At 38.1% G+C, this 72,089-nt stretch overlaps 2 protein-coding genes across 2 annotated transcripts; one reads left to right on the plus strand and one right to left on the minus strand.

The window, feature by feature from the left end:
- The first annotated feature begins 32,552 nt into the window (after positions 1-32,552).
- LOC140236468 (uncharacterized) lies at positions 32,553-34,363 on the plus strand. Its single transcript, XM_072316392.1, has 3 exons — positions 32,553-32,609; positions 33,255-33,378; positions 33,663-34,363. Exons 1-3 carry the CDS (start codon positions 32,553-32,555, stop codon positions 34,361-34,363), a joined length of 882 nt encoding a protein of 293 aa, XP_072172493.1.
- A 7,908-nt stretch (positions 34,364-42,271) lies between these two features.
- LOC140236469 (uncharacterized protein F54H12.2-like) lies at positions 42,272-43,600 on the minus strand. The gene has a single exon (XM_072316393.1). The coding sequence runs from the start codon at positions 43,598-43,600 to the stop codon at positions 42,272-42,274; it is 1,329 nt and encodes a 442-aa protein (XP_072172494.1).
- Between the last annotated feature and the right edge of the window lie 28,489 nt (positions 43,601-72,089).

Below are 72,089 nucleotides of genomic sequence, written 5' to 3' on the forward strand. Positions count from 1 at the left end.
CGTCATTCTATGCAGAATTGTTTTATCAACACTTTGTTTTACATAACATTATTTGTCACCGTGGGTGCCCTGAATTATACGTAACGTATCTGCTAAATCTGAGAAGAAAAAAAAAATTATATGCTGAATCAGAGCTTCGTCTTGTAAAATAAACGTTAAAAGTTGTTGTATAGAATATGAAAGTGGCTGGGTTTTATAGAATAGAACTTTGGAGTTTGTGAGCACACAACGATTTGTTTGTCAAAACATAAAAAAAAAATTTCAGCATTTTGATTATGTGGTAACGTATCTGTCGGAAAACTTGGCATTAAGTTGTGAGACACTGACGCAGAAAGAAAAATTATGTGGAAGTGTTGCTCTTTTTCACCTCCCTGTCTTTTTGGTGTAAGAAAATAATCCTGAGGTCCAACAAAACGATGCATGTAATGTGTAGGGATGAATTTTGACCAGATTTGATCCCCTGAAAGCACAAGACCAATGAGCAAAATTCGGTCACGTATCTGTGGTAACGTATGTGTGGTAACGTATATGGTCGATCATGTTATTATGGGAGCGATATCTACCGTATATTTCTCACTTGTACTAAACTTTAATGTTGAATCGATGCGTCATTCCGAGGAGTATTGTATAATATACAATTTGTCTGACATTGCAATATCTGTCGCAGTGGGTGGCGTGAAATGTATGTAACGTATCTGTCCAAATGAAATTGTAGAAAACCGATACTATTTTCAGACATTGTACCGTATTGTCAATAAAAAGCTGTTGCACAAAAAATCTAAGTACTTGCAATGTATGAAGTATATCATCAGGGTTTCATATACACAGGGTCATTGCATAGTCTTGTTATTTTCGCAATGCTGTAACACTAAAGAAACTGGTAACGTATCTGGCGGTGAACTTGGCGACAGGTTTCAAAAGGCTATAAAAAAGAAGTCAATTAAAATTTTGGAACTTTTCGAGTATTGTGATTAGCACATATGATATGCCCATCGTCCATGCAAATGATATTTGGAAAGTGTGTTTGTGGACGGAGAGGAGCAATAAAACATAATTCTAAAATAGCCGGCGACACTGCGTTTTGGGGGTCTTAACGAAGTTTAACAGCAAAATTTTATACAAAAAGGCAGGCAACCGCATTTGATCGTGTTTTAACAAATAAAGTCCTCGTGATATATTAATAAACATTTAGATAGTATCTAATAGGTTTCAGGGAACCGCAAACTGTCATGGAATGTCGGCGACACCAAAAATTCCGTATTTGAACACTTTTACTGAGAATGGGCCTGTATTCTGTGTATATACGTCTTATATTGGATACTGTCATGTTCTTAATGTATGTATGTACTTTGAATTAATTTGTAAGACAGCATGCTAAGCTCATGCGTTGTGTAATGTTATTTTCTAACATATGTATTCTTTTTTTACGTGTAGTTTGAAAAAAGGCAGAAATAAAACCAAACCAAACTTCCGAAGTACACAGACGTTCCTTTATTTGACCCTCTGTATGCAGGATTATGTTCATCCCATGTTCAATGAGAATCATTGATATTGTAATACCTAGCCATCTAATGACATGCTTTTAAAGGGATTGTATAGTTTTGGTTGAGATGGATGGGGATTCAGTTTTTACCTTTTTGCGAGGTAATTATGAAACTATATACAAAATATCAAAGATCATACTTCTAAGAGGAATTCAAAGTTGTTTTTTTTTGTGAAAAATTGGTTTCTGAAACAGAAACAAAGCAATCCCAACAAAAGGTGAGACTCACATTTTATTAGGATTGCTTTGTTTTAGATATCTCAGCCATTTCAAAGCCATTTCCATCAAATAAGATTTGAAATCATCTTATAATTGTATGCTCTTTCATATTTCATAAGAGGTTGCTCCATTATTCCATGAAAAAGTCAGAAACCTGAAGCTTCATCTCAAACAAAACTATATTATCCCTTTTAGCAAAAAAAAAAAAAGAGAAAAAAAAATCACCTGATATATTAACATTAAAATCCCAGGAGTTGGTTTTTCTGAAATGAACAAAAAATGTCTTATTTACATTCAAAATGATTTGTTTGATTTAAACCAATGCAGTATTTTTATTACAATTCAAACGATTAATGAGGGTTCCTATATCAATTCAATTATTTAAGTGCATCGTGTTATTCTATTTTTGAACCCAAGCAATGGATGTGGTTATGGCGACGTCCCACTAAGAGTTGTCGTTGATGCTGCTCGGTACATAGCTCAGCCTTTCTATAGCATATGATTAGGGCCTATCATAAATTCATCATCGTCTTCTGGTGTATATCCTGATGCTCTTAAAGGTAGGGAATCCCATTTGCACGCCTTAAATGAAGAGTTGTATAAATACAGTGGTATGTTGAAGAGAGTATCATTTTAGAAACTCCCATAAAGTATTGAAAGTGGAAGGTAACATTTAGCACATTTTTATTGACCGTTAGATTTTGAATTGGATTTTTTTTCGGGGCTCACCGTAAATTCCAGTACATTACTAGGCTAACCTTGCAGACCCATGCACTGCATGTGTGTCCATCATGTATATTTTGTGAAGAAAGTTCATCAAAACTTACAAACATTTCTATATACATTCTTGCCACACACTCTATATGTTGTTACATCAGCTCTATTACTTTTAGATTTGTGTTTATAGATAAAAGATACAGAAGACTGCAACAAAAAGGCTTAAGTGTGGCTGACACACAGAACTACTGAGTAGTTGAATTTTGTGCATTATTCAAATTGTAGATAACTGTTGACTTCCAAATTTCTCAGCAGTGGCCTAAACAAGTCCCCTGAGGTTCATATTTAATGTTTTGCTGCATTTTGGGAGGTCTGTAAAAGGTATCCCCTACCTTTAAGATTGCAAAGGTAATACTTGCCTATAAAAAGAGAGTTAAGGATGCGCCTCCAAATTATCTCTCTTCTTCCGATAATCAGTAAGATATTTGAAAAGCTTGAAAACAGTCGTCTGGTTACATTTTTGGATAAAAGGAGAGTACTATGATAACATCAGCATGGTTTTAGACAAGGGCACAATGCAAAAATATCGTTGATTAATCTAATTGATGAATCAGCTAAACAAATGAATGAGGGTAACGTTACTGCTGGCTTATTGTTAGACTTTGCAAAAGCTTTCGATACGATAAATCAGGACACTTTCTCTATGAATTACAACACTATGGCATACGTGGTTTACCATTAGAACGGATACACAGTCATTCATCAAACCGATAATTATCACTATGTATATGTTATGGAAATGCAATGTCTGCACAACTGCCGATTACATGTGTTGTTCCACAAGGATCAGTATTGGGACCTACTCTCTTTTTTATTTCATGCGAAGGTAATATCAGTTTTCGAATTTTTTCGAATGATTTGAGTTTATTTCGTTCTTTTCCATCCGGCACTAAGAATATGTCCTAGTGATATAAAGGAGGTTGAATGTAATTTACTAGATGTTTTGAAATGGTGTATGATATGCTAACAAACTAACAATATTAACACGTCAAAAACAATGTGCAGAGTTTTTAAATGTAAATATAGACATGTGGAAATCAATTAGAATATTATGAAACACACAGTTATGATAGAACAGGTACATTCGACTTTGTTTCTATGAGTTAATGTAGACGAAAACATATTACGCAAAAACATATTGAGTGTATCTCTTCTTCAACTGGAAATTATATCTAGAATTAGACAACTCATGCCTAGACAATGTTACACTTATTATATCACCCCATCCTTCCGCCTAAGTCTTACGGACTAAAAGGTTGGGGATGTACATACCATTCATATCTGCAATCTATGTTTGTGTTACAAAGGAAATTAGTGCGTGCAATTCGCTTTCAAAGGACCTAAAGAGCGTACTGGCTCTTTATTTCATAGTTTACAAAATGTAGATGTTTATAGATTATCCAAATTTGTAATTGGAAATGTAATGTTTGACCTAATTCATTACAATTTGCCGCAAGATGTGTCTGATTTCTGTATCAAAAATTGAGCTTGACTATGATACAAGGCTGAAAGATACATAATCATAAGCCAGGAAAAATCAAATCTGAAACTGGTAAACTGGCAGTATAATTTGGAGAGGTTTTCCACAAGATCTAAAAAATATAGATACACGCAACGCTTTTCCCAAACCCTTACGAAAATATGGATCTCCAATAAAAACTTAAAAATATTGTGTATATAACATCGCTCCTGTAAATATTGCAAATAAGTAATATATCATGGTTTGTATTGTTAAAAGGACTGGCCTCGACTAGCTATTGCTATTGCCGATTTTTTAATTTTTTTAATTTTTTTTACCAACAGTGTTCTTTAACTATTGATTATTCTGATTATATATTTTGGCAATGTTTATCATGTTATTGTTTGGTAAGTAGATTTCATTTTATTTCATTTCATTTCGAAAATCCGCAGAAAAAAATTAAATGCTCCCTCTTGAGGAGCGCAGTTAACGTAGACCCTTTACACATACCATGAAATACAGCGTGATGTCAGATACATTTGAGAGTGTATTTATCGAGGTCAAAACTCCAAACAAAGGTAATATTATAATTGGGGAGATTTATCGACCCCCAAGCTCAAACCCTGCTGAATTTTTAGAGTTATTCTGCGGCCTTATCTCGAACACTTATTTTGACAGTAAGACATGTTTTGTCATGGGTGATTTTAATCTCAATCTCCTTAATTACAGTGATAATCCCTTATGCGCAGATTTTCTTAATCTTATGTTGTCGAAATCATTTATTCCCCTTATAAGGAAACCGACTCGAATAACTGATGATGTATCTACTCTTATTGACAACATTTTTGTAAATGATTCATTTTCTGACATTACATCTGGCATAATAGTTTCTGACGTCACTGATCATTTCCCAATTTACGCCCTTGTGTCCAGTTTTATGACTGCTAATGTTTCTCACACCCACAACCCAGGTATTCGTGTAATGTCTGAATCCAACCTTAATAAACTTAGGGAGAAATTAAGTTCAGAGGATTGGTCCACCGTATACAGTCAAAGCAACATTGATTTAGCCTTTGACAATTTTATGAATATTTTGATTGCTAATTATGATTCTTGTGTTCCTCTCCGAAGAACTCACCATTCTAATTGTAAAAAAGTACCACGACAACCATGGGTTACAAAATCTCTTCTCAGTCCATTAACCGCAAGAATAAATTTTTTCATAAGTATTGTAAAGATCCATCCCCTTTAAATAAATTAAGATATGTTCGTTATCGGAATATATTGACATCCATAATACATATAGCCAAGCGAAATTATTTTTCCCGACAATTTGTTAAATATAAATCTGATGTGAAGAGTACGTGGAAGGTGATTAATGAGGCGCTCAAACATAAAAATAATACTGATCCTCCTAAATATATTTCAGTGGACGGCTGCCAGATTAACGACCCGGTCAATATGACGGAATCTTTCAATGATTATTTTGCAACTCTTGGTCCACATCTTGCCAGTAAAATCCCGAAATCATCAACTGAATTCTATAGATACTTAGGTAATAGAAATTTGCAATCAATATTTTTTGAACCTATTGCTGAAGAAAAAATCATAGATATTATTAAGAATTTGAACGATAAAAAAAGTTCAGGATATGATGAAATTACAAATTTTCTTTTAAAAAATGTTTTAAACGAAATCATTACTCCTCTTACGTACATTTTCAATCAATCCTTATTTAATGGTAAAGTCCCCAATAAGATGAAGGTCGCAAAAGTTGTCCCTATCTTTAAGAAGGGACAGAAAGATTTGGTGAATAATTACCGACCAATTTCTTTGTTGACTTCAATCTCTAAAATTCTTGAAAGGGTGGTTTACACACGATTATTAAAATTTCTCACAAATCATAACATTCTGTCGGATTCTCAGTTTGGTTTTAGAAAACATTACAACACAACCCATGCTTTACTTACTTTTATAGACAAGGTAGCTCATGCCATAGATAGTTTTGAACATACAATTGGAGTTTTTCTTGATTTTTCTAAAGCTTTCGACACGATAGGTCATGAAATCTTGTTTTATAAATTGTGTCACTATGGAATCCGCGGTACCCCCTTAGAATGGTTTAAGAGTTATTTAACAGAAAGAAAGCAATTTGTTAATATCAATAGCCGTGATTGGCAATTAAAGCCTATTTCATGTGGAGTCCCGCAGGGCTCCCTCTTGGGCCCACTTTTATTTATCGTATACATAAACGATCTTCCAAAATCATCGCAAATTTTGTCATTCATTTGTTTCGCCGATGACACAAGCTTGTTTTTTTCACATCGAGACCCTAATGCACTAATAAATATGATGAATACTGAGCTCAGGTCCGTGCAATTTATGCGAACATTTATGCGAACAAATTATCCTTGAACATAGAAAAAACTCATTATATGGTATTTAGTAATTCTTTGAATGTTGTTCCATATGATATCAAAATAAATGATTTATGTTTAAAGCAGATTAATAACACAAAGTTTTTAGGGCTTTGGATTGACCAAGAATTATCGTGGGAAACTCATGTTAATTTTGTAAGTAAAATTTTGTCTAGAAATATTGGCATTTTGAATAAACTCAAACATTTCTTTCCTGTTCATATTTTGCAGAGTATATATTCTTGTTTTATATCTCCACACTTCAATTATGGAATTTTGGCGTGGGGAAATGCAATTCACTCATTACTAGATTCCCTTCTCCGTATTCAAAAGCGTGCAATAAGAATCATAAACCACGCCGGATATTTTGCCCATACCAATTGTTTTTTCCATCAAAACAGAATTCTGAAAATTTCAGACTTATTTTCTTATAATCTCGGAATTTTTATGTTTAAACTAACAACTAATGAATTACCATCTGTTTTTATCCACATGTTCAAAAGGAATCGTTCTATCCACTGTTATCCCACTCGCCAGAGTGACGCCTATCACCTTCCCCGTACTCGCACTCTTTTTGCAAAGAAGACAATTATATTTACTGGACCCAGATATTGGAATGATCTCCCTCTAGATATCACTTCTTCCTTATCCTTATTCACCTTCAAACGCAAATTAAAACAGTTATTACTTAGTGGATACACACTACCAAGCCTTTAGCAACCTTTTTATGCTCCCAGTCTTTTGTCCTTGTCCTCAGCACCAAGTTATTCAAGTGATTTCATGGTACCGATACATCTTATAATATAGCATTTTTGTTATTCAAACACTGCGAGATTTGTATGCAGTCTGCTTTGCGCGATATGTATGTGGTTTATTAGTTTATTACTCATCGATTTTTTGTACTGGTGTAATTTTAGTTGGTCAAGACAAACAAATCCGTTCTCCGTGTAAAATTATATGCCTATGAACTCGGGAACCTACAGTTTTACAGTTTTACAAGCTTTAAAGCTTAAAACCTACAGTTTTACAAGCTTTAAAGCTTTTATGTAGGCCCCATCATATTTCTTATACTTACTAGTGACATTTTCATACGATGTGACCATGTACATTTGTGTCAAGTATATTTTCTTTTTCTTTTTCTTCTACAATCAAAAGACATGATTGTATATATTTTGTACTCTTGTTTTGTCAATAATTTTGTAATGTCATCATTGAGAAAATGGAAATATGAAATAAATGTAAAAAGCACAAAATAAAAAGTACCAAAGGGAATGGATATAACATTTACCATGAATGCTATATACCTTCCCATACGCACGATCAAGAATAAAAGAGGCCACTTAGCAAAATCAAACCAAAGTCCCATTGCATTTTATCAAGCAACAGTGTCTTTCTTCACAATATTCTACGCAAGAAAGGAGCAACCTTGGGGGACGTTAAACAATCGGGCTTCCAAACCAGCACAATATTTCTTAACCCTATAAAGCTCAAGGGGGGGGGGGGCACATTACTTAGCCCTATAAAGCCCAAGGGGGGGGGGCACATTACTTAACCCTATAAAAAGCCCATAAGGAGGGCACATTGTGCCCCCTCCCCTACCAGATTTGCATTTGCCACTCCTTCGCCCTCAATTCAATCATTTCAACCAAACTTGGTGACTTTTCCTAAAATCTTATCGCGAAAATGTCGATATATAATGTAGTTATATTTGATTTTGCTGGTTGCCATGGCAACCATTAACTGACAACCATGTCAGATTTTGCGTATTTTTCTGTTCCAATTTCAATCAACAATATTATAGTGTATGAAATGGGAATTTCTTGGCTTAAATTTGCTGAAGAAGCAAAATGTGAAGTAATTATGGCCCTGAAATGTTTTTCCTATTATTTCCTTTGTGTTTATGTGACAAAGGCAAAAAACAATATATAAAATAACGATAATAGAAAAGAACAGTATTTTCCAAAGATTGTCATTCTATTTTGTGTCATTTTGATTCCTTCACCCAAGTTATGCCTCTTTTTTTTTCTTATTATCAATCTGCAAATTGAAAATTCCAATGTTATGGAAATATGAAATGTGATAACAGTACATGTGCCTACCCCAAACAATACATCACAGGTCTCATTATATATTTCTTTATATTGTTATGAATAGCGCCCCTATGTGGTGACCTTGAGATATTTCAACCATAACAAACAATTAGATTTGACTTGCCTATCATTTGTGGCAAATATGAAAATGATTGGTCAATAATAAGACATGTATACTGGAGATAAGGAAATTATACAGAAAAATCATGTTAATTACATTTTTAGAGGGAGACCAAACTCACAGCTGAAAAATCATGTTTAAGCATATTCCCTATGTATTTCCTTATATTTTGGTCAATAGCGCCCTCCGTGGGTGACCTTGAGAAAATTCAAATGTGAGGTCATGTAGAGTATGAGCTGCTCCACCCATGTGCCAAATATGACGATGATATATCAAAGTAACAAAGTTATATAGGGTGGCATAATGTACTACCCCCCCCCCCCCTTGGCCTGGGAAGGGTCAAAATAGCTTGGGCTTTATAGGGTTAAATGAGGTGGCCCGAGGTCTAAGTTTCTAATGGTCCCGGGCCATCGCTAATATCGAGAATATTTGCCTTTATAACCCAATAACACAATACACCATTATACAAGCACATTGTCTATCTTGCCTGACTTCAGTGAAAGCTTACTCGCCTAATATCTTTACAAAGGAAGTTTCTCACACTACGACTGCATTCTTGATAATTTTATCTACTGGCGTTTTTGATCAGATTTTGTCCCTGCAGGTTAAACTAAACTTAATTTTATACAAAGATACACACGGCTCTTTTCAAAGAATTCTGTGATGATTGCCACTTGTTAGTGAACTCTTTCACCTTCGATTATAAAATACAGGTAACTGCCCGTGCAAGTCATATCATGCGCTGCAATTCTCTTAAAGTAATTTCCGAGTCAGAATCAGACACGTGATGCATTTTGTGAAATACAATAATTATTTTCATGATACCATCTTCTTGGAAAAACACAATGTTTACCCTCGATATGTTCGGAATGGGAACAACATTTGGATAGTCCCCATGAAACTGTTGAAATGGAAAAGTATGACAGTATGACATTTCGTTTCACTCTGAATATTGGTTTGAGATATTTTCAGTATAAGATATTAGATAGGATTTTGTTTTTAAACAAGCAACTGTATAAGATGAAAAAAGTCAGAAGTGATAAATGCTCGTTTTGTAAAGAGTTGGAAGACATTGTACCTTTTATGAATGTGAGACTAGTAAGTCAATTGATAAAGAAAAAGAAAATGTATAGATGAAGGTTCCAGATCACAGATAAAGTTTAGTCTGGATGATATTATTTTTGGTTTTAAAGAAAAAAGAAACGACGCTTTAAACAGTGTTGTGATTTTGATTAAGCAACTATTGTTTATACAAAAGTTATAGAACAAAGTTCCTAAGGTAAACTCTATGAAGAAAAAAAATATTGAATATTATGCAAATGAGAGATATATTTATTCTGTGTCGGGTACTCTTAACAAGTTAGATTTAAAGTGGCAGTCACTCCAACTATTTTGTTTGTGTAAGAGATAACGAGAAAAAGGCTATAAAGAAAATAAATTGAGATTACGGCTGAAGATTATGTGTTGTGTTGTGTTGACACTGAGACAATATGATAGTCCATGGAGGGCTAAAGAGTTTGGAAAGAAATGAAACTGTTACATCATAGTCTCGTAAGATGTAAGCATTTGTTCTGAGGTATTTCTTTCTTTCTTTTTTTCTTTTTTTGCTAGGGGGACACCGGTTCCACTCTTTATATGATTCTGAAGGAATTCAGAGCAATATTTGTCTTAACCCGAGGTCGAGCCTGGAAGAGCACCTGGACAAATAAAATCAAAATTTAGCTCTTTGGCTACAATGATCAAGGAATGTTTTAGATTGTTTAGATTTTATTGACTCTTCCGACCCCATTCCGGGGTATGAGAGTACAACACATAAATACAAGATATGGTCATTACAATATCAAAGAATATACGTTTGTGATATATTACAGTGATGTATATAAAATAGTCTATACCTACTAAACATATATACAGTGATACACACATTGGCAAGCAAGGTTAAGTAATCGTATGAACCATACGATCAAACAATCGTAACATACAAATACTATAGATCGAGTATCACTGGATGCTTAATTTTTCTACCACTACGACTTACAATATTTTCTTTCTTGACTTAAGTACACTCAACTTGTTCAGGCTTCTGCAAATATGCAAAATATGACATGATCAGCCTCACAAATAATATTAATCTTTTAAGCTGTCCTAAATGCGAACATGAAAATAATCTGGACATGTGTACTGAGCAAGGACGTTCAACCAAATAATAATTGCTTAAATATAACTGTCTTTCCTTTTCAAAGAAGGGGCATACGAAAACATAGTCAAATTCATCACCTGTTTCATGTCTATCACAACAAGGGCATTGAACATCCCTTTCATCAATGACTGTACAAATCTTCTATTATTGACTGGCAACTGATTTGAACTACATCTAAAACGGCTCAATGAAATTCTATTCCTCTTACTCAACTGGACTAAATACCTTTCAAAGAGACTTTTCGTCGTAAAAATCCTATAATTTAAACATACTCTATTTGACCAAACGTTTGCCATCAAATCCTGTTTTGCACAAGAAATGAGAGACCAATACCTTTGAAACAAGAATAATATATACTACTATACAACTGTACGAACTTCGATTTTAAAGCAACAAAATCATGGTATGGAACTGCTTTGCTATTGGCTTATTCACTGCAGAAGTTTGATGGCACCATGAATAAAAGATGAATACCTGGGGATCTTAATGAAAACCTGAAAGGGTCAGCTTGGATCTTCACCCAGCATGACAATTTCAATGGCCCAGAATATTAAATAAAATTATAGTACAATATTGGCAGGTTTAAGAATAACAATGGCAAGAAGAAGGAGTGTACTTTTTAGAAAACCAGTGGACAAAATTCAAGAAGCATTAGAATCACTATATAAATATTGTACATATATGGTCCTTTTTTCCGTGCACCTATATCAAGTCATGAGCGACATTGTCATGTCACATTCCTCTCCTTGCCCACCATCATGCTTTGGATCACTGCGATAACAAAAAAAAAAAAAAAAAAATATATATATATATATATATATATAATTATATATATATTTTTTTTTTCTTTGTGCAGTCATGAAATCATCGATTAATTTTAAAGAGTTATGATGCTTGCATTGAATATGATATAGTATATCTATAAACAAGGTGGGGATTTAAACAATGCTAATTATGTGGACATGCCAACATTATTAGAAAAACCTGATAACCCAGACAACGCACTGATCTCTATTGGTGAGGCAACGTTCTTTACCGTTTACTTCTGAAGTGATCATGACTGTCTCCCAATCAACGGCGTAAATCCGTACTGAGGAGTGGGGGGGGGGGGGACGGTCACCATCACCACGATTACAAGCCCATAACCGGACCGGGGGGGGGGGGGGGGGAAGAAGCTTGGTGCCCCCCCCCCCCACACACACACACTTTACAGGGACCGGATGTCCCACTCTTTTGCATGAAATATAAAGTGGGAGGAAAGTGGCAGCAAAAATATGAAGACTTTTTGTTCTTGTTGCTTTTTTTTTTTTTGCTTATCAGATGACTTTCGGCGGAAATCAGACCTTAAAATATCAAGACATTTTTTGTTTTTTAAATATCTGTGAGAGGGAGCGGAGCGACCGAACGGGGGAGGGTGTGTGTGTGTGGGGGGGGGTATCCCTCTCCCACACGAGGAAGATTTTGCATTTTCAGACCTGAAATTCAGCGATCTGGTGCACACTTTTGGTGAAAATTTTATTTTCTTTTCTTAAAAGAAAAATAAGAAAATGAAATATTCACAATATATCATTGAAAGACTAAATCGTGGTATTTCAGCTCTTGCTCCGCCTGTGCGACATCACTGTGAAGGCCTACTAAATAATGGGGCCTATCACCGGCGTAGACAGGATTTGACCTATAGGAGGAGCGGTTATGTGAGGGAGCGAAGCAAACGGGGGGGGGGGTATAAATCTTTTTGTATTGAAAATGTTGACATTTTTCAGTCCAAAAAACTGCCGTTTGTAGCTATATTTTCGCTTTGGAAATTAAGGGGGGGGGCACACCGGGTGCAACTGTTGTCAATCACTGGCAGCAACATCAGGAGAATGGCCGCTATTTGATAGCGATTAAATGCGAGCGAGCTTGAAAATTTTGACATTCTACAGTCTAAAAACTGCCGTTTGTCGCTATACTTTTTCGCTTTGGAAATTAAGGGGGGGGGGGCGCGCTGGGCGCAACTGCTGTCAATCACTGGCAGCAACATCAGGAGAATGGCATAGCGGTCAAATGCGAGCGAGAGGAGCGAGCGAGCTTGAAAGTTTTGACATTTTACAGTCCAAAGACTGCCGTTTGTGGCTGTATTTTTTCGCTTTGGAAATTAAGGGGGACACACCGGGCAAAACTGCCGGCAATTACTGGCAGCAACATCAGGAGAATAGCATAACGAATAAATGCGAGCGAGCGAAGCGAGCGAGCTTGAAAAAATTTATATTTTACAGTCCCCCAAACTGTCCTTTATGGCTATATTTTTTCGCTTGGGAAATAAAGGGGGCGCACCGGGCGAAAACTGCTTGCAATTACTGGCAGCAACATCAGGAGAATGGCATAATGATTAAATGCGAGCGAGCGAAGCGAGCGAGCTTCAAATTTTTCACATTTTACAGTCCAAAAACTACCGTTCGTAGTTATAATCATTTTTCGCTTTGGAAATTAAGGGGGACCGCACCGGGCGCAACTGCTGTCAATCACTGGCAGCAACATCAGGAGAATGGCATAGCGATTAAATGCGAGCGAGCGGAGCGAGCGAGCTTGAAAATTTTGACATTTTACAGTCCAAAGACTGCCATTTGTGGCTGTATTATTTCACTTTGGAAATTCTGACATTTTAGAGTCTAAAAACTGCCGTTTGTAGCTATACTTTTTCGCTTTGAAAGTTAAGGGGAGCCGCACCGGGCGCAACTGCTGGCAATCACTGGCAGCAACATCAGGAGAATGGCATAGCGGTTAAATGCGAGCGAGCGGAGCGAGCGAGCTTGAAAATTTTGACATTTTACAGTCCAAAGACTGCCATTTGTGGCTGTATTATTTCACTTTGGAAATAAAGGGGAGCGCACCGGGCGAAAACTACTGGCAATTACTGGCAGCAACATCAGGAGAATGGCATAATGATTAAATGCGAGCGAGCGAAGCGAGCGAGCTTGAAAATTTTCACATTTTAGAGTCTAAAAACTGCCGTTTGTAGCTATACTTTTTCGCTTTGAAAATTAAGGGGAGCCGCACCGGGCGCAACTGCTGGCAATCACTGGCAGCAACATCAGGAGAATGGCATAGCGGTTAAATGCGAGCGAGCGGAGCGAGCGAACTTGAAAATTTTGACATTTTACAGTCCAAAGACTGCCATTTGTGGCTGTATTATTTCACTTTGGAAATAAAGGGGAGCGCACCGGGCGAAAACTGCTGGCAATAACTGGCAGCAACATCAGGAGAATGGCATAATGATTAAATGCGAGCTTCAAAATTTTCACATTTTACAGTCCCAAAACTACCGTTCGTAGCTATATTTTTCGCTTTGGAAATTAAGGGGGGCGCACCGGGCGCAACTGCTGTCAATCACTGGCAGCAACATCAGGAGAATGGCATAATGATTGAATGCGAGCGAGCTTCAAAATTTTCACATTTTACAGTCCCAAAACTGCCGTTCGTAGCTATATTTTTCGCTTTGGAAATTAAGGGGGGCGCACCGGGCGCAACTGCTGTCAATCACTGGCAGCAACATCAGGAGAATGGCATAATGATTGAATGCGAGCGAGCGGGTTACGCCATTTCCTGACCCACTTCATCTGACACACTCTTTCTGACACACTTTTTTTGCCATTCATTTTGTACACGGGGCAGTTTTCATGAGACGGCCTCTGTTATTGGCTACTGTGCTAATGAATATTCAACAGCCTTACGATTTTTTTTTCATAATGAGTCACTCGGTCTGATTCTGTGTCTGTGATTGGCTTTTAGCTATTGAATTTAGCTAAAATAGTTATCGTTTAAAATAGTTATATAGTTTAAAATAGTTATAGTTATCGGCCAGCTACCTAGAGTGATAAACACGTTGCTGTTCAGCAAATCACGTACGACTAACATGTTAGCGAGTGTCGAGCAACGCACGGCCAACCGGCCGATGGCGTGGGCCAGCTCCAAGGGATCAATGATAGAAAGTGTGCACGTTCCCAGTCGATTGAGTATTTATATCACGCACATACATTTGAACAACCGACATTGGTCAAAGCTTTATGTCGCAAGTTTCAAGGTCCCTATCTATTGTTAGATTGAAGGAAACATTGATAAACTGATGATATTTATTTGATATATCAGACCCATCCGGACTAAAAACTTGCAAAATTTACTACATACCTTCTCGTGGAGTGCCTCACGTCATAATCGGTCTGTACGGGATCGAAAGTCCTGCAAGCTGCAGTTGCTGTGACGCGTTTTCCCCGTGCAGCCGTCGAGTGTTCCCCCTCACTTCTTTACACTCGGATCGTTGTTTTTTCAGTGCTTTGTAACATTATGCTGATCTCTATGTGTAATGTACATGCCCTGTCGAGTACCGGTAGTCTATGGACGTGCGATTTGCAATTGCAGTTCATTATCTGTAAAAAGCTTGTACTTTCAAATATATTCTTCTTCTTCGTTTCCAGCTTTTAACATTGCATCATACTATGTTTCGTACTACATTTGACGATTTATGCGGGTGAATTGTGTGCGACTGCGTATGTCGTCAATTTGTTTGCCATTTCACTCACCGACTGCCGTACTGCCATCATCCAGGGACGTCTTGCACTGCGTGCGTGCGCTTCTATTTTGGTCTCACCTAGTACCTCCCTGCACCCATCACACGTGCAGTGTATGTATAGCGCGCAATTTAAGCAGCTGAAAAAAAAAAAAAAAAAAAAAGGTACTGGAAGCGCACGTAGTAGCAAGGCCTACACGTGGATGAGGTTAGAAATTGCCGCGCGCCTCCAGCTCACCAGCTCCTGGCCGCCTCTTATTGGCCGGCCTTGAGCGCGACGTTCGACAAGCCATACCGTAGTCTTGAATATTCATTAGCACAGTAGCCAATAACAGAGGCCGTCTCATGAAAACTACCCCGTGTACAAAGTGAATGGCAAAAAAAAGTGTGTCAGAAAGAGTGTGTCAGATAAAGTGGGTCAGGAAATGGCGTAACCCCGAGCGAGCTTCAAAATTTTCACATTTTACAGTCCCAAAACTGCCGTTCGTAGCTATATTTTTCGCTTTGGAAATTGAGGGGGGCACACCGGCCGAAAACTGCTGTCAGTCACTGGCAGCAACATCAGGAGAATGGCATTATGGTTGAATGCGAGCGAACGGAGGGAGCGAGCTTTAAAATTTTGATATTTTACACTCCAAAAACTGCCGTTTGTAGCTATATTTTTCGCTTTTGTTTGTCCCACTTTTATGGGAGAACCATCCCCCCCCCCGATCGACGCCTCTGCATATGAGGGTGCTTTTGTTAAGTGAAAGATCTGCTGCACACTCTTTGATGAATTAGGGATATATACGTCAATGTCAAAAGTGTGCAAAGTTTATCGAAAGGGATCCTGTATAGCGGAGCTTTTGCATGCTTATGATTGCAATACAACGATCTGGTGCATAGTTCTGGGGATATTTGGACAATTTTCCATTAAGAAAGTTTGAGATTTGTCCTGCTTGGGGGATAAATGATTTGTCTGCCTAAACACTTCCAAAGGGGCGGGGCAAATGCCCCTTTGCCCCCCCCCCCCCGAGATAGATTTGTCACTGTCGTTTCTCAGGAATGAATCAGGAAATGGAGGGGGTTCAATTATGACGATATAGTTTTTGTTATTGTTTGTTTGTTTGTTTGTTTTCGTACATATTTTGCAGATGGTCCCCAGTTACTCGCGTCATAGCATGTTTACATGTAAGCCTATACTATTTGACGTTGTCAACGTCTGAGCCATACCTTACAGTGACTGTATGTCGATGTTACTTTCTTCGCGAGCGAGCGAAGCGAGCGAGCGCTTAAGAAAATTATGTATACATTTTCCTACAAGATAGAATACTCTTCAGCTATGTTACCTGTCTGAAGGCCGGCGTACAAACGTCATGCAATAATTATGTCAAAATTGTTACAATCGCATTTCTGCTTCCTCCATTTTTTTCCTCAAAATTCAGGGGGGGGGATGATTGTACAGGCCATCCCCCCCTCCTCCATTTCAGGGGGGGATATATCCCCTCCCCATCCCCCCGGGATTTACGCCCATGCTCCCAATACAAGGGATTGTTAAGAAAAAAAAGAAGAAAATCTTCTCTATAGAGGTTGTACAGTGCTTTTTTAAAGAATTTAGTTTTATGTTTGCTATGTCAATTGAAGGGGATGCCCTATAGCCAAGGAGGAGGGGGCGGAATTTTCACATTTTCAGCATTCTCTTGGAAAACCTATGACAGATTTTCACCAAAGGTGACGGGTAGCATCCCCAGGGGAACAGTGGGATCAGAACTCGATTTCGTTCTAAAGCTCACCAAGATCATGGGGGGGGGGGGGGGGGCTAGAGGGGCGGGCACCCCCTCATCCTCCATAGCAAATTTGAAACTACATTCATAATGTATACTTTTCTTAACCTTTCTCTTACGATTAATCCCTATTTTAAGATAGGGGTCTTTACCCCTTCAACAAAATGTGATTCTGTTACCCTAGGTATGCGACCTGCCACGTTTGGTGAAAACTGTCATGGGTATTCATTAAGCAGCTGAAGATGTGAAAGTTTTGCTCCACGCCCCTCCCCCGGCCCCGAACAGGGCGCACTCCTCAATCCGCCGGTTATAATCAAAATAGAAACTTCAGTCATTAAAGGCTTCATATAGCATTATAGCTTAATAGTAGCTCGTTCCTTTCGGTTCTAAAGAAGAAGATTTGTAAAAGAAATAAAAATAGGGACTTTGATATATTTATAACGTGGGCTCATTTTGACAATGGAGATCCTATCACCCTATAATAGATGGTATCTGCCAAGTTTCATGAGAATCCGTTGTGGGGCTTTGAAGAAGAAGCTGTCTTAGAGTTATAGTTTCAATTAAGCCTAAAGTGCTGAATGTGAAAGTTTGTCCCCCCCCCCCCTCCGGCCCCGCGCAGGGCACCTCTGGATCCACCAAAGCAAACTTACCTTTGTAGCACTTACTTTGCTCTATCTAATTGGGTTTATTTTTTAAGAAGATTTTGAAATACATAAAGTGTAGGGACTTTGAGGCTCTGGGAGGTATAGGTGATCATTCTAAATTGAGATCCTATCACCGTAAGGGCGGTATCTGTCAAGTTTCGGTAAATATCCGTTGTAGATTTTTCAAGAAATGAAAAAGGTTTGTGCTCAGTTTTGATACAGATCGAGTTTATCTACCATCCATAGGAAATACCGTTGAACTTGAAGTAAATGATTTGTTCATTAAATTTGCCGGCAGCGTTCACGCATTTCCTTTCACAAGTGAACGTTGATATATACATTTCCAGGCGAGACGTTTTATTTGTGCATTTCCCGGCCTTTGAACAAAATCCCGGCTCCGCAGTCCTTGCGGAGCTGGTATTTGTAAAATCGTCTCACCTGGATTTGTAAAAACTCCGGAAATGTGAAAACGTCTCGCCGGGAAATGTAGAAACGTCTTGCGGGAAAACGTAAAAATGTTCAATTTTGCCGGGAAATAAAATGTAAAGATCATGTATTTCTATATGGTACTACGTACCGATGGCGTACAGACAAACTCGATGTCAAACAAAACAACTCATGAACATTTTCCCGTTTTCTTTTTCTTGTAAACCCCAAAATGGATTTTCACCTAACTCCAAACCAAATTTATGTAGTTGGGCCTGCATACCGGTAGTTTCATTAGTTAGTTCGAACTTTGAGGGACAACAATTTCGAACAAATAAAGGCATTTTCTTTTTTCAATTAGAAATTCTTATATCATACTTCAGTAGAAATGATGCCTCTGTATGATATACAGTAACAAGGTCCTAAATACATCTGAAACCTTTTATGCCCCGTAAAAAGAAGAAAATTAGGCCTAAAGGGAGGCAGAATCTACTCTGTACATGCTCGGTATACGGCCACGAGATGATCCAGCGGTTTGCATCCTAATCATGGCCGCCATTGGGCTCCATTGCGTACTACGCCCGTTTACTACGCCCAGCTACGTAGTTCGCACCGACATACACATCGCATCGGACGCTACCATACCAACACGAGTACAGTGTACAACTTGTAGTTACCAAAGAGCGTATGTTGCGACAAGGATTGTCACCCCGAGCCGGGGGCGACAATCCTTGACGGAGTTGGCGTCAAGGATTGTCGCCCCGTCAAATTGTCGTCTGGCGACAATCTGTGACGCTTGTGCAGTTCCCAATTTTTGACCTCGATGGCGACAATCTATGATGGCAAAAAAATTGTTGCGACAAAGATTGTCGCCCCGTCAAAGATTGTCGCCCCCGGCTCGGGGTGGTTGCTCCGGTGTTATGCTTTAGTGGGATGGGTATGACTGGTAAGTTGTGCGTATGTTTGTGTGTGTGTTTGTTGGGAGCTGCATGGTATGTGCTCTGTATGATTTGATAGGTGCGTACAATAAGTGACTTTGGTATGAGTTTCCGTATAGCTGTGTGTATGTGTGTTGTTTTTTTTTTTGGAGTATAATAATACAATATGTAGAAAATGTGCATGTCTGGTGGTTGTATAGTGGTAGTGGTTTGTTTGTCTGTGTGTATACGTGTGCCTGTATGCGTGCGTACGTGTGTCTGTTTGTGTTTGTGTTTTGATGTTTGTGCGAACAAACTTTTTTTTTTGAGCAGCAGGCACTACTGTGGCAATGAAAATGCCTTCAACGTGCATGAGCACGTATTTATAGAGTTCACAGCAGCGTTGATTTCAAAATAGTATGGGTGTGTCAATTTCATCGGTGAGGCGGACTAGGAGAGAGAGACCGAGAGAAAAGGCATACGAAGAAGGTACCCTCCCTAAATGTTATCTGTCTTTGTTCATTGATTCACTGTAGTCATATTCTTCCATCAGTCTTAACTATAACTTCCTTATCACTATTCTTTGTATGCACACCGCCAATACATACGTATTGTAAGCAAACACCAAGAAACACTCAAATCCTCATAATGCAAATAAACCACCTCAACAATTTTTTGTTTTTGTTTTTCCCCGATGTTAATTGATTTCATTCAAGTCATTCATAAATCGACTCATTCTGTGTGTAACATGAACAAAAACGTTACAAATGGCAATTCGAATCACAAACAAATCCATTTGTCAATATATACTACAAATAATCTCACTTCACTCGATCACTCGATAATAGACCAACCCTACTAACAATTTCTTCACGAGAAAGTTTTGATATGTAGGGCCCTACCAAACCTATATCCCTTGAATATATTGTTTTGGATCATGCAACACCTTCTTACTTACAAGTGCATATACATAAAGATAACACACAAATACATTATACAAATCTAAAATGAAATCAGTCATAAAAACCCGACCAACCCCCCCCCCAACCGAAACAAATCTACATCTATCCTAAATATTAAATCCTACCGAAATCTGTCATACCATTTATAACTATCCTTCTTCAACTTTTCAACTTTCAACTTTATTTTCACCTCCATCAAAATGAACAAAGAAATTTATGTACATTGCATATACACGGGATATTTGTGATACAGAACAAAATTTGAAAAGGGACATAAGAAAATTATGAAAATGAAAAGTAGATGTGATTACATCTTTGTTAAATACATAAAGAGTATAATACAAGTCAACTAAGGATGAGGATGGAAGTGGAGGGTCCCACTAAGAAGCAAAGCTTGTACGATATGGGACCCTCGGAAAAATACACAAAACATCAATATAAAACACAATAAACGAACCGATGTCAACTGACATCAAAATCAAATCAAATCCCCAACCCAAAACCCCCCGATTAACCAAAACCTAAATCATCCCACACCCACATTCACCAACCCACATACATACACACACCTATACACATACACACATACAGGTGCTATTCGTTATTCCGAAGGTTCGTTATTCCGATGGTTCGTTTTTCCAAAGGTTTATTTATCCGAAAGTCACAATTCCTTATACCTAGTTAATTAATTAGTTGGTTAGTTAATCCGAAAATGAAAAAGGGTTCGTTAATCCGAACATTTGTTGCGTTATTCCGAAGGTTCGTTGATCCGAAAATGAAATTCGGAATAACGAACCTTCAGACTAAAGAGCCTTCAGAATGGGTGCTGTTCGTTATTCCGAACGTTCGCTATTCCTAAGGTTCGTTATTCCGAAGGTTCGTTAATCCGAATCACACAAATTCCCTATACCTAGAGGTTCGTTAATCCGAAAATGAAAAAGGGTTCGTTAATCCGAACATTTAATGTGGCGTTATTCCGAAGGTTCGTTATTCCGAAGATTTGTTAATCCGAAAATGAAATTCGGTATAACGAACCTTCGGAATAACGAATCTTCGGACTGAAGAGCCTTCGGAATAACGAACCTTCGGAATAACAAGCTGTAACCCTTCAGAATATAGAACCTTCGCAATAACGAAATGTAACCCCCCCCCCGACACACAAACCCGAACCGATACCACCTTCTTTCCTGATGAAACGACTTCCCAATGTTGATACATAAGACATAATGGACCGTGTGCATAAAAGCAGCATCCGCCCTCACGCAAGCACCACTCCGAATTCATATACAAATCCGTCAAACTCATCAAAGTCAAAGCTGCTGATAAAATCAATATAACGTTTATACCAGCAACAGCTTTACTAGGTATCCCTCCCCACGCGCAGCCAAAACACATACGTTGACATAATAAACACATTCTTCCATAACGTTATACACTAACACACACACACATACACACTCACAAACGGACACTAAATTATCATGTGCGCGCGCACATACACACTTCCTTGAAACATCACCATGACTTTACATGGCATGTTTGCATGGATGTAGCCATGTAAGTTAAGTGTTGGTATTTCAATGACTGTGTCAAGAACGATATTATTCGGCAAAATGTGCTTCGCGGGCGGGCGACAATCCTTGCCGCCAGCCCTCGTCACAGATTGTCGCCAGACGACAATCTTTGACGGGGCGACAATCCTTGACGCCAACTCCGTCAAGGATTGTCGCCCCCGAGCCGGGGGCGACAATCATTGTCGGGGCGACAATCATTATCGGGGGGACAATCCTTGTCGCAACAAGCGTATATACAAACCTGAGGGTGCACTCGCGCGATTCTACACGTAAACAGGTGTGGTACGCCATGGAGCCCAACAGGAAGCAAACCGCTGGATTATCGCGAGCGTATAATACGTGACCTATAGGAGTGAATTCTGCCTCCCCTTCATTTTCTCCCTTTTAAGGGGGGCAAACAGCGTTATATTTTGTTTAAGACCTCAAATTTCCATTTAGAAGCATCATTTATGCCTAAAGATAAAAAACAATGGAGAAATGTCCATTATTTTCGAATCTGTGGTCCCTCAACGTTTAAAGGGGCTGTACAGTAGTGGTTGAGGTGGGGATTCATGTTTTGAACATTCCTAAGCGAGATAATGAAAAGCCTCTTATGAAATATGAAAGAGCATGTAATTTTAAGAAGGATTCAACGTTTATTTGATGAAAATTGGTTTTCAAATTGCTGAGATATAAAAAAGTGCTAATAAAAAAAGGCGACATGCTACAACTTTATTAGGATCTCTTTGTTTCACCTTGTTTTTGGATATCAGCCATTTCAAAACCGATTTTCATCGAATAAACTTTTGATACCAATTAGAACTGCATGCTCTTTGACATCTCATAGAGTGGTTTCTGAATATCTCGCAAAACGTTAAAAGCTAAATCCTCACCTTGACCAGAACTGAAACGCCTTTCTCTCCATCTCTCTCTCCCTCTCTTTTGCCCCTGCCCTTTTGGCCTTATATAACATTTTATTATTTTTTTTTTTTGGGGGGGGGGGGGGGAACTGGTCCCCTGGATTTTCTTTTTCTGAGGATCATCCCCCTGTATTTTCAAACTTAGTATTCTTATTTTTCTCTTTTTTTTAGCACTCTTGTATAGACCTTGTCACGATGATCTGCCGATGCGAACATGTTGAAGATTACAAATATTTGATTAAAAAAATTCTCAATAATATTCCACCAAAGGTATGCATCACATGGTTGAATTTTGATGCTGAAAATGCATAGGCTCCCTCCCCGGCCACTTCGGTCAACCTCTGACACAATGAAAACGTGCATATTATGTCGATCCTGGTCGCGAATAATAACGAATCTCTAGCCACATTTTCCCTACATTTCCTCCTTCTTTTTTTTATTTTTTATTTTTATTAAAAAGTGCAAATTAATATTCCACCAAAATGTGCACCAAATCGCCCGGGCCCCACTGTCGACTTCACACATGACAGAGTGCACCGTGAAGGCCGACAACGTAGATCAAGTGGTGACAGATACCATGATTCAGCCAATCACTGTCCCAGAATCTCTTTGATTGAAACATTTTAAATATCAATCCACCAAAGTGGGCACCGCAAAGATTGTTGAATTCTTCTTGAAAAATCCAAAAGCTCCGACGGTATTGGGGCAGTGGCGTAGACAAATCCTCATTAGATCAGACCTGGTGGTATGATTTGCGGCCAAGAGAGACGATCTCAATGTATTACGGCCAAGAAAGGCGATTGATGTCCGTTCACCCCCCCCCCCCACACACACACATCACGATATTTTGATACAGTCCCACCAGGAATTAGGGCAAGAATAATCGACATTTGACATTCGACAAGAGACGTTGTTTTTAGGGATCAGTATATAATGTGAAAAAATGTAAGGTGATGGCGACAAAGATCACAATTATGATAAATAAGATAATTTTTTAAGAAGAAGACTGCCATGGTTAATAAGAATGAATTTTTATTTCATTTCATAATTTTATATACTCCAGACAGGTCGGCACATGAATCAGCCAAAGGGCTGTTCCTCATGTCCGTGTATAACAATAAAAAGAATAAATAAATAAAACTAGTACCACAGCATCCCTTTGGTCCATATTAATTCCAATTCTAATTCCAATTTAAATCATTATTCAGATTTTGTTTTCACTTTGTCAACAAAGAAATACGAGTATGTGAAGTTTGACATGCGTGTCGTTCAAAATAAATACAAAGCAACCCGGTCATATGCAGGGATAATAACATGTTCATGTCTATAATCATGATCAGGGAGGGCGCTCTTCACGGACCATGCCGAAGACGTAGATTTTGTTCGATCTCAATTTAGCCAAAATTCACATGTATTAACAAAGGGATAAAACCTGGACTTATACTGGATTGTGATATTTCATAGACAGTTTTGAGCAAGGACGGATCAACCACAGAAGTCTAGCATGTCGGTAAGTACTCCAACAAAGTCGACTAGTTCGCCCGTTCCTAAAAGACATAAGCTGAGTGACACTCCCCGGGCTGGACCCGGCCGATAATTTCGTAGCCACTCGATGGACCGCTCACGTGGTCGTAGTAGCTCACTGGATCGTGTGCGCGTGTTGTGTGATACTGAAAACCGTGACAGTGTTAATGTTGACACTAACGTGAAGATGAGTGGCAGTGCAAGAAAGGAGTTGTCATATTCAGAAGCTCCACCTCAGTGGTTCCAAAAGTTCTTCTCAGAATTTGAAGCCCGTATCGAAGCCCGTTTTGAAAGGGTCATTACCAAGCAGCTAGGTGACCTTTCCTTGAAAGTTGATGATCATGAAGAAAGGATCAAGAGCATGGATTTTGATGTTCGTAATGTTCAAGATGAGGTGAAACTTTTGAGAGAAGAAAATGAGCTGCTGGTCAAGAAAGTAGATGATCTTGAAAATTGAAGCCGGAGAAGCAACCTGGTAATCTTCGGATTACCTGAAGCTCCAGTACCAGAGAAGGAGGACTGTCGTAAGACAGTTGCTGAGTTTTTACAGTTTGTCGGTGTTGAAGAGGGTGACACAGCACAAATAGAAAGATGTCACAGAACCCCTTCCCGCCTTTCGACCAGCACAGGACCATCTGGACCCAGAAGATTTCATATCGCTTTCGCCACTTTTGCTGCAAAGGAGAGAGTGCGTAGGAAGTGCATCGAGAAGTTGAGGATCACCAAATATCAAGTAAAAAATCAAGAGGCCAGAGTCTTTGTAGCGGAAGATCTGTCGAGGCGAGTGCTCCAACTCCGAAAAAAGGAGCAAACAAAGTTTCAACAGCTGAAAGAGGAGGGCAAGAAGCCCTTCTTTACATACCCTGACAATCTGTGCTTCAGAAGTCCTGCTGGCAAACTCATTCAAGTAAAGTAAAACTCTGAAAAAGGAAAAGGATTGAGTCGTGGATGCAAGAGCTCAGATATCACAAGAGCATAAAAGACGCTACAGTGAATAAAATAGAGAACTACTTTTGTATGAAGTAATATGTTTTTGTTTTTGTTTTGTTTTTCTTTTTTTTTCTTATATTAGTTTAGTTTATACAAGAAATGATGTAGTTATGCAGATATATTATTGATGTAGATGATTAGAGAACATGAAAACTTTTTTTTTTTTTAGTAATTAAAGTAAAAATTTAGGAGTAAGTTGAGAAACTCGAATGAAAATCCTGAACTACAGTCCCTACTAAGTCAGTGGACAAGAACATTTTTAAAAAGAGATCTGAGTATTTCAGATGATAATTACCATGAATCCTTAACTCCAAAGGTTTGGTGATTGCCATTTTCAGTAAACTTTATAATGTACTGGTATATTCAATGATTATTATTTATAGTTTTTCTTATTAATCATAGTAGCTACTAAACGTACATGTTTATTATTCCCCTCCCTACAAATGAGGTGAGTGATGATAGACATTTCCACTTTAAGTTTTATCAATAGGTGACTCTGGTAAGATAAACACTTACTATGATCACTTACTCATTTTTCCACTGTGTGAGTGTTGACAGTTTGCACGTTGATATTGTTGTTGGTTTACAAGTTGTATAGTTTCATTATTAGCTCATCTTTTTTATTATTATTATTATTATTTTGATCCATGTTTCAAAGAAGGTTAGATTTTTTTTTTGGATGTCACAATTCAAAACTTATACATGTGAAGTTTGGCTGAATGCTGCGCTTTTTGCATTTGGTTTTTGCACTTTTATCCAGGGCTGTGTTGTGATTTGAAGCCCTGGATTTTGCGTTTTTGTGCACCGGCGCTCTTGTTTGCTTGCCTTCTAATTTTTTTTCTCTCTCTCTTTCTTTTTTTTTTTTAATATTATTATTATTTCAATCATGCTAATCCTTGTAACCCTAATTGCAGCCTCCAATGTTATGCAGCTTTTATTTATTTTTATGGTAACCTACATTGAAACTTATGATCACTTAAAGGCAGTCACTTTATCTCTTATTTTATCGCTAGCTCATTGTTTGAGTTTTGTCTACAACATTGATAATATGTCGGTGTTATTCCCCATTCAAAAAATATGAATAACAAATTAAATCTTAAACTTATTACATTTAATTGCAGGGGAATTCAAGACCATGTAAAAAGACATAAAATTTTTCATTATATGAGATGTATTGAAAGTGACATAATATTTCTCCAAGAAACTCATTCTTCTAAATCTGATGAAAATTTTTGGAAACAACAATGGGGTGAAAAAGCATGGTTCTCGAGCCACACATCAAATAGTACAGGAGTAGCCATTTTAATTCGAAACAGAGTGTCGTTGGTTGTTAACTCTACTTATACTGATCCTAACGGTAGATACCTGATCGTATCTGCTATCATTAATGATGTACCTGTAATTTTAGTAAATCTGTATGGTCCAAATAGTGATGATCAAAATTTTTTTCTTGAAGTTTTTAGTAAAATTGATAAATTCAATTATACCTCTATTTTATGTGCTGGGGATTTTAATTCAGTTCTGGGGCCCTTGGATTATAAGGGGGGTAGGGAAACACACTCAAATGTCAAAGCGAGAGAAATATTGATAACACTAATGGAAGAATATAATCTTTGTGACATTTGGCGCAGTTTTCATCCAAATCTAAAGCAATATACAAGACATCAAAAAAACCCTAAAGTACTGTCCAGGATTGATTTTATTCTAGTGTCAGATAATTTTGTTACAAATTGTTTGCAATCAAAAATAATCCCAGGAATTCAATCTGACCATTCCCCTGTTACACTGCATTTTAAAGGAGCCCAACCACTAAGGGGTCCAGGATTTTGGAAATTAAATTGTAAATATTTGCATGATGATGCAAATTTTAGTAGAATGGTTAAGGACAAAATAGAAGAGTTTAAATTAATTCCTTCTAATAGCAATTGCAATCCAAATGTATTATGGGACTCTCTAAAGTGCACTATTACTGGTACATGTATAGAATACTGTACACGTAAGAAGAAGGAAAGGGACTTTGCAAAAAACAACTTTTGGCAGAAATAGAAGATGTGGAGAAAAAATTAAGTACTGATTTAAATAACAATGATCTTATTAATGAAAAAGAATCTTTGATACATGCTTTGAATGATATTTTAGAAGTTGAAGCCAAAGGTTTGATTGTCCGTTCACGACTACGATGGGCTGAAGATGGGGAAAAAAGCTCCAAATATTATTGTAACTTAGAAAAAAGAAGTGGAGAGAAAAAAAGTATTTTTAAAATAAAGAATGATGATGATGATATAATTGTTAATCAACACACTATAATAGAACAAATCAATTCATTTTATCAAACCCTGTACAAAAAACAGTGTAATCAGGAGAGTAATAAAATGGAACATTTCTTAGACTCCATTGAATTCCCCCAGCTGAGTCACGCCGATAAGGTCTTACTTGATAAACCCATCTCTAAAAAGGAATTATTTGGTACAATTATTTCAATGAAACACAACAAGTCACCAGGTTTAGATGGATTACCAGTAGAATTTTATATTGTGTTTTGGAAAGATATTTCTGATATGCTTGTCAACTCATTTAATTTCTCTTTACAAAATGGACGAATGTCCAGCTCACAAAGAAATGGTGTTATTACCTTGATACCAAAAAAAGACAGAGATGTCTCGTATTTGAAAAATTACAGACCAATATCTCTCTTAACAGTAGATTATAAAATCTTAGCCAAAACTTTAGCAAACCGCCTCAAAAATGTCTTTCAGACTTGATTCACCCAGACCAATCTGGTTTTTTGAAAGGAAGGCATATTGGAAATAATATCCGACTAATTATCGATGTAATTGAATATACAGAATTAAATCAAATCCCTGGTGGAATCCTTCTCCTTGATATCCAAAAAGCCTTTGACAGTATTTCACATAATTTCCTTTTTCATGTACTTAGAAAATTTAATTTCAGCGATGATTTCATTGATTGGATAAAGGTTTTTTATTCAGATAGAAAAAGTTATGTTTCAAACTATGGATATTTGACCAAACCAATTGATATGGAAAGAGGTATTTTCCAAGGGTGTCCCATATCCCCATACTTATTTTTGTTAGTTATTGAATCTATGGCTCTTGCTATTCGACAGAACCCCAATATCAAAGGTATCCCAGTTTTAGAAAACGAACTGAAAATATCTTTGTTAGCAGATGACTCTACTTGTTTTATTGATGGCTCAGATAACTCCTTTAGAGCATTATTTGACACTATTGCTTCATTTTCTGAGTGCTCTGGCTGTAAACTTAATATTTCTAAATCCGAAGCAATATGGATTGGCTCTATGAAAGGTTCTCAAAGATTTCCATTTTCCGAGAAAGGACTTAACTGGAATAAGTCTACTTTTAAAACTTTAGGCATTCACTTTTCTTTAAATCTAGACCAGTTATATGAACTTAACCATAAGATAAAACTTAAATCCATTGAAAATACCTTAAATTGTTGGCGCGCAAGAAATTTATCTCTGGTTGGGAAGATCTGTGTCATAAAGACCCTATTACAGCTGAATACAACACTGTACAAATTTGTGTGGAATGGTGGCAGTGATAGGGTCAAAAGACAACTGGTGTGTAATGACTATTCTTTAGCAGGTTTGAAAATGATTGATCCATACACATACTCAGTTGCTCAAAAAATGTCATGGGTCAAAATGCTTCTTGATGACAACTTTCAAAGCATGTGGAAGTCAATTGAATTGTCAAGTTTAAATAATTTTTCTACTATAAAAGATATGGAAATCACATGCTCCGACAAGTGTCTTAAGCAAATTGAGATCAACTCAATTAGCTGAATCTCTGCAAACATGGTACATATTTAGAGAAAATTTTGTTAAAAACGAGTGTAACACAATTTACTCTGCACTTGGTTCTTGTCAGTGCATATGGTTTAATAAACATATCTCCTCTAAGTCTAAGCAGTATTTTTTGTATGAAGAGTGGTTAGACAAAGGAATTGTATATATTAGTGATTTACTTAATCCTCCCCACCCCGGTTACAAATTATTTGAAGAACTTATTCTTGATTATGATATTAGTAAAAAAGACAGGCGTAAATACAATTTCCTATTGAGAAATATACCAGATGATTGGCTAGTCACTTCCGACTTAACCCCTGACAATATATTTAACGACGCTAAAAGCAAGCTCTTGAAAACTTCCAAAATTCCGAAATATGCATATAATATTATGTTAGAATCATGTACTCCAGAACGACAAATTTCATTTTGGAATGCCCTCCATGAACATGATGGAGTTGATTGGAAAAAGACTCATATGAATAACTTTAAATGCACAATAAGTACTCGAATGCGTTCTTTTTATTTTAAGTTATTTCATAGAGCCATTGCCTTGAATGATTTTCTGTATAAAATTAAAAGAAAGGACTCCCCAAACTGTTCATTTTGTAACACTGACCCTGAAACCTATGTACATCTTTTTGTTGAATGTCCTCTTGTTAAACCCATCTGGAATGAAACTATAAACATCATTATTCAGAAAACTCATAAACCGCTAAATGTTTCAACTTTTGAAAAAATGTTTGGTTTTGAACATGAAAAATTTATTACGTATTTGTTTCTTTTACTTAAATACTATATTTATGTATGTAAATTTCAAAATAAACCACTAAGCTTCGAAGGATATAAATGCCTTATTATGACCAATAAAGAACTTGAATTTTGTATCGCAAAGAAAAATAATAAGCTCCCTATACATTTCCAGAAATGGAGATTTGTTTTTTGAATACATGTATAATGATAATCGTTACGTTGTTCAATTTGTTATTTGTTTGAATTGATGTACCAAGGGACACCACGCGTGGGGGTGTATGGGCTGAGATTCCTTTCAAGTGATATGGGTTTTTTTTTTTCAGTTATATCCAAATGTACTAGAATTAATTATGTCTTGAATATAATTGTTCAGTTCTGTGATAAAATGCATAGAAATCAGTCCCGTGCCCTCCTGTGGGTGTTGATTAACGGTTCTTTTGGCATTTTATAATTATTTCCTCGTATCAATTGTACGTAACACAAATTTATAATCTATGTTATTTTTGTGTTATCTACTTCCAATTTTCTTTCAGAATATATATCGTATCATATTTGTTATACATAGATAATATCTTGTATGAGACAAAGTGACTGCTTTTAAAGCACATCTAGAACTATTTGCTATTACATGGGTAGTGCTGCCTCTTTTTTTCTTTTTTTCCCTTTTTTATTGTATTTCTCTTTTTCCCGATGATTGTTCTTATATACATGTTCATGTATGCATTGATTTGTTTTTTACTCCAATAAAACACATAAAAAAATAATAATCATGATCAGTACAAACAAGAAAAGAGACATACAATTCACAAATTTTACATGTGCAACACAGCGAAAAAGCTCACACGTATCAAGATGTCTACATTACCCTATCCACGGTATCCCCCATCAACAAAAAATTATTAAACTATTAATTTTGAGGGACTACAGATTGGATATTAAAGGGTATTCCTTCATTTATATTAATTCGTCCATAGGCAGGAAGGATACTTATAAATGCCGTAATGAGGCCCGAAGTTCTTCTTTTACCCTGTATGCCTTCCTAAAAGGGAGAAAATGATCTCCATTTGGGGTCACGTAAAAATCCGCCCGCTATCGATCGCTTTGCTTCATAAAATGGCGCTTGCGCCTGCCCGTGAGCGTACTACATGTACGCAAAATCGAGAGAGTGCACCCTCTTGGGTTTTCAATTATCACGTTACAAAGTATCATCTGTGTACAAAACTTTCTTTCTACAACTGAATTGTAAATTGTCTGGCTCTATAGATCGCCTACTGCCAATATTTCTGCTTTCTTTCCCCCTCTCTCTTTCTCTCTTTCATCAACCCACTCTTTTCTTATGCGTGATGGATGTGTTTGTCAAGTGTCAAATCAGATTTGATTTGAAACATTACATACTTCTTGTGAATTACACATCAGTATTTTTTTTCTGAATTCATATTTTCTTAGAACAGCTGGTATATGCATATCTACACTGATGTACAATGTACGTAAATTTGATATCTTTAGTGAAAAAAAAGTCTCAAGCAGTGCTGTACAGGTATGGATTAAAAAACATATGTGACAAAAAACATCATTTTAGAGTCATCACACTTCATCGTCAGTGAATAGTGTGCATTCATAAAATTTGAATCCTATTCCAACACATTTTATAGTGTGTTATAACGGTAACACAACACATTTTTTGTTCCTGTGACCCCGTAATAATTTCTCTGGTATTATTTTCTCTAAGGACTTGGGATCAAGGTTAGGGTTGTGATAGGGTTGTGACAGGGTCTAAGGAGTAGGGTTAGGGTAATGTTTCTTTATAGAATTTATGTCTGGCTTAGCATGCAGAATTTTCAAGTGAACAATTGTCGCAGGAGCAAATGTCATGGAACCATTATGACAACGACTTCCTGATGTACATGTAGGCCTACTTCAGTTACTAGTTTGCTTTCTTCTAAATTTTCAACCTTTTGACCTACCTGTACAACGTACATGTAAGTTTACCAGATAGTTGCCAATTGATGAACTCTGCCCCAGAGGTGCATCGCAGGAAATGAGATTGTTGTATACATGTCAATGCAGATACACTTTATGAAATGTTGCATTATTGTAACACTCATCTTGGTGTCCAACATTAAGCTCAGTCACTCCACAAAGCCAGACAATTTTCTCTCACAACTGAACATTCACCATGTAGCTGTAGGGGCCAAAAAAAGCAGACCTGTTCTCGGTCAGTTCCTGTGGTAGACTCTTTCTTAATTCTACCCACTTACACTCTTGAAACAGAAGAGAGTAAAGCCTGTATAGCAAGGCAAGTGTGACTACCGGCATACTGCATACACCGGAAAAAGCAAAGGCAAGTGTGATATCCGCCATACTGCATACACCGGAAAAAAGCAAAGGCAAGTGTGATATCCGCCATAGTACTGCATACACCGGAAAAAAAGCAAAGGCAAGTGTGATTTCTGGTATACTGCATACACTGGAAGAGGGATAATTAGTGCATCTTCCAGTATATGTTTTGGAAGAGGGTGTAATTAGCGCATCTTCATGTATATGATGGAAGGGGGTAATTAGTGCATCTTCAAGAGTTTGTTTGTGGAGGAGTGAAAGAAAAACAAAACAAAACAAGAGGGGTGAATACCAACAAAAATATGAATGTGTAAATGAACGATTCCTTTCAGCAAAAAGCAATGGAAGAGGTAATTAATAAATCTCCGGGGATGTTATGATTCGCAAGTCTGTGTCATTACCTAAGATAGAAAAAAATGATGATGATGCAATGGAACGGGTATACAAGAGTGTGTGTATATTTGTAAGTATGCTTGCGAGTGTGTGTGTGTGTGTGTGTATGTGTGTTTGAGCATTGTTTTAGCCTGTACTTTTTGACCAATGAGAAAAGCGCAAGGACAAAATGTCGGAATGTTACGTGGTTTTGATTGGTGGAGGGGATGGGATGGGGGCAGAGGATGTGTGTATTTCGACTAATTAGAATATGAGTAGGGGGGTGATGGGGGGGGGGGTAGAGGAAATAGGTAGGATAAAAGGACATGACGGGACAAGCATGATATTACAAGCAAGCTGTCCTTGAATCAACATGTTTGCTTGACAATTATTTGGACTTCATCATGATTTCTACGTGTGAATTGATACAAAAGCTTCAAGCGTGTACATGTTTGGAAGATGTGTCGAATCTCCGAGAGGAACTTTACGAGGACCTTGAACCAGAGCAGCATGCATTGGTAATTTCCAGAACAGCGTACTTTTTAAGTTTGCCAGACTTTGAAGATGGTAAGTGTTTATTTTCACTTTGGTTTTTGTTTCGTTTGTTTGCTTGCTTCTCTTTAAAAAAAAAGTATTAGGACATGTACATATTATTGCACTATGAAATAGATATTTGTATGACTATATATATATATATATATATATATATATATATCACCATCTGAAAAAAAAAAGCAACTTGTTTCAAACATTAGTCAACCACTGAAATGAAATATATATATATATATATATATATATATATATATATATATATACCTTTCGTATAGTACACCTGCAATGCCTAAAAATTATTAACTTTGGTTTTGTTATATCCTCGGGCATCCCCTATGAGCATTTGCTGGAGGTGCGTTTGGACGTTGAAAATCAGCCAGAACTACAGCCTCACATTCCTCCAATAACAAAGCCGCAGCATGCCAGTTCAAACGAGGAAGTTGCTCCAGACTTTGATGATGATGGTAAGTTACAAAATACCAAATTTACATCTGTTTCTTTTTTTTTCTTTCTTTCTTTCTTTCTTTTTTTTTGTATGAAGGAAATGTAAAGGAGGGAATATGGGGCCTGTATTCATCTATATGCAGCTTTAAGTGTATGTATGTGTGTGTAATCATATTCGCAGGTATTCAAGATGAGCATTTACTGGAAATGCTTTTGGAAAATCATGAAGAGTAACGACAGCATGGATATCGGAATTGTGCAGCGGCAGAAGTCCGTCCCTCCCGCTGCCAATCACCAACAACAGTGGCAGGACCTTCCCGGGGTCAACCATCAGTAGCGGCAGTGGCTGGACCCTCCCGCGACCAACCACCAGCAGCGACCATGGCAGTTGCCGGACCCTCCCGAGGCCAACCACCGGCAGCGGTAGTGGCCGGACCCTCGTCCTCCTCTGTGCACGTTGGTGGGTCTTCCACCGTAGCTTCCAAGAAGCGTGCTGCAGATGCTATCCCTGCGAGAGATGCCCCTCTGCCTACCCACCACATCACCAAAGTGAGCCAGAAACATGTACGCAAGTACAATGCCAATGTTACTGATTATACAGTGTCATTTCAACCCATAGAGAATAGTGTTCCCATAATTAATATGATGCCACGAGTGAATGAGATGTTTGAGAATATTATTGAAGAGATGGTTCAAGGGGTGAACGACAGGGATTTTGTCAGACTTGTATTTAATACGCCACAGTTAGATAGACCCGTAAGCATGCCGTTCGTAAGGAGGGATCAGTTGAACCATGAGGCTTTTGCAACAAAACTTGAGAATACCATTCAGTCTAATGAAGAGGTAACTCTAGATGAAAATGTCTCTTTTAACATCATACACATGGCAATGCCTAATGGCTGTGGGTCGTCGAAGAGGTGTTTATCGATCGACGACATGTTGTTAAGGAAGAGATGTATTATTAGGATGAAAATGCAGACAACATGTGCTGCCCTAGGGCCATAGTGAAGGGGATTGCTCGTATCGAAAAGCACCCAAATTGGAACTCTATTAGACAGGGGTACAAAGAACAGAGGGAATATGCCATTGACCTGTACAAGCAGGCTGGGATTCCCGTCAACACCAGATGTGGTATCGAAGAGATAAAACTCTTTGAGAATACGCCACGCATGGCAAATTACAGATTGGTGCTTGTTTCCAGGGAACACTTGAATTTTATCACATATACGGGTCCTGAAGACAGGCAACATACTATCTACCTCTATGTCCATGGCAATCACTTTGACCTCATTACATCAATGAGCGCTTTTTACAATAAATCCTACTTTTATGAGAAGTGTTTGAAAGGATATGATGGCAGACTCGAATACAAGTGCATTCACGCTTGAAAACTCTGCCGAGGAAAAAATTGCCCACTCACCAATGAATCTGATTCATACGAACGATGCACCGACTGTGATCGTAACTTCAAGAATCAACATTGTTTGATAAATCACAAGCAAAATGGGGTATGTGAAATGTACTTTCAATGTGTAGAGTGTCACACATTGTGTAGCACAGAACTACTCAAGAAGCACAAAACCCAGCACATTTGTGGCCAGATGTTTTGCAAATTATGCGTCGTGTTTGTTGATCCTGGACACAAATGCTACATGCAAACGGAGTACTAGTGCTCAACGCGGGATAAGCCGTCTGATAATGAGGATGACGATGATGATGATGGGGAGGAGGAGGAGGAGGATGAAGAGGTAATGGAGGAAACTATGGAAAGTGGGAAGGGTAAGAGAAGGGGTAAAGAGAGGGGAAAGAAGAAAAAAAGAAGAAGAAGACTAGAAGGGAGGTAATATATGTGGATAATAATGATGATGATGATGGCAACAAATACAAGGGTCAAAGAAACCTCAGGAAATATGTGTTCTTTGATTTTGAGTGCACCCAGGAAACGGGTAAGCACGTGCCCAACTACTGCGTGGCACAAAGGGCGTGTACTGCTTGTGCGCAAAAGCCATTTGAAGAAGAGTGTAAATACTGTGGAAAGTTGGAAGAGAAACAAGTTGTTTTTAAAGGACCAGATACGGGCGATGAATTCTGTAAGTGGATTTTTGGATCCAAAAAGAATTCTCGCACTCTCTTCATCGCTCATAATTTCAAGGGCTATGATGGCGTTTTTATTCAAGACTACTTGTATAGGAATTGCATCATCCCCAAGCTTGTCCTTGCCGGAGGGAAAATTATGAGTATGGACGTTTCTTTCAATCGTGTCAAATTTATCGACTCTTTGAACTTTCTAGCCATGCCTCTTTTCGCTTTACCAGCTACGTTTGGTGTAGAGGACTTGAAGAAGGGATTTTCCCCACACTTCTTCAATACAACAGCCAACACTCAATATCGAGGACCCATGCCGGATGCGAAGTATTACCATCCATCCGGTATGTCACCGAAAAAGAGGGAAGAATTTCTTCAATGGTATGAGAAGGAGGTTGCTTCGGGTAGAGAGTTTGTGATGGAGGAGGAAATCCATGCCTATTGCGTGAGTGACGTGGACATCTTGAGGCGATGTTGTCTGAAATTCAGAAACTTGTTTCGAGAGATAACGAGAGCCTTCCCGGGGGATAGGGGTGTCGATCCATTCTCCAATTGCATCACTATCGCCGCTGCCTGTCATCTCGTTTTTCGGAGGAATTTCCTTCGAGAAAAAAACCATCGGTATTATTCCACCTCTAGGATACACCCCCAAAGACATTCAGTATAACAAAGCATTACGCTGGTTGGTACATGTCGCGGAACAGAATAGTGTCTACATTCAGCACGCTAGGAATCAAGGTGAAGTGAAAGTGGGTAAGTACTATTTGGATGGCTATTGCCAGGAAAATAAAACGGTGTATGAATTCAATGGGTGCTACTGGCATGGATGCCCCAATTGCTATGCCTTCAACACAAACAGTATCAGGCCAGGCATCAAGAAAACGATGGGGGAGCTGTACCTGGACACGCTCGAAAAGAAAAGGTACGTACAAAACATACTCAAGGATTGGAAGTACGTCACAATGTGGGAGTGTGAGTGGGCAAAAGTAGAAGGGTCCATTCCTCAACGCATTAAACAAACCTTCCCCAACCCCACCCCCCTGAATCCTCGAGATGCCTTTTACGGCGGTTGCACCAATGCCAGCTGTCTGTTTTACGTGTGTCAGATGGGCGAGAAAATCAAATACGTGGATTTCACCTCTCTGTACCCCAGCATCAATAAATATGATTCTTACCCATTGGGTCATCCCCAGATCATTACCCACAATTTCAAAGATGTGTCCCAATATTACAGCCTTGTAAGATGCAAAGTGTTGCCTCCCCAAGACCTGCTGCATCCCGTTCTACCTTGCAAGGTCAATGGTAAGTTGCTCTTTCCACTCTGCTACTCTTGCGCCGAACGTGCCGAGCAGATGCCTTGTAGGCACAGTGAGGAGGAGCGGGTGATTCGCAGCACGTGGGTTACCTTAGAGGTTGAGAAGGATGTGTAAAAGGGGTACAGGGTGGTTGAAATTGAGTCCGTCTGGCACTTTCCTGAGAAGGCTCAGCACATCCCAAACATTCCAATAGATTTTAATAACCTTCGCAAGTACGATGGCTTGTTTACTTCCTACATAAATACGTTCTTCAAGATAAAGCAGGAAGCCTCGGGCTGGCCTGATTGGTGCAAGACTGAAAATGATCGCGAAAAGTATCTCAATGATTATCGAGACAGAGAGGGCTTTGAGTTAGATCGAGACAAGATTGTGAAGAATAAGGGGCTACGATCTCTAAGTAAGCTAATGCTAAATTCGTTTTGGGGACGATTTGGTATGAGAAGTAATCTGACAGATATCAGGGTGATTTCCGACCCCGCTGAGCTCTATAAGCTTTTGATCTCGGATGAGATCAGAGTGGTCGATCTCAACTTTGTAAACGACGAAGTTGTAGAGGTTCGCTCAGTCAAGAGGGATGAGTTTGAACAGCAGAGTCCTCGGTCCAACGTGGTGCTTGCGGCTTTCACAACGGCCCAAGCACGGTTGAAGCTCTACAATGTCTTGGATCGTTTGGGGGAACGTGTCTTGTACTACGAGACAGACAGTGTTATTTACATCGAGCGAGCAAACCAACCCCATGACTGGTGTCCACCACTCGGAAATTTCTTGGGAGATCTCACCGATGAATTGGATGGAAGGTACATTACTACCTTCATATCCGGTGGACCGAAGAACTACGCGTACAAGCTCGATAATGGAAAGACATCGTGCAAAGTGAAAGGAATTACGTTGAACTACAGTAATTCTCAGTTGTTGAACTTTGACATGATGAAACAGATGGTGAAAAACGTAGGATCTGACAAGTCGGAAAAAATTACCGTCACCAATCCCCATCAAATAACGAGGGAATGTAAGAAACAGCGCATTGAAACTTGTGTCGGTTCTAAAGACTATAGAGTCGTGTATGACAAGCGCATTATCCGACCAGATTTCTTTACCGTTCCAGACGGATATGTGGGATAAGAGTTTTTGTTTTACCTACGTTATCGTCCAGTCCCCTCCAATCTTTGTTGTTGTTGTTGTTGTTTTGTTTCGGGGGAGGTTATTCATTCCCCGGGTAATTGAGCATTGTGTCAGATTTATCAACAACAGTCGAGCGAGAAGCACGTTGACTGTGGAGTAGTGCTTAGCTAATTTGGTTTAGAACATCTCTCATTCATTCATTCATTTTGTGCATAGCCAATGTCGCATTGGTTATCTATTTAACGGAACAATTGCTCGTCTCAATACCAACTGACCTTCCTTTGATCGCAACGTCTGCAGCGCCAGAGGGTTTGATCCAGCGAAAGACGTTTGCATCAACTGCACCGTTAGATGGGGTGGTGTATAAATCGCAGGAGAGGGTTACACCTCTGCTCTATCTATTATAATCATACTATACGTATGTGCAGAGAATTCATGGAGTGGATTGGTCGAACCACGATGTGTCTCGCTCGTGCCATCATCTACATCAACCCCTTACAGTCCACATTCATTTCATTTGTAGTTGGTAAGGTCTTGCGAGGAGGGTGGGCGGTTTGTCAACGACTGTTACCATGACCATCAAATTTGTGCATCCGTTCACCTTCATAGTGGCAGGCCCTACAGGGAGCGTCAAAACTGTATTTGTATGGAAGCTGTTGAAATTCAATCAAGATATGATTGAAAACCCCCCGCAGAAAATAATTTGGTGTTACGGGGTTTACCAACGTGCTTATACAGAAATGTTAAACGAAATACCAGGCATTGAATTCATCGATGGATTTCCGAGCAATTTCGAAAGTCTCGTCGATTCAAATGTACGTAACTTGATCGTCGTCGATGATTTGATGGCTGAATGTACCAAAGACATTAACATGACAAGTCTGTTTACACGGGGTTCGCATCATCGCAATTTGTCTGTCATATTTATCGTTCAAAACCTTTTTCACGGGGGTAAGGAGACCCGTACTTTCAGTTTAAATACTCAGTATTTGGTCATTTACAAAAATCCCAGAGACAAATCGCAGATTACGCACTTGGGGCGTCAACTCTATCCGGGTCAATCTAAATATGTACAAGAGGCCTACTATGACGCTACCAAAAATCCTTACGGTTATTTGTTGGTTGATTTAAAAGCCAACACCCCAGAATCTCACAGGTTACGAACAAATGTATTTACAAATGAGTTTACCACGGTATACGTACCAAATGTATAAGGTAAGATGTGATTTCATCTCTGTATTCATTCTATCACCATGACTCAAAGGGTGAAGACCCATTTGCCTGAACTGCATGTCCTGGCCAAGTGCACTCCTCGGCAGAGGAAAGCTTTTTTGCAGCATGCTAACAAGTCCTTAATTACTTGCCTATCAGAATGCTGCGCCAATACTTTAAAAGGCAATGTACCTCTAACGGCATCTCAAAAGAAGACTTTATCGCGGTATAAGGAACATATACGTCAAGCCGCCAATAAACGGAGCAGTCATAAAACAAGGAGAGATACCTTTTTACAAAAGGGTGGATTTTTAGGCGCGATACTTAGTCCAATCTTGAGGCTGTTGACTGGGGGTTAGATAGATGGAGCACACAAAGAAATTGACATTAGTACCCGAAATATTGGCACGCGCAGTTCAGGCATCTGTGGGAAGTGCTCAGCCAGCACGTAGGGTATTATCCAAATTGGACCAGAGTATTCAATCTATTTTAGAGTCAGATGACTTATCGGACAAAGATAAAGTGGTCCTGTATCACGAAGCTTTGCAAAAGTATCTTCAATTGCGGGAACATGAGGCGAGACCTACGTCTATTCACCTTGAAAGGGATTGTACAGTTTCGGTTGAGACCTCACTTCAGATTTCTAACATTTTTTGGTGAGACAATGAATAACCTCTTATGAAATATGAAAGAGCATGTAATTTTATGAGGAATTCAATGTTTATTTGATGAAAATTGGTTTTGAAATAGCTGAGATATCCAAAAAAAAAGAGCGATTCTAATAAAGTGTGGGAACCACACTCTCACACGATCGCTTTGTTTTACCTTGTTTTTGGATGTTTCCGTCATTCCAAATCCGATTTCCATCAAGTAAACTTTGAGTTCCTCTTAAAATGGTATGCTCTGTACTATTTCATAAGTGTTTTTTTTTTTTGGTATCTCGCAAAAAGTTAAAAGCCCAAATCTCCCCTCCACCAAAACTGTACTCTCCCTTGAAAGTCAGTGAACAGCCCTCTCCAGAAAATGATGTTCAAGATGCACTCCCCAAGAGTGACAGTGAGAAGACAACCTCCGTGAGGGAGCAGATTTTAAAGATGTTACCCGTGACATTGAAAAACAAGGCTAATTTGTTGATGGATCATGTCTTAAAGAAGTCGGAAGATGCTTTATGGAGTTGGAACACGCGAGGTGAATTAATTTTCAATGGTAGAGTTATCGGAGGTTCTAATGTGATCGATTTGATGTATGACGTGTTGAAAGATCGCAAAGTGGCCAAGCCTACGGATTGGCAATACTTTTCCTGAATCTTTGATTACGAATAAGGAACGCTGTGAAATCTTGCAGCAGATTAAACTGAAAGGTGCAAGAGCAGCGAATTCCCCCAAAGTGTTACCTCAGACACCACCCATCATTACCACAAGGTCTAAAACGCCTCTACGCCCACCCTCAAAAAAAATCAAAGAAATCTTCGAGATGGGAAACCTTTTAAACAAATTTGTGAGATGAGTACGCAAACATACGGAAATTGTTCAGAACAACAATACGATACTTGCATTATCTCTATCTTCTTTGTTCTTTTATGTAGATCGCTACCACATTCTTCTGTACGATTGAAAAAAAGAAGAAAATGTTGGTTTAGGTATATTTGTGATTGATACCAAAAAGTTTTGCGATGCATATATTGTTTGACCGATTGTGTACGGGTCTAAGCGTATGTGAATGATATGAAAACGTTTGGCGATGCATATTGTCACATTGTTTGTATTTTTGCTACATTTTGTTCTTTTCAATGATATCGTTATGATTAACGCGCATATCGATGTACATCTGTTTTCATGCGTTGATTTTTTTTTTTTTGAAGAAAGAAAAAAATGTATGTCTACGCGTTGTACTGTCGAGTATATCTCGAGTATCTCTTGGATTCCTCTCTTTGTTTGTATAGTTTAACGTGATGAAACAGTGATAAGCTCTGTAATTGTACGTTTGAGCATATGTGTATGTTTATGAAATGATTCTCTCTACTGGTGTAACTGGAAAATGCATCCATTATCCATTATTGTATATACCCCCATGGTAATACCAGAATCTTTCAACAACTGTTAACAAAAGAAGACAAAACACGAATGTAAATATTCTTTTCACAATGTAACCGAGAAACTTTATTGAAATGTATGTCGATACAACAAATACAACATCGATGTATACACGATAAGAACGACTTCTTTTCTATCTCTTCAGACTGCGTTATACTTCTCTATACATGCATGTGACTGCGTATGTCTGTGTGTGCCTGTGCGTGTGCGTGTATGTGTGTGTGTGTGTGAATTGTCAAGACACACGCTTAAACACTTTATACATGTACATAAAGTACTAAAACGAGATAATTATGTAAGCATGATCAGAGGAGACCGAAAAAAAAAATTCCACCTTGCACACTTGTTTTCGAAGTAAATTACAAAGAAGTCTCACATTTTTTTCTTTAAGTTACGAGAAACTACGATACATCGTCTATCAACTACATTTCATGCATTCACATTTTTTTTTTCATGCAAAGTAATATTACATTCATGCACAATCCTTCAAAGATTTCGATATTTGATTAAGAATGAAATTTGGATCGTGAATGGGTGGATTGTTTCGAGGGTAGAGTCGTTGGATGGATGCGTGAACTTTTCTGTCATTTTGAGCACGACTTTGATTGAATGTAGACACGATACTAGCCATGCTATTTCCTCTGACCCTACCCAACAAATAATACAGACTATATTGCCCAAACACAGCTGACCAAAATGACTGCAGGGACCTTTGGCTATAAGTCCACGCTTTGGAAAACCTGTTTAAAAAAGGTTCAAAATGAGGAGAACACATAGATGGATGTCTCCCGTATGAATCGAAGAATTCTCCCATTTTGGTTTTGGTAAAATAGATGGCAACCTAGTGGCTTCCATCTTGGTCATGCGTATCTACATTGGCAATCAATGCAGCGGGGTAAGTTTCCACGACCGAGGGTAAACGATTGGATGGGAAAACGCCTACAAAGACGCAGCTTAATGCTGGATCCAGCATCCCTATGTATTGCAATTGCTGGGTGTCCATGGCATACACTTTAGAAAAAAAAATACAAACAAGCAAACAACAACAAATACCAAAGTCCCCCCTTGTTTTCACTCCCCCTGTCTCAACCTCCAAAATCTACGATAACGTTGCGGTTTCTGTCTATTTCTATCACGCTTTCGTATTCTGCATAGACCATTACATTTACAGTTTCCGGTAGTGCTGTAGCAATTTGCATCTCTAGTCGGACGTTGCCATGTTTATGCAAGTTGAAGCAATCTCCCGTAGAAAGATCCGGTGTCATGTCAAACGCATACAGCGTGTAACCCTTGTTGTAATCGGTGCGGGTAATTTGATTTCCCTTGTCTTGGAACATGGAATTGATGCCCGAAATGAGTGTCTGGTATGCCAGGATGTAGTTTGAGTCACGTCCCGAAAAGTTTGGACGGACAGGTTTCCAAGGTATTTGCTCCGAGTCTGCGTACAAGGCCAGAAAGTTCAGATCGTAATGATGAAAGTTGAAAGGATTTTTGGTGTAGTCCCCGTTGAAAGTCGTGTTACTGACGCAGCCAATCACCAGTCGTTTTGGCAACTGCCCAAGTATGAGGCTTTCTCTGGTGAAAGACAAGTTCCCTCTTGGTATCGAAAATGTTTTGACCTCAGCACGTCGGATGGGGTATTTAGCCGTTTGCGTTTCCAATGTCTTGGCATGGAGGAGGGCTGCCTCAGGGCTTAGTTTAACTCTTCTCACATGCAGCGATGCACTGGTGATGAGAACTTTGTAATTGTCATTCTCGGCGGCTGACATAAGACTGAAGCTGTTTTTGTTGCGATCGAGTTTAAGTTTAATGTCCACACCACCGAGGAGTAGCCTGTCTTGAAAGACCATGTCCAGATGGAGGACACCCACCATGTCCACGGTCTTGCTTTCTTGTATAAAACGATGCCTTTCCTTCAGACCCTGGTTACCACCATCCGTGCGCAGGGGGTTCCCATCATCCATGTGACCGGGCGTGTCTTTGTAAAAGAGAGCGGAGGTGAGCTGAGATTCTTTGGCTTGGGGCCCGTAGGTAAGCAGCGTTTCAAGGGCAGCTCTGTAAGCGTAAGTGTTGGTTGACGGGGTAACGAGTCTGTCGTTCAGCGTCAAGTCCACGTCGCTAAACAGGGAGTGCAAGAACATGTTGGTAGGCCCAACTTGAGCATCTTGAGCCAAAGGGGTGCCATCACCATTGACTTCTTTTGCCTGTACATGGAGTAAACTTTGCGAGAGGTCAGTGTATTCCTCCGTCGACCCTTGGAGATGGAACTGGATTGGCGTTGCATCCGATATGTTTGTTAGGGGGAAAAATTGCACCCATTTCCCCTTCTCCACCGTCGTCTGGGTCGGTGGGATGCTGAATAAGTCAATTTCTGACTTTGAGCATTCACACGACATGTGATGTATTCTCTCCATCTTTAAGTTGGGTGGTAGGATGGGGAGGGAGATCTAGCGGTCAAAGATGTCTGAAGTTCTTCTCCTTCTCTTAGCTGGCAGCGAACTGACGCTCCCTTTTACCCTTTTTTTTACCCGGCCGCCCGTCGTCTTGGAAGCGAAATCCCGACCCAACTTTTTTAGGTTGGATATAGTGGCGGATGCGATTGTCTGTCCATTTGCGACGTCACGCATTACATTTACCCCTGTCTGCAATGCTTTCTTCCCCAGTAATTTCCCCCCTGATTTTACAATAGGGATAGCTGATCGAAGAAGCCCTTTTAACATACTGCCCAATCCATAGCCCCTTTGCATTCGAGTTCCACGGCAGATGGGCAAACCTCCTCCTCCTCCTCTGTACTCCATAATACAGTGTGAAAATCACAGGTTAAAGGGATGTATCCGTACAGAACGAAAATGTAATTTCAGGACCACCTTCCCGCATTGAAATGGCACTTTGTCCCCAACGTCACTCCTTATATCTATGTGTATGGTGTCGATGCATTTACTCTTCACAGGGAGGTAGTGGGGCATTTGGTAAGATCGGTCGACGACCTCTCCAGCTCGTTTATGGTCCACCGCTACAATCCTCAACAGAGGGGCGCTGATGTCCCCTACTCTCTGGTTTTCGATAATGTCGGTGTAAACGTACAAGGCGAATTATCCACCATTAATGTCGGGAAGAAATTTGGCTTCCTCACTGGAGTAAAGGGTTCCTTCCGGAAACCCAAACAATTGACCCAGACCCTCGCTCAGTAAACGCCGCTGTTGGGTTGTATCGTGGCTCTGACTTTGTGCGTTGCTGGATTGACGTTAAAACGCGCTTTGTCTCGCATATTGGGTGGCAGAGATTCATTGAATGCCATACATATGCTCTGCGTATCTCTGTAATGGCCTTCAGGAATACGACCTATCGTGATGACCTGGTCCCCCAGTGAAATGCTGTATTGTTGCTGTAAGTTGACGTTTGACCATGAATGTGGATAGATGATATCGACCAATGCCACTTCATATTCCCCGCGTATAACTAGAGGGGTTGCCAATTTTGTCGTAAAACTGGTCAACGCGTTGTGAGGAAAGTAATCCATGGAGCTGTTCCTCGTGATCGGTAGGGTGATGTAAACTTGGTCTTCACTGTCCATGATTGCTAGTTAAAATAGGGATGTAACTGCCCGTGGTATGACTGTTGAATATTATCTACCCAAAGGTTAAAGGATGGTGGGTAACCCAAGAATTTGACAAAGTATTCTTTTTTACCTTTGCGGGTTCTACTCTTTAATATTTTCTCAACTCTAAATGGCCCCTCTTTGTCTTTCTTCACCCTTTGCAACTCTGGCTCATAAAACGTGCCTGTTACTTTCTCCCCAAGATCATCCTCCAAATTATACACGGGTACGTCGCGCATCTTTTTTTTTTTTTTTTCGTGACATTGAATACCTCTCTTGTCCAATTCGGACGATACCCTTTCTCAAAAATTTGCTTGGCTCTACTGATGCGAACGCGATCTCCCGCTTTATATCGTGGTTTCTTAATCGTCTTCTCGCGACTTTTTTTTTTACTGTACAAAGTTTTTCAAACGTCCCCTTCATTGTCTTTTGTCACGAGTATGGGTTTGGTTTGGATGGATCGGTGGAATAAGTGATTGTAAGCTCTCACAAAACTGGGTAGGCAACATCCACAATCACACACGCATGTACACACACACGCGCGCGCGCAAACACACACACAGACACACACGCATTATCACGCACACACGAACATATAATATGTAGATATATTATATATATATATATATATACATATATTCATTCACATTAACCGTCATCACTATCACTAATCAATTCTCAGACATCCGCGGGAATTATCAATACGCATGCTCTTACGCAAAAAAAAAAATCAGACAGTATAAGCTTACATTTCACTCCAACATAATTTAATTCAATTCTGTAGCATTCGGAAGAAAAAAAAATGACAATTTCATTTCAAAATTTTGAGGCACTGATGTAGAATGTGTGACAGAGTAATAAAATTATTGCAAGGGGGGGGGGATAAATTGTCCGTTATTATCGCTCCAAAAGTTTCCGTTTGAGGTGATTTAGTACTCTGTTCTCTTTCATGTTGAAGTGGAAGAACTCAACCGCTTCTCCCACAGCTAAGTCTTGCTCGACATCGAACATTTCCTCTACTTTGTACACAGCGTCGAAGAAAGAGAGGAAATCTTGCTCTTTCATATTGTCAACCGCTCTCTGAAAGTATCTGTTCACTTTCTCCTCCCATGGCAACAGCAGGCACTCCGGATGGTCCATCTGGCCTCCGTACTCCATGATACACCCTATGCAGTTCTCCACAGCAAGGTTGTGCATATTGAACGACAGTGCCCGCACTGTCATCAAGATGGGAGCATCGGGGAGTGAGGCGCTGATGTCATCCTCCTTGTCCTGCGCACGTTCATCCAACTCCCCATCCTCGATGTTGATGATAGGCAGCTCTCCCTCCTCCATTTCCCCATCCTCAATGACGATAACTTCTTGCTGCTGCTGCTGCTGCTGTTGTTGTTGCTCTGCATCACCCTCGTCGTAATTGAGGGTCTTCCTCACAGGGTCCAGTTCGATGCGGGTCAACCGACGCGGTCCGTCCGACGGAGAGGGGCTAGAGGTGGTATAGAGACGGCAGGGTGAGTGTCAAATAGTCATTCCCCCCTCCCCAAACTGTTCTTGAAACACCCCTCCCTAACGGGTAGCATTTCCTTGGACATCTATCTTTCACCCGCACAGCATCGCTGATCCCCTTCAGAGATCTGCTTAATTTCCACCATTGATCAGCGGTTAGATTGATCCCCCTGATACCGGGTAACATCCTATTGTCCTTTCTGTCCTTGTTTTTGTAGTATTCACGTATGGCAACGTACGTTACTCCTCTGTACGTTTTAACCACCGCAAAACGATTCTTACCCAAATGGAAAGGTTTTGAACCCGATTCGAATTCACACAAATCCAAAGTCTCTTCATGACTATAATGACACCCTGCCTCTTCTTGCACCTTTAACCTCTTGCCTTTACTCTCGAAGGTTACATCTTGCACATATCAAAGATTGAAAAAAAAAATTGAAAAGAAATTATATTTAACGTAATTAAAACAAAAATTGTTTCAACAAAAACAAAAAGCAAATCTATGATATATGCCACATGCCTTTGTTTCATTTTTTTCTTTTTCTTAATTTTGTCCGCTTCATGCTTTTTTTTTCTTTTTTTTTTCTAAGTGATAAAGAATCAATACTTGTAACGACACACACAAAGATAATAATATAAGAGATTCATTGTACATACCTTCAATGCCAAGAAGTTCTCTGGTAAAGAAGTAGGCGGTGATGGACTCTCCGCGACACGTTTAGGCCTATAGCTGATGGGCCTACTAGCGGAAACAAAGTCGTCCTTAGGAATTCTCCTCACACACGGTGTATTCAGTGGTGTCGACATGGTTGCAAGATCAAATTCCGAAGATGGTGATGATGTTGCCATCATGTTTCCAATTCGTAGGAACGCTGGAGTAAGCTAGCACTAGTCAATTGCGCAAGTGGCTATGATGAAATAAGAGGCCAAACGCGTCGAACTTTATACCAAGTCACGCATGCGCCATCCCCCCAACCCCCCTCCTCCTCTCCACCAATCAGAATCACGTAACATTCCGACATTTTCTCCATCCTCTTTTTCTCATTGGTCGAAAAGTACACACACACACACACACACACGCTTACATATACACACTCTATTGTATACCCGTTCCATTGCATCATCATCATCATCATTTTTTTTTCTATCTAAGACAATGACACAGACTTGCGAATCATAATATCCCCGGAGATTCATTGATTACCTCTTCCATTGTTTTTTTTTTTTTTTTTTTTTTGCTAAAAGGAATCATTCATTTACTCATTCACATTTTTGTTGGTATTCACCTCTCTTGTTTTTTTTTCTTTCACTCCTCCACAAACAAACTCTTGAAGATGCACTAATTACCCCCTTCCATCATATACATGAAGATGCGCTAATTACCCCCTCTTCCAAAACATATACTGGAAGATGCACTAATTACCCCTCTTCCAGTGTATGCAGTATACCAGAAATCACACTTGCCTTTGCTTTTTTTTTTTCCGGTGTATGCAGTACTATGGCGGATATCACACTTGCCTTTGCTTTTTTCCGGTGTATGCAGTATGGCGGATATCACACTTGCCTTTGCTTTTTCCGGTGTATGCAGTATGCCGGAAGTCACACATGCCTTGCTATACAGGCTTTACTCTCTTCTTAAAACATCCGAGTCAGAACTGACCCGGAACTGGGTCCGTTGGGGTCACACACCGTTCCGGGTCAGAAATAACAAGGAATGGGGTCAAATATGACCCATTCAGAGTCATGAATTGGGTCAGGGTGACCCTATTCAGGGTCGAAATTGCCAATTGTGTCACTTGAGCAAAGACTATTAGTGTACTTGGCTGGTTTTGTACGCATGCGCTTGGACTTCTTATTGTACTACTGTACTGCTGTACAATATGTACACATATACCAGTGGCATGGTCGTCTGCTAACACAGAATCAGATTCGAATGTGAATGGCACGCCCTTCAAACAACGGGTTTGTGTGTAGGTGTGTGTGTGTGTGTGTGCGTATGTGTGTGTATGTGTGCGCGCGTGTGTGTGTGTGTGTTTAAAAAAGAAGGTGATTCAGCAGCAGAAGTGTAAGGCAGATATGGATTGGCTTGTTAGTTACTAAGTAATCAGAAAGCCTTTGTGAGATATTCATGCAGAATTCTATGTCAAGTAATACGCTACGCATGGTATGATTTGTATATATAGGCCTATATTGTACTGTGTGTAAGAAAAATATGATTTAGAAGCACAAGAGATAAGAATTCAGCTGCTTATTTTTGATCAAATTAATTTCATTGTAAACATGGGCCTGATATCGATGAAATTCTAATGAAGAATATCATTAAAAAAAAATATTTTTGGTGTATTATTCTGTTCGCACTGCAAGTATACACTCAACAGTAACACGTTCCCATTAATCGAAGTTTCAGAGGAAAATGAGAAGTGAGGACGAAAGTCGTACATGACAAACTGGAGCTTTATTCAAAGACGTTTCACATGAGCAAGCCATTTAGCAAGTATATCATTTTACAAAACTCAGCACTCGGTATATCGTGTACAACATAAGCAGGGAGGTGACTCACCTTGCTGGTATATTAGCAGGGAGGTGAGACTAAAATTCTCTCACCTCCCTGGTACACGGGAGGGTGCCTTTTTCAATCAAAGTTACAAATCACTGGTCACTTTCACTGACAGCGATCGCTTGTGTTCAGATTATTTATGGACTGCCTTACGCGGCAGCCTCAAAAGTGGAGTGAGCGTCAGGTGGTGTCCGTTGACAAGCCACGAATGTTTTTTTTTTTTTTTTTTTTTTTTTTTGGGGGGGGAGGGGTAGGATAATAGTGCTGCTTGATATAATGATGTGTACATAGGCCGTGAGGTAAAAGGAATTTCATTTCAATTCAATTCAATTCGATTTTATTGTCCGTTTCTGGAAATTTGTTTTGTTAGCATGCATACAAGTTACATCGATACATACAATATACAGAGCACACGTTTAACATGGATACATAGACATGATAAACACACAAGAGATATACAGCAATACAATGTCAATGTCATTGTCAGAAATATATAACATTAAAGAAATATTAATCTGTATAAATCAACGTTGTATTGGGTGTGGTGTGCATTAACATACACAAGTGTGTAAATATGTATCAGATTTATAATAACTATATAAAACTTTTAAACAATATAAATTAATACATCTTTACGTCTAAATAAGTGATTGTATATATAAAAATCTCGAAGGCTATTTTCGTGCGTGTGTGTGCGTGTATATGTGTATACGTGTGTGAACGTACAAAAATGTAAGTCTATGTTTTCTGACAAAACCGTAAAAATTACATCCATACGATTGTTCTTTTGTTTTTGTTTTACAACACCTGAGATAGTGTATGATATAGTAATTTGCTAGACAACTGTTAGGATGGCGTTAACAGCTGTCTGTGAAGGGTTAGTGTATAGGATCGCATTTGTATAACATAAAAAAATCTACGGTTTGAAGATGTTAAAAGCAATGACAGTATTCAGTGAAACATTGTGCCAACATCCATGTGACGTTTACATGAATGGTTAGTCCAGCGTGGCACGACATAACTACGTGCATGTATAAGGTTGAGCCAACATTGGTTCGAAACCAAGATGTTGACTCCACTAGGAATTAATCGGGTGCTGTTCGTTGTATATTCCGAAGGTTCGATATTCCGAAGGTTCGTTATTCCAAAGATTCGTTAATCCGAAACACACAAATTCCCAATACCTAGAGGTTCGTTAATCCGAAAATGAAAAAGGGTTCGTTAATCCGAACATTTGTGGCGTTATTCCGAAAGTTCGTTATTCCGAAGATTTGTGAATCCGAAAATGAAATTCGGAAAAACGAACTTTCGGAATAACGAATCTTCGTATTGAAGAGCCTTCGGAATTACGAACCTTCGGAATAACGAGCTGTAACCAATTAATCACCTACACAGTGTTCAAAAATTCATTCTGCCCCCCTCCCCCGCAGAAAAGTGGTGTTTTAATGCACTCGTCACTTAATTTATGAAGAGTATTTTGATAATTTTCTCCTTCGTAGGCATTTGTAAAGATATCATTGAGAAATTTATTTGAAATGTATTTTCCATGATGTTGTGATGAAGTAATAGAACTGATGTCACAGAGGTTATTTGTAAAATATTTGGAGTGATTACTAAAGAGGATGAATTTAAAATGGAAAACAAACATGTATTTTAAAGGTCCTGTTTACCTTGAGAACAGTGATTTGAATAATGTTCAAGATATCACTTTTGATGCATGTGTAGGTCATTCCACATCCCACCATATAAAACGTTTTCAATAAAGCATGAAATATAAGGAGATATCACTATTTTTCTCACTAAACCATAACTGTAGACGGTTTAATCTGGAAACATTTTTATTATAACTATTGTACACATTTTGTATATCTGAAAATACATAACATCAATGATAATGGTTCAAATATTCACATTGGTTGTTTCTATCCCTAACGCACATTTAAGAACTATTTTGAAGCACCAGTGCTGGGTTTTTGTTTCATATGCAAATGGTAAATGATGCCTTTACGTAAGAATATGAAATTTTGCATACATGTACTTTCTTTTCTATTCTCTTGTATAGGAAGTCGCTGGAAACGTCATAGATTGCCTGATTTTCCTGATCGATTATAATTTGTTGAAAATTAGAATGATACCTTTCTTAAGAAAGTTTTCCTCAATCTTTAACCAATAATATTTTCTTATTTGCCAAGGGTTTTTTTCTTTTTTTTTTTAAAGAAGTTATCTTTAGTTTGGACTTCCCCTTACTTTAGGTTTCAAATACAGACCTGTAAATTCATCTATTTCAACGTTTGACGTTGTATCTCAGATCAGCAAAAGTTGTCGATTTCTACAGCCTGGATGCATTAGGATGCGTGCAGAAAATGCACAGAAATTGGTTAGGAAAAACATATATCACTAATACTAAAGTAGTCATATGAGCGGTTGAATTGGCAGAAAGGGATGGAACAAACTTTATGAACATCCCAGCTAGCAGACGGAGGTCAAAAAGACGTCTCAATTTGGTTGCAGCTACATGGTCAAAGTTGTCGCAAGTCTGAAAATGACCAGAAAATGACGTGATTTCAACGTCTCTTTGAAACGAATTTATCACGTCATGTTATGGACCTCCTGATGTGTTACGTCAGTTTTGCGACGTATTTATTACCTAATATTGGTGACATATTGATGACGTAAAATTTACGTCAATTTTGCGACGTAATTTTTACGTCATAAACACGTATTAATGACGCAATCTATACGTTGGTTTGCAACGTATTCATAGCGTTATTTAAATGACGTCTTAATACCGTAATATATACTTTGCTTTACAACGCATTTATGACGTCATATGAGCGACGTATTAACGTGAAATTTTCTTCAGTTTTGCGACGTATTTATGACGTCATATTAGCGACGAACTAAAGACGTAAAATTCAAGTCAATTTTGTGACGTATTATTCACGTCGTATTTACAACGCTTTAGTGAAGTAAAATTTACGTTGCTTTGCAATGCATTTAGCACGTCATATTAATGACGTATTATAACGTGAAATTTAGGCTACATTGTTTTGGGACGTATTTATGACGTTATACTAGCGACATGTGAACGTTATGTTCCCGTCAGTTTTGCGACGTCTTTGTGACGTCATATAATTAGGCCTACGAATTATAGAGTTTTATAGTTATATCAGTTTTTTTTTTGCAACGTGTTTATCACGTCATATTAATGACATATTATAACGTTAAATTTACATTGTTTTGCGACGTATTTATGACGTTATATTAACGACATGTGAACGTTATGTTCACGTCAGTTTTGTGACGTCTTTATGACGTCATATAATTAGGCCTACGAATTATAGTTTTGTAGAGTTATATCAGCTTGTTTTGCAACGTATTTATCACGTCATATTAATGACGTATTATAACGTGAAATTTAGGCTACATTGTTTTGGGACGTATTTATGACATTATATTACGACATGTGAACGTTATGTTCACGTCAGTTTTGCGACGTCTTTGTGACGTCATATAATTAGGCCTACGAATTATAGAGCGTTATAGTTATATCAGTTTGCTTTGCAACGTGTTTAACGTTAAATTTACGTTGTTTTGCGACGTATCTATAACGTTGCATTAGCGACGTATTAATGTTATGTCCACGTCAATTTTGCGACGTCTTTATGACGTCATTTTATTAGGCCTACGAATAGTTTTATAGTTATATTGGTTTGCTTTGCAACGTATTTATCACGTCATATTAATGACGCATTATAACGTTAAATTTACATTGTTTTGCGACGTATTTATGACGTTATATTAACGACATATGAACGTTATGTTCACGTCATTTTACGACGTCTTTATGACGTCATATAATTAGGCCTACGAATTATAGTTTTGTAGAGTTATATCAGTTTGTTTTGCAACGTATTTATCACGTCATATCAATGATGTATTATGACGTTAAATTTACGTTGTTTTGGGACGTATTTATGACGTTATATTAGCGACATATTAACGTTATGTTTATGTAAGTTTTTCGACGTCTTTATAACGTCATATAATTAGGCCTACTAATTATAGAGTTTTATAGAGCTTTGCGACATACTGTCGTCTGAATGACGACATTTTCTCGTCATTACTGTCGTCAGAAAGACGTCGAAACTGTCAACAATAAGACGAATTTTTGTTCAAATGGAAGATATAAAAATGACGTCATTACTTAGACTTCAGAAAGGCGCAATAATTGTCGTTTGTTTAACGTAAATAAGCAAAGAAAGCAGACGTCACTCAGACGTCTTAAACTGACGCCAGAAAGTCGTATTTCTGCTCAAATGGATGACGTCTAAAAGACGACATATTTGTGACGTCTTTCTGACGTCTGGGTTGTTATGCAAAGACGTCATAAAGACGTATAAATTACTAATTTAAAGACGAGACTGACGTCAAAAAAATCTTTTAGACGAAAATAAACAAAGATACTGGACGTCATATTAACGTTTCAAACTGACGTCAATATGTCGTATTTTTGCTCAAATGGAAGTTGTCCAAAAGACGTCATTGGTGGTCATATAAGAGTCGTCTTAATGACATGTAAATCACAATTCCAAAGACAAGATGTACGTCAGAACGTCATGAGCACGTCGTTTACACGTCAATTCATGACTTTTTAACGTATATTGGAAAAGAAAACAAGGAATACATCTGAAAGACGCCTTTTCTTCAAGAACAAGGGAAATTGACGTGATTTTGACGTCATTTTGAAGTCGTGCCCAGTTGGTTTATCAGTATTTCAGTTTAAGATCTAATAAAGCGCTTGTGAGCACCTCAAGGTAGAAATCATGATAAAAATCTAACCTACCCTACTCCTGCAAATGTCCTAAGCCTTATATCTACGTCTACCACCTATTCATATATAGTTGCTAGCATTGTTGTATCACGTTTAAGGGGAAAAATTTGTAATGCTTTATGACATGGTTGCTAAACTATGTAGGTCACAGCACGCTCAATCTTGAAATATATAAATATTTGTTCATAAAACACGCTGAAGTTTGAATAACAAAAATTTTTTAACAATAGAGTGCACAATTTCTGACACTTTTATGATTATAACCAGCATGTTTACTTTTTCAGAGGTGAACAACGACCAGCTGTGACCTCGCTTTCATTTTCTTTCAGAATAACTCTTGATTATACGATTTTTACGTTAGCATACACGAAACTTTGCAAGTAATGATTATACTGCACACCTACCACACCCACACAAACACATAAATACACAAACACACAACACACATTGCACGCACTCGCACATACACACAAAGACACACACACACAAAGTGCATGGAAGGTGCAATCATTGCACTTTCAGGCGCCCGCCCTCGAGTTTTCGGTGCAAAGAAAACACACACACACACACACACACACACACACACACGTACACATTGCAACATTGCTGATAGATTCCGTACTTTTGTCAAGGCTTGGTATGGAGCTATATAGGACACCATAATATGATGGCTATCATCGTTTAAACGTATATCAGTTTCCTATAAATGCATATTATAAAAACGCGTAAGTAGCGTCTGTGACTCTGAACAGATGCTTGATGTTCCAACTCAATGAAAAGACCTTAAATTTGGCTAATATCGGGTAGATTAATTTTCTTTTGGTTATCCTTCACCATTAGAATAAATGAAATTAATTTGTGCCAAATAACACATTATAAAATGATCGTTTCAAGTCGCTTCCACAAATGTGTATTACTTATAAACTCATGAACCCACCTGGGAATCTGATACCAGTTAATGCCAGGTGATTGTTTCTATAATAATATCGATCATGAAGTTTCATAAAAAGTTACGAGTATAACAAGAACTCGAGTTTTGGAGCGCGCTCGGTAACCAGCTAACACGTATGAATGCGGCTAGTGTTTTTTCAAACAGACAAACAAACCAGTGTTTTAATATTCAATCATTTATCTTCGTCATTTCATTGAATCAACTTACAATAAGGGTGCTAGGCCATGTGGGCATTGAAGGGAGGGATCGAGTAGGAATATATTGATAGTCGCAATGCTTATTTAGACTGACGATAATGATGAAGCTGAAAATATGCAAGATATTTCGTGAAGTTGTTGATGGATTGGTGATATGAAAAAAAGTATTGATAGCGCAATATGGTGGAGGATAAATTGCTTGTGGTAATATGTATACGATGTACACGATGTATACGATGGTAATACGAGTATGAACCTGAACTAAAAAGGAGCCTACTACGCCTTTCTGAATCATTTTTTTTTTTAAAGCACAATCATCGTGAGGTTGGAGAAGTATAAACCCATTAACCAAGTATTCATGTTACCCAGTGGCGTATCTAAGGGGGGGGGGGGGGCAAGGGGGGCACGTGCCCCGGGCGCCACTCCTTGGGGGCGCAAAAAAAAAAACGAAAAAAAAACGAAGAAGAAGAAGAAAAAAAAAAGGAAAAAAAAGAAGAAGAAGAAGAAAAAAAAAGGAAAAAAACGAAGAAGAAGAAAAAAAAAGAAAAGAAAAGGAGAAGAAGAAGAAGAAGAAGAAAAAAAAAAAACTCGCCCGGAAGGGGGGAGGGAGAATGGTGGGGGGGGGGGGCAGAAAACCAAATCAAACAAGATAAAAACAAAACATGATGATGACGCGGACAAAATGACAATGTTTATTGTGTTCACACAAAAATTCCATGTTCTGTGAGCTGAAATACAAAAATTTTCGGCTCGCTCGCTGCGCTCGCTCGCCAAAATTTATATAAAAAAGAAGGTAAGAACAAAACGTGATGATGACAAAATGACAGTGTCTATTGTGTTCACATATGTCATTTTATATTTAGCAGGCAAAATGTTTCACGGAGCAGCGGCTGCAATTTCGTTCTGAAGCGATCGCCAATTGGATCAAAAGAAGGCGCCAACGGTTTCGAACACAGGGGGGGGGGGGGGCGCAAAAAAAACCCCGAATCAAACAAGATAACAACAAAACGTAATGATGACGCGGAAATATACAAATTTCGGCTCACTCGCTCGCACTAATTTAGAGTATTTTTTCACTGAAGTCCTCATTTTGTTGGTATAAATCGTTATCTATAAGGCCGTCGCTATATCTTGATTAGAATTGTAAGATTTAATAAGCAAAAAATTACAAGAGTTTCATGATTTGTAAGCTGAAATACAAAATTTTTCGGCTCGCTCGCTGCGCTCGCTCGCCAAAATTTGTATTAAAAAACAGAGAAGATAAGAACAAAACGTGACGATGACGCGGACAAAATGATAATGTCTATTGTGTTCACTCATGTCATTTTATATTTAGCAGGAAAAATGTTACACGGAGCAGCGACTGCAATTTCATTAGTTCTGAAGCGATCGCCGGTTGGATCAAAAGAGGACGCCAACGGTTTCGAACATACGGGGGAAGGGGGCGCAAAAAAAAGAAGAAAAGATAAGAATAAAAAACCGTAATGACGCAGAAATATACAAATTTCGGCTCACTCGCTCGTACTAATTTAGAGTATTTTTTCAAGTCCTCAGTTTGTTGGTATAAATCGTTATCTATAAGGTCGTCACTATAATTGTGAGATTTCATAAGCAAAAAATGACAAGAATTCCATGTTTTGTAAGCTGAAATACAACAATTTTCGGTTCGCTCGCTGCGCTCGCTCGCCAAAATTTATATAAAAAAAGATAAGAACAATACGTGATGATGACGAGGACATAATGTATATACAAATTTCAGCTCACTCGCGCGCACTAATTTAGAGTTTTTTAAAGTCCTCAGTTTTTTGGTATATATCGTTATCTATAAGGCCGTCACTATATCTTGATTAGAATTGTAAGATTTGGCAAGCAAAAAATGACAAGAATTCCATGTTTTGTAAGCTGAAATACAAAAATTTCCGGCTCGCTCGCTGCGCTCGCTCGCCAAAATCTATCAAAATTCATTACATTTAAATCACCCTCAAAAGATCCCTTGTAAGTGCTTGAAAAAGCATCATGTGGACTTTGTTTAAAGTCCCTACCGGTATGGTGTTGGGGTTGAACACTTTTTCAGAAATTAGGGGCGCAATTTTCGTGCTTGCCCCGGGCGCCGTTTTCCCTAGATACGCCACTGTGTATTCATGTTCATGTTACCCAGTGGCGTATCTAAGGGGGGGGGGGGGCAAGGGGGGCACGTGCCCCGGGCGCCACTCCTTGGGGGCGCAAAAAAAAAAAACGAAAAAAAAAACGAAGAAGAAGAAGAAAAAAAAAGGAAAAAAAAAGAAGAAGAAGAAGAAAAAAAAAGGAAAAAAACGAAGAAGAAGAAAAAAAAAAAGAAAAGAAAAGGAGAAGAAGAAGAAGAAGAAGAAAAAAAAAAAACTCGCCCGGAAGGGGGGAGGGAGAATGGTGGGGGGGGGGGGCAGAAAACCAAATCAAACAAGATAAAAACAAAACATGATGATGACGCGGACAAAATGACAATGTTTATTGTGTTCACACAAAAATTCCATGTTCTGTGAGCTGAAATACAAAAATTTTCGGCTCGCTCGCTGCGCTCGCTCGCCAAAATTTATATAAAAAAGAAGGTAAGAACAAAACGTGATGATGACAAAATGACAGTGTCTATTGTGTTCACATATGTCATTTTATATTTAGCAGGCAAAATGTTTCACGGAGCAGCGGCTGCAATTTCGTTCTGAAGCGATCGCCAATTGGATCAAAAGAAGGCGCCAACACTTTTTCAGAAATTAGGGGCGCAATTTTCGTGCTTGCCCCGGGCGCCGTTTTCCCTAGATACGCCACTGATGTTACCCAATTAGACCTAATGCCCACTTCGAATCTGATTCTGTGTGGCTTAATAAACATGATCAATGTTAACAATAGCAATTGCTGCAGTTGTACGCCTATATAGGCCTATATAATACTTATATCATAATTCATTCCAAGCTTAGATTTCCAATTTACTTTTGCAAGATATTGATGAAAACTTCGAGTTTGTATCTTGTACTCCATGACTGAATTTCTCTTTTCTAATGTTTTCATCGAGACGCTCAGCGCTTAGAAACATTGTAATAAGTGCTTTATAAATGATATTTATTATTATCATTAACAACGCAAGTCTTGCGAGACAAAGGATAAGTGTCCGCAGACGGCGGACAAAACCACAGGAATACCAGTAGTGTAAACAGACGGCAAAGCAGAACGCGATGCCGATGGCGAAGTGGAAACACACACACACACACACACACACACACACGCACACACACACACACACACACACACACACACACAAAGCCGTTGCTATGACAGTTCACAAGGCGGCGTGCCATTCTCACATTCTAATCTGACTCTGTGGTTAGCAGACGACCATGGTACTGTATACAAGAAAGCAACACAAGACTAGTATCGCAACCAACTACATGTAGTACACTGATAGTCTTTGCTCAAGTGCCACAATTGGCAATTTCGACGCGTTAGGGTTACGGAAAAAAAAAATCGCAAGATCGGCGGTTGCGGAATGTTTCTGCGTACTGCTTATTGTGCAGTATCATTCTGGCGGAACTAATCGACTGAATTCGGCCGGTATATCGGTTCCCTCGGAACCCGGAACGGATCGCCTGTGACACCGTCTGCTCCCTCTGCCGCCTGCCACTCGCGCCCCGCGCCTCGCCCCCCGACGCGCCTCGCCGAGTGGGCATGGCGCAGACCCAGCTGCTTACCTCTGCCACTGTGAGCGAGCTGCTGGTGGCGAGATCGGTGCGCGTGCGGATACGGGAAAGATAAAATCATGTTTCAAATTTATTTATTCATTTGTCTTTCTTCCAACAATAAGCAATATAACAATAACATAATAATAACATTGACACTTTCTTTCAGGAGTATATAGGAACAACAACAACTAACACTAAAATTTTGCAGATACATAAATATATAATTACATGTGTATGTGAAATGATAAGAAAGGGTAACAATATTTTGAGAAAGGCAAACGAGGAGACCTTAATGAAGCATAGCTTGTAAGACAAGATCCCTCAGGATAAAAGAGAGAAAAAAATACATGTATTATGTATAGTGGAGGAAAAAACAAACAAAGAAAAGATACACAATCTCAAACGAAAACAGGGTATAGACAAGGGAGGCTATGTGCAATGGGGTGAAGGGAGATTATTTACATAAAACAAGGGTAGGAATGAAGGAAGGGGGTGGAAAGGGAAGATAAAGAGAGGTTATGTGAGACGATAAAATACATACACAAACACACACACCCAACAAAAACAAAACAAAACAAAAATAAAAACAAAAACAAAACAAAACAAAACATAACAAAACAAAACAAAACAAAACATGACAAGAAGACAACTGGGTTTCAATAATATTATACATCGATACTTTCTTTCTTTTCTAAAGGGAAGTCTGACATAAAAGTATATGCATCTGTAATGTAACATATAGGACTTACTTTCAGTTATTGACATTAACATTGTTTTAACGACATCACGAATCAACACAATAAGTATTTAAAAGATGAGACTTAAGCCTACGCTTGAAGGCTGATTTACTTGAAGTATGTTTAATGTTTGCATCAAGCGAATTCCAAAACCTGGGTCCAGTATGTACTAGCGTTTTAAGAGTAAATGCACTGTGTCCTTGCACGGGGTAAGTGCAATCCTGAAGCCTGCCTTGTGTTATATCTATGAATATCACTATTTTTCTTAAAACGCTGTGCTAGTGCCAGTGGGAGTTCAGTTGCATTAAGATCATACATTAGAGACCCTAACTGCATAAAATAGATATCTTCCACTTTCAGAATTTTATGTTGATGACAGAGAGCATTAGTGTGAGTACGAAAATGTACATTACTTATTCTTATAACTCTCTTCTGGATCAAAAATAGCTTTTCATTTTGCGATTCTGAAGAATTGCCCCACGCTAATATACCATAATTAAGATATGGAAGAATTAAAGTAGAATACAGGATAAACAATATTTCTTTGGGAAATAACTCTTTTTAGTTTGCATATAACATCAGTATTTCGTGGTAAGACCTTACAAAATAGTTATTCACATGTATTTTCCAATTCAGTTTGTCATCAATATACAGACCAAGAAATTTTGTTGAGTTTACTCTATCTATCGCAACTCCTGGTAATATTTTAACAGAATTACTAAAAAGCATATAATTGGTCTTCTGAAAATTCAATGACAGTTTGTTTGCATGAATCCAAGTTATGATATTACTTAGCTCAATAGATACTGTTTGTTGTTGTTCATTTTCCATCTGTGAAGATGGCTGGATAGCCCATATTCAGCTACACTAAGCTGGTCTTCCATGGGGTCCAGTTGGATGTGGGGTGGGACCACTTCACCGGGTTAGACACCCTGCTCTTTGCGATGAATGAATGAAGCGGGATCTTTTACGTGCATGAGCTGTGACTCTCTCATACACTGGACATTTTATGTCCTATCCGAGGGACAGAGTGTTTTGCCTCTTACAGAGGGGACGGTATGTTTACACACAACATTGCTCAGTCCAGACTCGGGTTCGAACCCGGGCCGCGTGATCGTGAGGCAGATGCGCTACCGACTGAGCCAACTCACCGCCCTTTGTTTGTAAAAAGGACCTGAGGATTCTTGTGTGATAAAAATATGTTTGAGTCGTCTGCAAATAAAATAAATGAGAATACATCAGAGCAATAGTGAAAATGATTAATATGTATAAGAAATAATAGTGGTCCAAGTAGTGATCCTTGTGGAATTCCACATGTGACATTTTGTAACCCCGATTTTGCATCATTCAGTGAGACAAACTGCCTCCTGTTAGATAAGTAGCTTGTGAACCACTCCAAGGCTTTCCCTCTTACTCCGTAATGAGATAACTTCTGTAATAAAATATTATGATCAACAGTGTCGAAAGCCTTGGAGTAATCCAGAAAAATACCAACTGTGTGCATGCGATTATCCAATGCGGTAGAAATGTTATCAATAAAATGTAAAATAGCATGACTTGTGTGCTTTTCACGAAAACCAAATTGAAAATTAGAGAAGGTTTGGTTCACATTAAAAAATTTCACCGTCCTGACATAGAAGTTTTTCAAGAATTTTGGAAAATGTGGATAAAAGAGAAATTGGACGATAATTACTCAATAACTGAGGATCACCCTTCTTAAAAATAGGTATCACCTTCGCTATTTTCATATTCACAGGGACAATACCATTATTCATTGATAGATTAAAAATATGTACAAGAGGTTGAACAACCCCTAATATAATATTCTTTATCAAATCATTTGAAATACCGTCATAATCTGGACTCTTCCTCTTTTTAAGGGAATTCACAACATTAAAAAGTTCTTCTTCATTTGTTGGGAATAAAAATAAACTACTTAGGTTTGGTTCCCGTAAATAATCAGAAAACATCATCTCGCAGTGAGGCACCGCATGCCCTAGACAGATTAGGACCAATACTACCAAAAAAAAAAAAAAAATCATTGAATTTATCAACAATGACATTTTTATTTTCAATTAGTTCACCATTGATTCTAATGTCATGTATATCTGACTTTTTCTGAGTGGGTTTGAATACATTTCTAATAACTTTCCATGTGTCTCTGATATTATTAACAGTTGAGTGAAACTGATCAGAATAATATTTCTTCTTTGCTGTGCGCAGAGTAGAAGTCAAAGTGTTTCTATAATCAGCATACTTTCTATACGCAGATTGTGATCCTGATATTTTATTTTTATAATATAATTTATTTTTTCTATTAATTGACCTTAATAATGAGTTAGTGATCCATGGCATTTTCGGAATTTTCTTACGATTTTACCAGTACTTTGACACAATGATATGCATTTATTGTACAGCAAAAAAAAAAAACTTATCCCAAAAATTATCAAAAGCACTTTCAACATTCTCATCAGTTAAGACTTGACTCCAATCAGTTTCAATTAAGGCTTCTCTAAGTTTAGCAACATTTTCCAGGCTGCTTTTCCGAGCAAGCTTATTACGTTCTGGATTGATAAAATAATGCTTATTGAGAGGCACTTTTGCACAGACAGGAAAGTGGTCTGACAAATCAGAAATAATTATACAAGCAGTAGGGAATGGTTGTAAGTTACTAAAAATATTATCAACGAGACATGAAACTCGTCACACTGACGAGTTAGGTGATACGCCTGGGGTCATCAGATGTCGGTCATCTGTGATCGACAAAGAAAAGAATGTGATATAGGCACCTTGAATTTATATTGAGCGTGCATGCAAAACGGTTTCTCTAACCACTCGGCCACGGGACATCCACGGAAACGCTAAGGCCGAAAAAAAAATGTATAGATATTACAGGGGGAAAAAGTCAATGCCCACTCAACAATTGTGGCCGCGTGAACATGTATTGCATTGCTAGAAGGAAATGCGGCCTTGTAACGACTGAGGTCGCTGTGCCATTTCTGGCAATTTCGGAAAAATACGTCCCGCAGACATAAAACCTATAATCGGCTGATTCTGATACCTTGCCTTTAATCACAATTTTCAGTGTGATGACGTCATCAAAGTACAAAACAATGACATGGACTTGAAAGACAATTGCTCAAAGTACAACACCTCCGTTGTCGTCATTACATACTATTTGACAGAGTCAGGATGCAACATTCTGCAGCAGTCGAAGCAATGTGGTCTCCAACACAAAACAGAGGGATATTGTGTGTGTGTGTGTGTGTGTGTGTATAGGTGCGTTTATATACGAACGTAATTTCTACATGGACGAATGTGTAATACACCATTGAAGAAAAAAAAAGTAAAATAGCTAGGTATTTTGTTTCGTGATCTTGTGGGGTTCGAACCCGCACGAGTGCAACCTCACGTCTCTGAGACGGCGCCTTTAACCACTCGGCCATACGTCTCGACGAGAAAATATGAGGAACGTAAACTTATGTATGTGAAAGATGAATCAGGAATCGATTCGTCCACATTCCATTCTCATTTTCAGTTTTAAACTGCAAAATTGTCAACCTCATGAGAAGATTTCAAAGAACAAAATGCATGATTACTGCAGCTTATTGTCTCAGCTACAACATACTTAAATTTCAGAGGAAATGAAGCAAAATCAGCTGAGATAAAGGTGCTTAAACGTTGTCAAGTCAATGGATGGTTTTAAAAAAAATCGCTTCCCATAGACATAACACGTAAACTTGTCCGATTTTGCATCTTTACTTTTAATCACAATTTAAAGTATGATAACGTCATCAAATTTCAAAACCATGACATGGACTTGAAAGGCTAATGTTAAAAGTACAACATATGTGAATTTGGGATAATATTGAGCTTAAACAACAGAGATACGAGCAAATGAATGTTAGAAACAGTACCTCAAAAAAATTAATTCCACTTTTTTGATTTCAGATGATGATATGATGACGTCATAATGTATTTCGGGAAATATTGATACTTGAAACGTTATTTCCAATTCATATGCTTTTGTAATATGCAATAAAAACATAGGGTCAACGGACTTTTTAAAGAGCTATTGCGAAATAAACAAAGACATGTTTTTCGCTATATTTCCACATAGACGCGCACACGAAATTTCAACTTTGACGCCAGCGCATTCCTTTGTTATAGGTCAACATCGATCGGAAATCAGTGGATATTGTTACTCAAAGTATCAGGAATCCAAATCAGTCAAAAAAATTGCATTTTCATGTTGGTTACGCCCTCTGCGCGCGAAATTGCGCGGACGGACGCGCACGCGAGAAAATGTTTGAAACGCTTAAAATTGTCTGAAACTTCGAGATTTCCCATTGGGAAGTCGTTTTGAGCCTTTTAAAATTTTGACGCGCGCGAACGCGCGCGTAATGAAGACCTGGGTAACTAGCGTTAAAAAGTAAGATAGAGCGTGACCTGAACTTTATGTCCACCGAAAATGACGCAGAAATTACATCTAGTTATGAAGTTATGATCGATCATGTGACAAGGTCCGAAAATCACAAAATGGCGCCTAAATGACGTCATAGATATGTTACTGTCATGAAAACCTTATTGTGGCTAGATATTGTTATGAGACATGTTGACTGAAAATGTCATGTCATTCCGTAATGTCATTGTTGAGATATTGACGACACAAAATTGTCCAGAAAGAAAGAAGAATAAAAAACGAGACATGAAAACTCGTCACATTGAGGACGAGTTAGGTGATACGCTTGTGGTCATCAGATGTCGGTCATCTGTGATCGACAAAGAAAAGAATGTGATATAAGCACCTTGAATTTATATTGAACCTGCATGCGAAACCGTTTTTCTAACCACTCGGGCACGGAACATCCACGAAAATGTTAAGACAAAAAAAAAAAAAAAACAAAAAAAAAAAAACAATGTATAGATTTAACAGGGGAAGAGTCAATGACCACTCAACAAACGTGGCCGCGTGAACATGTATTGCATTGCTAGATGGAAATGCGGCCTTGTAACGATTGATGTCGCTAGGCCATTTCTGGCAACTCGGGAAAAATACGTCCCGCAGACATACAACCTATAATCGGCTGGTTTTGATACCTTGCCTTTAATCACAATTTTCAGTGTGATGACGTCATCAAAGTACAAAACAATGACATGGACTTGAAAGACAATTGTTCAAAGTACAACACCTTAGTCGTCGTCATTACATACTATGATCGGTTTGAAAAAGCCAGCCTGCAGAATTTTGCAGCAGCCTAAGCAATGTTGTCTCCAACACAAAACAGAGTGATTGTGTGTGTGGGTGTGTGTCTGTGTATAGGTGCGTTTATATACGAACGTGATTTCTACATGGACGAATGTGTAATACACCATTGAAGAAAAAAAGTAAAATAAATAAGTATTTTGTTTCGTGCTCTTATGGGGTTCGAACCCGCACGTGTGCAACCTTACGTCTCTGAGACGTCGCCTTTAACCTCTCAGTCATACATCTCGACGAGAAAATATGAGGAACGTAAGCTTACATGTGAAATATGACTCAGGAATCGTTTCGCCCACCTTCCATTCTCATTTTCAGTTTTATGCTGCAAAATTCTCAACCTGGTGAGAAGATTAAAAAAAATAATAAAATGTATGATTACTGCAGCTTCTTGTCTCAGCTACAACATACTTAAGTTTCAGAGGAAATGAAGCAAAATCAAGTGAGGTAAAGGTGCTCGAGCGTTATCGAGTCAATGCATGGTTAAAAAACAAAAATCCCCTCCCATAGACATAACGTATAATCTTCGCTGATTTCGGTATCTTGCCTTTGATCGCAACTTCTAGCATGATGACGTCATAAAATTAGAAAGCGTCGATATGGACACGAAAGACAGTTGTTCAATGTAAAACATACTCATCGTACGTTGTCAGTTTGCTATTGACAAAACAACAGATGTCTCGAATATGAGGCAGGTATCAATACCTGTATGAAATTATTATAGGCATGGTTTTAATTTTTATGAGGATAGTGTTAATTTTTGTCAGAATAACAATGAACAATATCCAAGTTCAGAATATTTCACTATTAACAATATCAAATCTTTCGTTGAAGGTAATGATTGTGACAATAATTTGTCTTTAATGCATCTGAATATAAGGAGTTTGAATCATAATTTTGATAATTTTCGCTTGTTTATGGATGGCACTCATGGATCCTTTTTTAATGTAATAGGTCTTAGTGAAACATGGACCACTCATGGATCTACTTCTATGTTCTCACTCCCAGGTTATGATTTCATACATAATAGTAGAAATCAGAGAATGGGCGGAGGCGTTGCCTTATATGTAAAACAAAGTCTGGATTATGTTATTCATGATGAATTGAACTGTATGAGTGAAATTGTTGAATCACTTGTTATTGAAATTAAGGTCCCTAATTCAAAGAATATAATTGTGTCAGTATTATATAGACCTCCGAATTCAAATATCAATGATTTTTTTGATTACGTACAATCCTTATTATCAAACCCAACTTTTAATAATAAAGATTGTTTTATTATGGGAGATTTTAATGTTGATTTATCAAAGTTTCAGACTTTAAACAATGCCCAAAATTTTCTGGATATAATGACTTCCTCGTCTTTTTTACCGCTTATAACAAAACCAACTCGTGTTACCAATCATTCTGCAACACTTATCGACAATATATTTTGTAACATCAGCCCTTTACCTGTCTCTGGAATTATTTTATCAGATTTAACTGACCATTATCCCATCTTCACTTATGTACCCCTTAACCGTAGAATTTCTTTAAAGCCTCCTATGGTAAGTTTGCGGAAAATAACACCTGACAGTATAGTTAGGTTACAAGACGAGCTAAACAGAGTGGACTGGACTGATGTATATGATAAAGAGGATCCAACTGAATCTTATGATTTGTTTATGCAAACGCTAATTTCCATTTTGGATAAACATGTTCCCATTGTTAGAAAAAAATGTAACAATTACAAAAGATATCCTAGGCTGCCTTGGATATCTAAATCTTTGTTGCGATCGATTAACCGTAAAAATAATTTGTATTATGTTGATAAACTTAAACGCACTCAGCAATCTCATTATAAATATACTTCATATAAGAATGTTCTCACGCAAGTAATACGATGCGAGAAACGTAAATATTTTATTAATCAGTTATCTTTGTTTAAACATGATATTCAAAATACGTGGAAAATTATTAATACAGCTATTAATAAAAATACGGAGAAACCGCGTATTACCACAATCAAACATAACAATTTGATTATCGATGATGCTACATCCATTTCAAATATTTTTAATCAGTATTTTTCACAAATTGGCAATAATCTTGCTCACAATGTTCCGGATAGTCAAAAGAATTTTTTTGATTTTTTACAAACTCGTAATCCTAACTCACTGTTTTTTGTTCCTTTAGAGAGAAATGAATTGTTAGATATTGTTCAGAATTTGAAAAACAAGAAAAGTGCCGGGTATGACAGTATTGATAATGTTCTTTTGAAAAATATTATCAATTCTATTGTTGATCCATTAGTACACGTCTTTAATTTGTCTTTGTGTAACGGAGTTGTCCCTGAGGATATGAAAATTTCTAAAGTAATTCCTATTTATAAAAAAGGGGATAGGGAAGATGTTTGCAATTATCGACCTATATCTTTGTTGACTTCTATTTCGAAATTACTTGAAAAAGTTGTTCATTTTAGATTATTGAAGTTTTTGGATATTCATAAAATAATTTCTGATTATCAGTTTGGTTTCCGGCAAAACCACAACACCTCCCACGCAATACTTACCTTTTTAGATAAAGTTTCAAAAGCCATTGATCAATTTCATCATACAATCGGCGTTTTCCTGGACTACTCCAAGGCCTTTGATACCATTGACCACAATATACTTTTTTATAAATTATCATATTATGGTATCCGAGGAAAGGCCTTGGAGTGGTTTAGAAGTTACCTTTCTAACCGTAAGCAATTTGTTTATGTTAATGGGCATACATCTGTCATGCAAAATGTTAATTGTGGAGTTCCTCAAGGAAGTTTGCTTGGACCTCTTTTATTCATCCTTTACATTAATGACATGCCGAATTCATCAAGTATTCTTTCCTTTCTGTTATTTGCTGATGATTCTAATGTTTTTTTGTCACATTCTGATCCTAATATGTTAATTGATGTTTTAAATGTTGAATTGGATAAATTACTTCAATGGATAAGAGCAAATAAATTGTCCATAAATATCAAAAAAACTAAATGTATGATTTTTAGTAACTCTTTAGAAAATGTACCTAGAAATGTATATCTGAATGATACAGTTATCGAAGAAGTTTCTTCAATCAAATTCCTAGGTTTGATTATTGACCGTAAACTTACTTGGAATTTACATATTGATTCCATAAGCCGTATCATTTCAAGAAATATAGGTGTTATAAATAAAGTTAAATTTTGTTTACCCAAAAATGTTCTTTTGATGTTATATTCATCGCTGATTTTACCTTATTTGAATTATGGTATACTCGCCTGGGGAAACACACATTCTTCTCATTTGGAAAGATTACTTTTGTTACAGAAAAAAGCTCTTCGCATTATTTGCAATGAATCGTGGAGAAGTCATACTGATGTATTATTCCATGAAAACAATATCTTAAAAGTTAAGGATTTGTATTTGTTACACCTAGGACAATTTATGTACAAACTTACCAATAATTCTCTCCCATTTGTGTTTGAGTCCATGTTCACTAAAAATAGATCTGTTCATTTTTATCCTACCCGGCAATCCAACTCATTTCATTTGCCATTAACTAGGACTATGTTTGCTAAATCCATGTTTTCTTTTACTGGCCCCAAATTTTGGAACACTCTCGATAATAGTATGAAACAAGTTCTAAGTTTAAACACATTCACATTTAAACTGAAGAAGTTGTTCATAAATTCTTATATAGTTGAATGAGTTATATTTTAATTAGCCTTAATTCTGAGCTCTCTTTTATATTCGTTATATTCACTCTTTTCTTTTATCTATTCCTTTCCTACATTATGTACATATACCTCGGTGACCCACCGCATCATGTGCCTCGCGTGTGCTGGTATAGACCCTTCATCTCTTCTCCTTTCTCGCCTTTCCCTGTCCTCTTGTCTCTTTCTGTTTCTTCTTTCAAAATAATTTCCTCTTTTCCTCTTTTTCCTTTACTGTGTTTTGTTTTTTTCTCTCTATCTTTCTCTTTACAAGAGAGGTTGCTTGTGTTTGTTTGTCCGTCTGTTTGTTTGTTTGTTTGTTTATATGTATAGGTCTGTATGTGTTGTACACCGATATATTATGTCTAGCTAATTGCTTTTTGATGTTATTTAGTCTTTTTGTCCACGAGGAGACTGCAAAATAGAAGCTTAGCTTTTTAGCATGTCTCCTCCATTTCCTGCAACTTTAGTTTCAATTTTCATTGTTTACTTTGCTTTTGTGATGCGTAGTATTGTCAACTTCACGTATTTTTCTTTGTTACCACATTGCATTGATGTTGTGTTATTTTGTGTATGAAAATGTTGTTGGAAATGAAATAAATGAAATGAAATGAAATGGTTATCAAATTCCCCTAAAATTTCCTTATAATTGCTTTATTTTAACACACACTTAAGCTATCCCTTTAAACTCGTCACAGTTTAATTAGAATCATTAACATCATACATTAGTACCATATTCAGTTCCATAACTGATCACGTTTGCTAATTAATTAAGATTAATTGTCTAGAATGTGTCATATGGCCAACCTGTATACACACGTATATACACACACACAATGCTAAATGTATGTATCAAACATCTGTAACACAACTTTGAACTAACTGTAGGAATTATCACTGCACTTATTAGCCATACTTTTTATCACTATCTGAAACTCCACAAAATCCACTAATTGACAAATAATCATCAATACAGAAGACTGACTTAAAGGAACAATTCAAATACGTTTTTTACAATGTATAGCTTGTCATATGTATAAATCAGCACAAAGTAACCACGAATATATTGTGTTACTGAATTGATATGAACAAATTTCATTTTGTGACAATATACAAGTGTACTAGATCAGTTTGAAAAGCCCAGCCTGCAAAATTTGCAGCAGTGGAAGTAATGCAGTCTCCAACGTAAAACAAAGGGATACTGTGTGAGTGTGTGCGTATAGGTGTGTTTACATGCGAACGTGATTTCTACATGGACGAAGGTGTAGTACTCCATTGAAGAAAAAAAAAGTAAAAAAAAATGATATTCTTTCGTGCTCTTGTGAGGGTCGAACCCGTACGTGTGCAACCTCACGTTTCTGAGACGACGCCTCTAACCACTCGGCCATACGTCTCGACGAGAAAATTAGAGGAACGTAAACTTATGTACGTGAAAGATGAATCAGGAATCGTTTCGTCCGCATTCCATTCTCATTTTCAGTTTTAAATTGCAAAATTGTCAACATGATGAGGAGATTTTAAAGAATAAAATGCATGATTACTGCAGCTTATTGTCACAGCTACAACATACTTAAGTTTCAGAGGAAATGAAGCAAAATCAGCTGAGATAAAGATGCTTAAACGTTGTCAAGTCAATGCATGGTTTCTAAAAAAATCACCTCCCATAGACATAACACGTAAACTTGTCCGATTTTGCGTCTTTACCTTTAAACACAATTTAAAGTATGATGACGTCATCAAATTTCAAAACTATGACATGGACTTGAAAGGCAACTTTTCAAAGTACAACATGTCTGAATTTGGGATGATATTGAGCTTAAACAACAGAGATACGAGCAAATGAATGTCAGAAACAGTACCTTAAAAAAATTAATTCCACTTTTTTGATTTCAGATGATGATATGATGACGTCATAATGTATTCATGGAGATATTGATACTTGAAACGTTATTTCCAATTCATATGTTTTTGTAATATGCAGTAAAAACTTAGGGTAACCAGACGTTTTAAAGAGCTATGGCGAAATAAACAAAGACATGTTTTTCGCTATATTTGCACATAGACGCGCACACGAAATTTCAACTTTGACGCCAACGCATTCCTTTGTTATAGGTCAAAATTGATCGGAAATCAATGGATATTGTTACTTAATGTATCAGGAATCCAAATCTGTCAAAAAATGTGCATTTTCATGTTGCTTACGCGCACTGCGCGCGGAAATGTGCGGACGGACGCTGACGCGCGAAACGCTTAAAATTGTCTGAAACTTCGAGATTTCCCATTGGTAAGTTGTTTTGAGCCTTTTAAAAGTTTGACGCGCGCGTACGCGCGCGTAATAATGTCCTAGGTAATTAGAATTAAAATGTAGGATAGAGCGTGACCTGAACTTAATGTCCACCGAAAATGATACAGAAATGACCTTTAGTTTTAAAGTTATGATCGATCATGTAACATGGTCCGAAAATCACAAAATGGCGCCTAGATGACGTCATAGATATGTTACTGTCATGAAAACCTTATTGTGGCTATATATTGTCATGAGACATGTTCCCTGAAAATGTCATGTTATTCCGTAATGTCATTCTTGAGATATTGATGACACAAAATTGTCCAGAAAGAAAGAAGAATAACGAGACATGAAAACTCGTCACATTGAGGACGAGTTAGGTGATACGCTTGTGGTCATCAGATGACAGTCATCTGTGATCGACAAAGAAAAGAATGTGATATAGGCACCTTGAAGTTATATTGAGCGTGCATGCGAAACCGTTTCGTAACCACTCGGCCACGGGTCATCCACGGAAATGGTAAGACAAAAAAAAAAAACAACAACAATGTATAGATATAACAGGGGGAAAGTCAATGCCCACTCAACTAACGTGGCCGTGTGAACATCTATTGCATTGCTAGACGGAAAAGCGGCCTTGTAACGACTGAGGTCGCTATGCCATTTCTGGCAACTTGGGAAAAATACGTCCCGCAGACATAAAACCTATAATCGGCTGGTTTTGATACCTTGCCTTTAATCACAATTTTCAGTGTAATGACGTCATCAAATTACAACACAATGACATGGTCTTGAAAGACAATTGTTCAAAGTACAACACCTCAGTCGTCGTCATTACATACTATGATCGGTTTGACAAAGTCAACCTGCAAAATTTGCTGCAGTCGAAGCAATGTGGTCTCCAACACACAAAAAAGAGGGATATGGCGTGTGTGTGTGTCTCTGTGTGTGTATAGGTGCGTTTATATACGAACGTGATTTCTACATGAACGAATATGTAATACAAAACTGAAGAAAAAAAACAGTAAAGTAGCTAAGTATTTTGTTTCGTGATCTTGTGGGATTCGAACCCGCAACCTTACGTCTCTGAGACGTCGCCTTTAACCACTCGGCCACACGTCTCGACGGGAAAATATGGGGAACGTTATGGACTTGAAAGACATTTGTTCAATGTATAACACATTCATCGTACGTTGTCAGTTTGCTATTGACATGACGATCTATCACACGAATATGAGGCAGGCAGTAGTACCTGTATGAAATTATTATAGGCATGGTTATCAAATTGCCTTAAAATTTCCTTATAATTGCCTTATTTTTACACACAGTTATGCTATCCCTTTAAACTCGTCACAGTTTAATTAGAATCATTAACATCATACATTAGTACCATATTCAGTTCCATAGCTGATTACGTTTGCTAATCAATTAAGATTAATTGTCTAGAATGTGTCATATGGCCAACCTGTATACACACGTATATACACACACACAATGTTAAATGTATGTATCAAACATCTGTAACACAACTTTGAACTAACTGTAGGAATTATCGCTGC

This window comes from Diadema setosum, chromosome 13 (assembly GCF_964275005.1).
Source record: "Diadema setosum chromosome 13, eeDiaSeto1, whole genome shotgun sequence".
In the NCBI taxonomy this organism is placed as follows: Eukaryota; Metazoa; Echinodermata; class Echinoidea; order Diadematoida; family Diadematidae; genus Diadema; species Diadema setosum.

Bases quoted from the DNA above. Each gene is read 5' to 3' on its own strand.
- LOC140236469 (XM_072316393.1), bottom strand. From the start codon at position 43,600: ATGGAGAGAATACATCACATGTCGTGTGAATGCTCAAAGTCAGAAATT.
- LOC140236468 (XM_072316392.1), top strand. From the start codon at position 32,553: ATGTCGGAATGTTACGTGGTTTTGATTGGTGGAGGGGATGGGATGGGG. The intron at 32,610-33,254 runs GTGTGTATTTCG...ATCCCCTATGAG, and splicing joins ATGGGATGGGGGCAGAGGAT to CATTTGCTGGAGGTGCGTTT. The intron at 33,379-33,662 runs GTAAGTTACAAA...CACCAACAACAG, and splicing joins TCCAGACTTTGATGATGATG to TGGCAGGACCTTCCCGGGGT.